Source organism: Zootoca vivipara, chromosome 12, assembly GCF_965207765.1.
Source record: "Zootoca vivipara chromosome 12, rZooViv2.hap1.1, whole genome shotgun sequence".
Lineage (NCBI taxonomy): Eukaryota > Metazoa > Chordata > Lepidosauria > Squamata > Lacertidae > Zootoca > Zootoca vivipara.
Window position 1 is genome coordinate 50,376,532 of NC_142595.1, and position 71,040 is coordinate 50,447,571.

At 48.0% G+C, this 71,040-nt stretch overlaps 2 protein-coding genes across 2 annotated transcripts; one reads left to right on the forward strand and one right to left on the reverse strand.

Moving 5' to 3' along the window:
• The first annotated feature begins 2,408 nt into the window (after nucleotides 1-2,408).
• Nucleotides 2,409-23,222, forward strand: SHBG (sex hormone binding globulin). Its single transcript, XM_035137077.3, has 8 exons — nucleotides 2,409-4,161; nucleotides 6,804-6,919; nucleotides 8,232-8,421; nucleotides 9,954-10,115; nucleotides 14,707-14,875; nucleotides 17,652-17,785; nucleotides 18,490-18,709; nucleotides 20,828-23,222. The coding sequence occupies exons 1-8, from the start codon at nucleotides 3,943-3,945 to the stop codon at nucleotides 21,004-21,006; spliced, it is 1,389 nt and encodes a 462-aa protein (XP_034992968.2). The 5' UTR covers nucleotides 2,409-3,942; the 3' UTR covers nucleotides 21,007-23,222.
• Nucleotides 23,223-24,179: 957 nt separating this feature from the next.
• On the reverse strand, nucleotides 24,180-34,941 carry GRK1 (G protein-coupled receptor kinase 1). Its single transcript, XM_035135386.3, has 7 exons — nucleotides 34,252-34,941; nucleotides 30,717-30,844; nucleotides 28,795-28,952; nucleotides 28,476-28,559; nucleotides 28,194-28,318; nucleotides 26,088-26,289; nucleotides 24,180-24,475 (listed from the first exon to the last, which is right to left on the reverse strand). The coding sequence occupies exons 1-7, from the start codon at nucleotides 34,939-34,941 to the stop codon at nucleotides 24,180-24,182; spliced, it is 1,683 nt and encodes a 560-aa protein (XP_034991277.1).
• Between the last annotated feature and the right edge of the window lie 36,099 nt (nucleotides 34,942-71,040).

Sequence of the window (71,040 nt, forward strand, 5' to 3'; positions counted from 1 at the left end):
ACTGGATCAGGCACCCCCAAACTGCAGCCCTCCAGATGTTTTGGCCTACAACTCCCATGATCCCTAGCTAACAGGACCAGTGGTCGGGGATGATGGGAATTGTAGTCCAAAACATCTGGAGGGCCGGTTTGGGGTTGCCTGGACTGGATGATCTCTTGCATCTCTTCATTTCTATGATTCTAGCCCAATGTCCAATTCCTGCCAAAGCCCCAAACTTGTTACTTGCCCTCTCCCAACAAGAGTCACGTTGCGCCTTCACACAGCTAATCGGTTGATAGATCTACGCCTTGTCTAACCCTGACCCGATCTTGGAGAAATTTGCGAATGGTCCACACTCTTCATCCTTATATAGAGAGATTTTCTATACCAGGCACCCCCAAACTGCGGCCCTCCAGATGTTTTGGCCTACAACTCCCATGATCCTTAGCTAAGAGGACCAGTGGTCAGGGATGATGGGAATTGTAGTCCAAAACATCTCTGGAGGGCTGAAGTTGGGGGGTGCCTGTTCTATACCACCCTTTATCTGAGGATGACAGGGCCGTTTACAGTATAAAAGCACCAAAACAAACAAACAAACAAACAAACAAAAAGCACCCCCAAACTTCGGCCCTCCAGATGTTTTGGACTACAATTCCCATCTTCCCTGACCAGCGGTCCTGTTAGCTAGGGATCCTGGGAGTTGCAGACCAAAACATCTGGAGGGCCAAAGTTTGGGGATGCCTGGTGTATCACATGGAAGATGGAGCAAGCTTGCTTTCTCCTGCTCTGGAGGGTAGGACTTGAACCCATGGCTTCAAGATTCAAGAAAGGAGATTCTGACTAAACATCAGAATTGGAGGGGTTGGAGTAAATTACCCTTTGGCGCTTTGCTACCGGTAGTAGCAATTCATTTCAAAATAAGCCCCCCTCCTCTGAGTGCCGGTTTTCTAGACTGATTTGCGCTCCTACGGTAGTTTCATGTAGTCTATTCCCCCCCCCCACACACACATTTATTTGTGGGGCTGTTGTGATAGGCCATGGGTCAGCAATCTCTTTCAGCCGTGGGCCGGTCCACCGACCCTCAGACCATGTGGGGGGCCGGACTATATTTTTTGGGGAAAATAATGAATGAATTCCTATGCCCCACAAATAACCCAGAGATGCCTTTTAAATAAAAAGGACACATTCTATTCATGTAAAAACATGCTGATTGCTGGACCGTCCGTGGGCCAGATTTAGAACACGATTGGGCTGGATCCGGCCCCCGGGCCTTAGGTTTGCCTACCCCAGTGATAGGCAGCAGTCTCTCACCCCCAGCTAAGTTCTATACCACCCTTCATCTAAGGATGACTGGGCAGTTTACAGTATAAAAGCACCAAAACAAACAAACAAACAAACAAAAAGCATCCCAACAAAGAAAACAACAGCTGCCACCCCCAAACAGTTTTCAAGGCCATCAATGGTTTAATTAACCAACAGCCTGGTTGACGAGGAATGTTTTTGCCTGGCGCATAACGTATAATGAAGGCGCCAGGCGAACTTCCCTGGGGAGAGCATTCCACAGATGGGGAGCCACCACAGAGGAGGCCCCGTTCTTGTGTTGCCACCCTCCGGACCCCTAATGGAGGAGGCACACAAAGAAGGGCCTCAGAAGATGATCTCGGGGTCTGGGTAGGTTCATAATGGAAAGAGGCAGTGCTTTAGCGCTGGCAGTCCTGAGCCGTTTAAGGCTCTATAGGTCAAAGCCAGCACTTTGAATTGGGCCCGGAAGCTAATTTCCAAACCGTCTTCAGAGGCAGCCCTACGTGGAACGCATTGCAGTCATCAAGCCTAGATGTTGCCAGAGCACAGACCTCAGTTGTTAGGCTATCCCTGTCCAGATAGGGGTGCAGCTGGGTCACCAACCGAAGCTGATGGCCTCAAGCGACGGCAGAGGATCCAGAACGAGCCCCAGGCTGTATGCTTGCTCCAGAAGGAGTGTAACATAACATTCCACCAAGAGCAGGACGACTCCTGTCCATCATTCAACCTCTGCTTAAAAACCTCCAAGGAAGGACAGCCCACCGACTCCCGAGGGAGTCCGTTCCACCGTTGAACAGCTCTCACTGCCAGAAAGTTCTTCCGAATGTTAAGTCGGAATCTCCTTTCTTGCCCCTTGAAGCCATGGGTTCGAGTCCTACCCTCCAGAGCGGGAGAAAAAAAGCTCGCTCCCTCTTCCATGGGACAGCGCTTCAGATACAGTGGTCCCTCGACTTACGAATTACTCGACATCCGTAGTTTTTCGACTTACGAACAGGACAAATGGCCGCACGCTTACGAATTTTTCTACATCCGAACAGAATGCTGGCGACTTTAAATGCATTTTTTCCCCGACTTACAAATGTTTACATGCGGTTTTTTCGACTTACGAATTTTTCCGAATATTTTTTTCCCTATGGGAAACCGCGTTTCGACTTCCGAACTTTTTGACCTACGAATGTGCATTCGGAACGGATTACGTTCGTAAGTCGAGGGACCACTGTATTTGAAGGTGGCTGTCAGATCTCCTTGGGGCCTCCTCCTTTCCAGGCTAAACATACTCAGCTCCTTCAACCGTTCCTTATCAGGCTTGGTTTTCAGACCCTAGAACAGGGGCCAGCAAACTTTTTCAGCAGGGGGCCGGTCCACTGTCCCTCAGACCTTGTGGGGGGGGGCGGAGTATATTTTGAAGAAAAATTTGAACGAATTCCTATGTCCCACAAATAACCCAGAGATGCGTTTTAAATAAAAGGACACATTCTACCCGTGTAAAAAATGCTGATTCCAGGACCGTCCAGGGGCCGGATTTCGAAAGCGATTGGGCCGCATCTGGTCCCCGGGCCTTAGTTTGGGGACCCCTGCCCTAGAACATCTTAGTCACCCTCCTCAGCACACCTCCCAGCTTGTCAACATCCTTAAATTGTGGCGTGCAGAACGGGACACGGTATTCCCAGTGTGGTCCTGTTACCTCCCTTGAGTTGAGCACTATATTTCTGTTGACGCAGCCTAGAATAGCATTCGCTTTTTTTGCTGCTGCATCACACTGTTGGCTCACATTCAGCTTGTGGTCCACCAAGACCCCTAGATCCTTTTCTCATATATTACTGGCAAGCCAGGTGTCCCCCCCCCCATCTTATATTTGTGCAGCTGGCTCTTCCGCCCTGAGTGCAGATTTATCCATTGCCTGATCCTAGCGGGGGTATCCTCCATTTCCCCCTCAAAGGGGAGTTCTTAGGGTCTGTCACTCACCCCAAACCGTATGGAAGACGAGAGGGATCTACGACTCCTGCTCTCAAAATATGCAAGAGGATGATAATAACTCCGTTGGTAGAGCATCAGATCTTGGAGTCGTGGGTTCGAGCTTTAAGATTCCTGCATTTAAGGGGTTGGGCTAGCTGAACCCTGGGGGGGGGGCTCTACAATTCTACAATTCTACTTGGGTCATGCCTGGGGTGAGGCTTGCCTAAAATGGAGCAGCTCCCCCCCCATCTTTCACTTTTGTTGCATGAGGAGGCCTTGCGACGCATCTGCTTGCCATGATAAGATTGCAGCGGTGGGCATTGCGGCGTTTATTGTGCCACCGATCGCTCTCCGAACGAGCGAAGAAGCAGAGGGAAGAGAGGCCTTGCTTCTGGTTTGGCCAAAGCTCCCCTCCCGACTCTTCGCTTCAAAGCTTGGACAAGGCTTACCTTTGCTATCTATTGGTCTGTTCAAATAAAGCAATTTGGAACAAAGGGAAAGAAGCGCCGTGGTCCGGGGAGGCTGGCACACAGAGAAGACGGGTCCAGGTTGGCAAATTTTTGGAACCAGGATGGAGGATGGAGGATCACACCTGGCGGTGTCGTCAGACTCCAGAGAGCCAGGCTCAGGCTTCGGGGCCCCCAATCCCGTCTCCCTCCCGCCACGGCCTGCTGCGTCCACGCAAGCCTTGACCCCGATGAGTTTATGTCAACAACCTTTCCTGACAGTGCAGAATCATCGCTGTTTGCCCACTGCATAATATCCCGGCTCGCAGCCGCAGTCTCTACCAGACACGGCTGCATCTTGACACCCTCCGGAGACATGGTCCCCATCTTGCCTTGCCTGGTCCTCCTGGTGGCCGCAGGACCCCCTTGGGTGGCCGGGGAGGGGCTCCAAAACATCTTGGGGGGCTACGTTCCCAAGGTGAGTCGGGGAGCTTTGCCAGGTAGCGTGGGAGAGGGATGTTGGGAAGGTCTCGGGGTGGCCCCGTATATCCCAGCCGCACTTGGATTCGGCCTCGGGGCGTTTTGCGCCGGAGAGCCCTCTGAGCACGTCTAGAGGGCTCACAGCAGCGCCAGAACCAGGGGAAACGCCACCCGTGTCATAGGATGGTGTGACGGAAGTTTCTGAAAGTAAGCCTGGCCTGGAGAATTTCCTCCCTCCCTCCCGTAACACTAGAACTTGTGGATATACGATGAAGGTGAGCGTTGGAAGAATCAGGACAGGCCAAAGAAAGTCCCTTTTTCATGCAGTTAAACTGTGGAACTCCCTGCCACAGGAGGAACTGCAGGATTCTTCTGACGGGCGTGGAGGACGCCTTCCCCGATAGGAGACTGGCCTCGGGGAAAGCTGCGTTCAGCCCCACATCTCCCACTGATGCTTTGGGTTCAGCCTTGGGGACATTTCGTGCTGGAGATTCCTCTGAGCATGTCCAGAGTGCCTACAGCAGCGCCCGGTCACCACGTCCAGGGAAAACAGTGTCCGGCTCATAGGATGGGCGATTAAGCTCTCTTTAAAGAAGGGAGACACAGGAAATTAATATCAGGGGCTCCTTCGTAAAATGATTGTCCTGCCCTCACAAAATCCCTGGCGCCTTCTCGCAACCACCACAGGCAGGAGCTCGACAGGTGAAGTTTTCCCTGAAGGCTGTCTTTGCAAAGCATCATGGGGTTTGTAGTTTCCTCCCAGAAATGGAGAAGCAGTGGATGATGGGAAATTACCTCCCTCCACTTTTTACTGCTGCAGGCTGAGTTTTGAGAGTTTGGGGAGGGGATTCCTCACAGGTTATTTTAGATTTTGAAAGTAAAGAACTGAATTCCTTGGTCCCTGCCATATTTATTTTTTTCTGACAGGGTCTTTTCACTGGGCAGTTCACAATATAAAAAGACAAAAATACATGCCGTCATAACAAACAAAAAGAAGACCCCCCCCAACCACACTGTCTTTATTTTTTAAAATAATAATTGCCTTACAGTTTTTTTTTTGGGGGGGGGAGAAGGAAAGAGAGAAGAGGAAGGAAGGAAGGAAGAAAGAAAGGAAGGAAGGAAGGAAGGAGAAAGAAAGAAAGAAAGAAAGAAAGAAAGAAAGAAAGAAAGAAAGAAAGAAAGAAAGAAAGAAAGAAAGAAAGAAAGAAAGAACTAAAAATGTTGAAGTGGTGGTATCTACCTACCTACCTATATAAAATAACAGAAGTAAAAATAACAGCGTATATAAAAAAAAGAGAATGAGGGGAAGGAAAAATATATTGTTACTGACTAATCTGTGTGTGTGTGTGTGAGAGAGAGAGAGAGAGAGAGAGAGAGAGAGAGAGAGAGACGATTGTGTGTGTGTGTGTGTGTTTTAAAAACAAAAAACAGAAAGGGAAAAGAAAAGAAAAACAACAACAGAAAAGACAGTAAGGTGAAATAGTAAAAAATAGTGATGGTAATGATGGGATGGGGGACGGACACTGATAGATTTTCCTCCCAATTTAATTTTAAAGCTAATGATAATAATAATTAATTATTAGTTATAATAATTATTAATAATAATAATTAATAATAAAAATAAGAGGAAATCAGGGCTGAAGCAGCGGTCCCAGGAAGTGGCCTGTGTTGATTCAGGCGTCCATTTAATTTTAATTCTTGAGAGATGATGAATAATAATAATAATAATAATAATAATAATAATAATAATAATAATTTGGGTCTTGTGTCCCTCCCCCATTTCCCTCTCTTTTCTTCCCAACCCAATACTACATGCAACACTAACGTCTCACAACAAATGAAACAGATCTGTAGAAAATGCAATACACCTATTTTTGTAAACTACTAAATCTTTAATAATAATAATAATAATAATAATAATAATAATAATAATAATAATAAATAATAATAATAGCAGCCATACAGCATAGCTGCTCTTCCCCAGAGCAGGGAGGGGCTTTGATTAACTTACATCTAGTGGCCTCTGTTTGAGCGGCAAGTGTAGCTGTGCTACAGGCAGAAATTCAACAGGTCAAAACCCGCCATCTCCACTTCCTACTGACTAAAGATGTTGAGGTTCTGCCTATTTCACAATTTAAAGGCGTAGAAGCCCCCTTCCGGGTGGGTGGGTAAATGGAATTAGGGCGTCTATTGGAGCTCCTTATTTATTTATTTATTTATTTATTTAAGGCAAATAAGACGTAATTCTGCTTCCAAGAGTTATTTTTCTTCCCCAGCGGAATTAATCCAGATTTCATTCCCACGAGACGCCAGCGCAAGAAAGAAAGGCAGAATTGACAATCACTGGGAGCTGCACCGAAAACGAGCTCTGCTATTAATTAATTACAATTCGTTTTCTAAAGTAGTTTACGCAAGGGGGGGGGGAATACGTATTAAATTTTTTAATGGGGCAACATCGCCACCTTGTGGCTTTGACGCGCAATGAACTCTTTGTATATTCTTTATTTGCGGCAGCAGCACCCCCTACCTGTCAGTTCTGGTAATTCGCCAGTTCCCTGTTTCTTTTTTTTCGGGTTGGTGCTGCCACCTAGTGGCCGATGATGGTTAATAGCCATTATCTCTTCCTCCCCCCCCCCCAAGTATGGCCAGTGCTACGAGTCCGTCCCTGGAGAGGCAGGTGCTTTGAACATTGGGCAGAGATGGGGAGACCCCTCTCCAACAGCCACATTGTCTATCGATCCGCGCACGGTGACAAGGTAAGCGCTTGAGTCCTGCCGCGAGGTCCTCAGAGTCATGGGGGCAGTGGCATAGCAAGGTCAGGTGGTACCCGGTGCGGAAAATTTCTTGTTACCGGAAATTATTAAAAGAAGGAAAAGTAAGATACCGGTACTTCAGGGGGAACCTGAGAAAGTTTCTGGATTTTCAGTGCATTTATAAAACTGGTGGAATGGGACTGGGAGGCAGGAAATCGCCTCTGTTGGTTTCAGGCGGAAATTGAACAGGCGCAGTATCTTTTGCCACAAAGACGAACTGATATGGGGTGGGGTCAGGCCATAGCTCAACTGGTAGAGCATCATGCTGATTGTCCCAGGTTCAATCCCTGAGGGCTGGGATTTCATAGAATCATAGAGTTGGAAGAGACCACAAGGGCCATCCATTCCAACCCCCTGCCAAGCAGGAAACACCATCAAAGCATTCGTGACATATGCCTGTCAAGCCTCTGCTTAAAGACCTCCAAAGAAGGAGACTCCACCACACTCCTTGGTAGCAAATTCCACTGTCGAACAGCTCTTACTGTCAGGAAGTTCTTCCTAATGTTTAGGTGGAATCTTCTTTCTTGTTACTTGAATCCATTGCTCCGTGTCCGCTTCTTTGGAGCAGCAGAAAACAACCTTTCTCCCTCCTCTATATGACACCCTTTTATATATTTGAACATGGCTATCATATCACCCCCTTAACCTTCTCTTCTCCGGGCTAAACATACCCAGCTCCCTAAGCCGTTCCTCATAAAGCATCGTTTCCAGGCCTTTGACCATTTTGGTTGCCCTCTTCTGGACATGTTCCAGCTTGTCAGTATCCTTCTTGAACTGTGGTGCCCAGAACTGGACACAGTACTCCAGGTGAGGTCTGACCAGAGCAGAATACAGTGGTACTATTACTTCCCTAGATCTAGAAGAGGCAATACTTAGAGAGATGGGCCAATGATCTGATGCTGAAGGAGTCAGTTTCATGTGGTTTGTGAGGCTTCGCCTGTTGGATTTCTGCCTGCCTGGAAACTACCCTACCACCCTTCTTTTTAAAAAAGCAAACCAGGAAAACAAGGGAGTTGAGATGACTCCCGAACCCCTAATAATAATAATAATAATTGTGCCCCACCCATCTGACTGGGTTGCCGCAGCCACTCTGGGCAGCTTCCAACATATATAAAAAGATAATAAATAATTAAACATTGAAAAGCTTCCTGCATTGCAGGGTCTAGATGACCCTCAGGGGTCCCATCCAACTCTACCATTCTGGGATGCAGTGGGGCCTAGCTGATCTCAGCAGCTTCCGATTCTGTCTCCCCAGCGCCACCTCCTATTTCGACTTCCGCACCTTCGACCCGGAAGGCGTGATCTTCTACGGGGACATGAGCCCCGGAGTCAACTGGTTCGTCCTGGCCCTGCGCAACGGCAAGCCCGAAATCCAGATCCACAATACCGTGACGAACATCACCGTTTCCGGGGGGCGGCGCATTAACGACGGCCAGTGGCATCGGGTACGGGGTGTGAGTGTGTGTTTGTGACAGATGCAAAGTTTAGGTAGACGGAGATGGGGTTGCAGCGCTCATCTCGCTTTACTGGCCGAGGGAGCCGGCGTTTGTCCACAGACAGCTTCCGGGTCATGTGGCCAGCATGACTAAGCCGCTTCTGGCAAAACCAGAGCAGTGCACGGAAATGCCGTTTACCTTTCCGCCGGAGCGGTCCCTATTTATCTACTTGCACTTTGACATGCTTTCGAGCTGCTAGGTTGGCAGGAGCAGGGACCGAGCAACGGGAGCTCAGCCCGTCGCTGGGATTCGAACCGTCGACCTTTTGATCGGCAAGCCCTAGGCTCAGTGGTTTGGACCACAGCTCCACCCGCGTCCCATTTGTTCAAAACCCACTTAAAACTGTTGAATTTAACTAATTCAGCAAAATGGATAGACTCGATCCAGGGGTGCCAGCTTTTCAAAGTCTGGGTGCCCCCTGCCGCCCCCTTGCCTCTTAGCATCCCCTAGTTAAGCCCGCTGCCCTCCAGCGGGTGCCACCCATTTTGGGAACCTCTGATCTAAAGGAAGGGGGGGCTGTAGCTCTGTGTGAGAGCATCTGGGTCCCAGGTTCGGTTCCTGACAACTGCAGGGAGGGCTGGGAGAGGTCTCGGGTCCAACGCCGGAAATCTGCTGCCAGTCAGTGTGTAGACAGTGACCTGACTCTGAATACGGCAGCTTGGCCCCTTGCAAACACCCCAATAAGCACAGCCCCTTGGCTATTTGCTTCTGCTCAAAAAGCCTCTGTGTTAATTGAGCAACACAAAAGCGCATTGAAGGGCATTGTTCACCTTAAAATCAGAGCACTTTTGTTCTGCTCTCCAGGGGGAAAGGGGGATCCCGGAGATGTCTACAAATGTCAGTGGCAAAGCACTCCCTGCTCTCGATCTTACAGTCTCAAGCTGCTTTCGTGTTTTTTTGGGGTTTTTTTTGAGGTGGGATCTTTGCCTTTCATGCACACATGCGAATTCTGTGTAGTGTCTGCATGACATAATTGACATTCCAGTCGATATCTCTCTCCCCAACCCTGCTTTAATTCAGATCTCCTTTTTCTGGGGGAAAATCTGCTCCGATAAAAAAAAAAACCAACCCGTTTGCGACAGCTCAGCAACTTGCTTGTCATAGTTACAAGTAGGTAGCCATGTTGGTCTGCCATAGTCGAAACAAAATAAAAAAAAAATCCTTCCAGTAGCACCTTAGAGGCCAACTAAGTTTGTCCTTGGTACGAGCTTTCGTGTGCATGCACACTTCTTCAGATATGTGTCAATATGTTTGTCATATTAAGCCTCCCTTGCGGAAGACACGACACAAGAGGGAAAGGAGTGGGGAGGGAGGAGGAAAAAAGCAAACCCCGGCACTCTTCCTCAGCATACAGACCGACGCACCTATGCAATATCAACCGCTGAATCGCCGCCCTTGTCCCTGCCAGAGTAGAGAGACAAGGAAGGGGGGGGGATTTTGAGCCTTTCCTGTTCCTAACGCCTCCCCGTTCCGCTTGGCAGATCATGGCGAAGAATGAGGGCCATGCTGTCCTGCTGGCAGTGGACAACAATTACCAGCTGAAACTAGACCACGTCTCCGAAGCCATCGTCGAGGCCCCTGTCTTCGACATGCGCATTGGTGTCGGGGGCTTGCTGATCCCCACGGAGGAGCTCCTTGTCCCAGTAAGAGAGGCTCTCCCCATCCTTGTATGCTAGAAGGGGCTGGGGCTCCTTGGCACAATGTATGGCTGGAGGAGCCGACAGTAGGTGGCGCCAGAGGGGACCGTTTCTGCAGCAGGATGCCCGTTCTCCAGCAGCATAGAGGCGAACGGTTTGTTGGGGCTGCAATATCTGGAGACTGGTCCTCTCGGCAGGGCCAAGTGTTGCTGTGGAATTGGGGGGGGGTGTTGCTTCTTTAAAATATTGGGGGGCTGCCCCTGGCCACCCCCCAGATGGTGCCCCTGGCTCCCTCTGGTGGCGGAGGTAAGAAAGAACACAGGCATGGGTAGAGTCAATGTTGGGTGGATGGATGGAGGGTTTCTAAGAATCCTATACTGTCCTTCGTCCAATGTGCAAGAACATCTTTCCCATCAGTTTAATATTTACTGATTTTATTAAACAAAACAAACCAAAGATAAATTGCATGGAGAAATACATAGCTGCCAAGTTTTCCCTTTTCTCGCAAGGAAGCCTATTCAACATAAGGGAATTTCCCTTAAAAAAAGGGAGAACTTGGCAGCTATGGAAATACGGTTTCAGCAAAAGGTTGGACATTACCTTTGAACTTGCTGTTCCAAAACAGCACAAAAAGAACCTCTTTTCCCATAGCTCAGTCAGCGGAACATTTCGGAGTTGTTGTCGAAACAATTTTTTTTTTAAAAAAAAATTCTTTCCAGTAGCACCTTAGAGACCAACTAAGTTTGTTTTTGGTATGAGCTTTCGGAGTTGTGGGTTCGAGATCCACACTGAGCAAAAGATTCCTGCGTTGCAGGGAGTTGGGCTAGGTGACCCTGGCGGTCCCTACCATTTTGTGATTCATAATCCCGCGAGGCTGGTTTATATGTATTATTTTGTAGTAAATCAGCTTAAACAAAGTTAAAGGTAAAGGTAAAGGGACCCCTGACCATTAGGTCCAGTCGTGACCGACTCTGGGGTTGCCCGCTCATCTCGCATTATTGGCCGAAGGAGCCGGCGTATAGTTTCCAGGTCTTGTGGCCAGCATGACAAAGCCGCTTCTGGCAAACCAGAGCAGCACATGGAAACGCCGTTTACCTTCCCGCTGTAGCGGTTCCTATTTATCTACTACTTGCACTTTGACGTGCTTTCAAACTGCTAGGTTGGCAGGAGCTGGGACCAAGCAATGGGAGCTCACCCCGTCACAGGGATTCGAACCGCCGACCTTCTGATCAGCAAGCCCTAGGCTCAGTGGTTTAACCACAGCGCCACCTGGGTCCCTAATCAAAGTTACTATGGACCATATTTTCTCAATCCATTCAGATATAGCAGGAAATACACACTCTCTCCCCCCACCAATTTTAGCAGCAGTTGTAAGGTTAAACATTATAATTGTACTAAAGCGTCATAAAAAATCTGCTCACGTACCATCGAAGCAGTAGAAGCGAGGTTTGACTTTCTGTCGCCGCAGCTGCCTCCACAGAAGCAGAATTAGCTGCACCCTCAGGCGAAGAAATCGGAACGGCAATAACATCCCTTAATCTCTACGGTGCAAACCAAAACACAATTTCCTCGAGCAACTTAGCTGGGGGTGAGAGACTGCTGCCTATCACTGTGGTAGGCAAACCTAAGGCTCGGGGGCCGGATCCAGCCCAATCACGTTCTAAATCTGGCCCACGGACGGTCCAGGAATCAGCGTGTTTTTACATGAATAGAATGTGTCCTTTTATCTAAAATGCATCTCTGGGTTATTTGTGGGGCATAGGAATTCGTTCATTATTTCCCCAAAAAAATATAGCCCGGCCCCCCATATGGTCTGAGGGACGGTGGACCGGCCCACGGCTGAAAGAGATTGCTGACCCATGGCCTATCACAACAGCCCCACAAATAAATGGGGGGGGGAATAGACTACATGAAACTACCGTAGGAGCGCAAATCAGTCTAGAAAACCGGCACTCAGAGGAGGGGGGCTTATTTTGAAATGAATTGCTACTAGCAAAGCGCCAAAGGGTAATTTACTCCAACCCCTCCAATTCTGATGTTTAGTCAGAATCTCCTTTCTTGGAACTTGAAGCCATGGGTTCGAGTCCTACCCTCCAGAGCAGGAGAAAGCAAGCTTGCTCCATCTTCCATGTGATACACCAGGCGTCCCCAAACTTCGGCCCTCCAGATGTTTTGGCCTGCAACTCCCATGATCCCTAGCTAACAGGACCGCTGGTCAGGGAAGATGGGAATTGTAGTCCAAAACATCTGGAGGGCCGAAGTTTGGGGATGCCTGTGATACACCCTCAGATATTTGAAGGTGGCTCTCATATCTCCTCTTGGTCTCCTCCAATCAAAACATACCCAGCTCCTTCAACCGTTCCTCATCAGGCTTGGTTTCCAGACCCCTGGTCATCTTGGTCACCCTCCTCCGCACACCTTCCAGCTTGTCAACATCCTTCTTAAATTGTTGCACCCAAAACTAGACACAGGACTCCAGGTGGGGTCTGACCAAGGCCGAGTAGAGCAATACTATGACTTCCCTTGACCTGGACCAGGGGTCAGCAAACTTTTTCAGCAGAGGGCCAGTCCACTGTCCCTCAGACCTTGTGGGGGGCCGGACTATATTTTTTAAGAAAAATAATGAACAGATTCCTATGCCCCACAAATAACCCAGAGATGCATCTATATATATAAAAATGTAAAAATCTTGAAAGTGTCGGCTGAACTTTTCTCCGTAACCGCTTGACCGATCGTCCCGAAATTTTGACACAATGATCCAGGCCACTCCCCGAGCGTTGTTGGAAAAGAAAATCCCTCAAATTTCACACCTGGGCAGGCATAAACCTGGTTTTCCACAAAGTAAAACAGCGCCCTCAAGTGGCGTTATTCTCTCAGCTCCTCCCTCCCCATGGAGTCTATGCCACACCCACAAAATAATGATGTCATCAACCAAGCAACTGAAACCACCAAGGCGGCCATTACCAGACAACCCACAGTCAGGCCAGGGCCAAGGAATGGAGAGACAGGGTGGAGGCCTCGGGTCACATTTAAATACTAGCCCAAGCCAAGGTCTCACCTCTGCTTTACAGCCTAAAGACTAGGCCTCGGCTCCATTTTACAGACTAGGCCTCAGCTCTACAGCCCTTTAAATACAATCACGAATGGAGCCCTGGGTGGGAGGTGGGGGAGGAGGAGCCCAAATAGGTCATGGGGGCTGACGTAGGGTGGGGGGAGCAACTGTCCAACAACCACCAAAACAGCCATTCCACCCCCAAAGCCCAAGCCCAAAGCCTCTCCTGGCGGCTGCATTAATAAACGCCTGGCAGCATTAGGCAGTCATTCATCATTTCTCCTAACACGCACTTGGGGGCACAGCGAGGGGTTTTCGCTTTATAATTTAGTGGGCGTTGTGTCTCATGCGAGGCTCCGGCGGCCATTTTAAGTAAGGGCTTTATATTACGACTGATTGCAAGCCTCTGCGTCTTTTAAAAAACAACCATGCACTTTCTCTCCCCAGTTTAAGTCCTCAGATATTTGCAGTGCCCAATCCCCCCCCCTCGATTTACAATCCCCTACCTTCCCCTTGCCACTTCCTGGTTTTTTTATGGAACTGAACAACTCGGGTGCTTCAGAACGCACCTTCTGTTGCCAGGCCCTTGCAGGGCCAGGTAGATAATGTGGCCCTGTTTTTAACCCTTTTGTTACTTTTTTCATTTTACTGATTGTGAATATGCTGACCGAGCCCCCCTTTGGATTCGGAGGCCCGTGCCATGTGGCCCATATGATCCCCCTCCTTCTTTCTGGGCCTGTCTATTGCTACGGGGCTATGGGGCTTCGCTATTTGACCCCCCCTGGTCAGGATTTTAAAAGTAGTTCTCTGGGTCCCAGGGCGCATCATCACCCCCGATCCTTAATCTAAATATATATAAATGTTCACGATGCGTGCGCAGGGGCCAATGTATGGAGATACAGGGGGGAGGGGACAACAGAGGGCTCAGACAAAAGTAAATACTGGGAAATGGAACCCAGAAACTGACATTTCCTTCTCCAAGGGCGGGGGCAATGTAGGAAGATACCAGGGGCAGGGGCCAACACTCCGCAGGGACAACAGAGGGCTCAGACAAAAGTGCATGCTGGGAAATAGAACCCAGAACCTAACAGTTCCTTCTCCAAGGGTGGGGGCCAAGGTATGGAGATACAGGGGGGAGGGGCCAACACTCCCCAGGGACAACAGAGGGAAGGGTATCCTACCGAAACACAGGGATGAGCCGGGGTGGAGGGAGGAGGGGCAGGATACGTCATGGATCGTGACAGGGGGGGGAATCACAGGAAAGAACCACAGCAACGCGTGGCCGGGTCAGCTAGTTTTAAATAAAAGCACACATTCTGCTCATGTAAAAACACCAGGCAGGCCCCACAAATAACCCAGAGATGCATTTTAAATAAAAAGGCACATTCTGCTCATGTAAAAACACGCTGATTCCCGGATCCCTTTCCGCACGCGCTGCTGTCGCGCTGGGTGCCCCCCACCCTATATCTCCACCCCTGGTTCTCCCTGCCTGTTTCTGTTTTCCTCTCCCTGCCCTTCACTCTCTTGGCTCCCTTGGCCTTCCAGCTCAACCCGGCCATGGACGGCTGCATGAGGCGATGGAATTGGCTGAACAAGAGCACCGAGTGGATGGAAGGGACGTCCCTGGAGGACAAAGACGCCAAGGTCTGCTTTCCCAACATCCGCAAGGGAAGTTTCTTCCCAGGGAACGGACTGGCCACCTTCTCTCTCTCAGGTACCAGCTGGGCAGGACCCCCGAGTCTCTTGCTCCCCCAGTTCCAACCCTAGATCTCTGTTCCCTTGAGCTGAAAAGCAAAAGCCGCAGACCTTCCTTGCCACCGTGAGCAATCCTGACACCGGTTGCCTTAAGGCCAGGCTGCCACAAAGCCCCCTTGCTCTGGGGCTTCCCTCGCGCTCGATCTGGAAGCTGCTGTGAGCGTGGGATGCTGCAGCCCGATTGCTGACCGGAGAGAGGCCTTGTCAGCAGGGGCGTAGCCAGGATGAAAATTAGGGGGGGCAAGGGGCGGGGCCAAGGGGCAGGGCCAAGGGGAGGGGCCACAGTGGGGCAAGGAAAGCTCTCTTCTCCCTTGCTGGCTGTGGGGCGGGCGGAGGGAAAGCCAGGCAACCGCTTTGCGCGGCTCTGGGGCTTTCCCTCCACCCGCCCCACAGCCAGCCAGGGAGAAGGGAGACGGCACTGGGCGGGCAGCGGGGCAGGCTGGCCAGCGGCCCTGCTTCTAGGCGGGGCAACTGCCCCCTCCTGCCCCCCTCCCTACGCCCATGCTTGTCAGCGTTTAACAGCTGTGCTCAAAGATCTGCTGCCAGACTGAGTTCAGACCATGTTCCTATGAGTATACAGCTGTACCTTGGTTCACGAACGCCTTGTGACTCGAACGTTTTGGCTCCCGAACGCCGCAAACCCGGAAGTGAGTGTTCAGGTTTGCGAATGTTCCTTGGACATCCGACGGGGGCTTCCGATTGGCTGCAGGAGCTTCCTGAAGCCGTGTCTTGGTTTCCGAACGTTTTGGATGTCGAACGGACTTCCGGAACGGACTCCGTTCGACTTCCGAGGTACCGCTGTACAAAGCCCTGAACAACTTGGGAACGCCTGCGAGATTGCATGGCCCCCATCTCTCCTCACTCTTGGGAAAGATCCACACTATCCATTTAAAGCGTAGTCGATGATGCACATTTAAAGCACATCTCTTCCCCCATTCCTGGGAACTGTGCCTTGCTAAGGGTGCTGGAGACTGTAGCCCTATGGGGGTAGACTACAGCTCCCAGAATTCTTTGGGGGAAGTCAGATGCTGAATGGATTTAGGTGAGTAGGAGAGGACATTTAATTTATCAATTATCCTTCCTCTTTTTCTCACTTGCGTGAGAATTGCAAATACCTATTTCAGCAGAGTAATAGCACCATCTTTGAAGCATTTGGGATGAGTTGTGTAACCTTCTAGAACAGGCATGGCCAAACCTGGCCCTCCAGATGTTTTGGGACTACAACTCCCATCACCCCTAGTTAACAGGACCAAGTGGTCAGGGAGGATGGGAATTGTAGTCCCAAAACTTCTGGAGGGCCGAATTTGAGCCATGCCTGTTCTAGAACAACTATGCTATCCAGGGATGGCTAGACAGGCTCGGATGGCTTTTCCTCCTTTCTACGTGTCCCTCACAACAACGGGATCCCTCTCAGGCTGCTTAAGCAAACGAGAAAACACAAGGTTTACTCACATTAAAAGTCTTAACGGGATCCAGCAGTCACAGTGATGAAATCCAGCAATCCTTAAAAGTTGCAAAAGTTCCGTTCCAAGCAGAGAGCGCCCCCTGGAGGAGAGCTTCCCTGGCCTCCCATCCCATCGCAGGTCAGATTGTGGAGCCACAGGAAGGAAGAGGTAGAGATTAACCCATTGTTTCCCCCCCCAGGTTTGGGCATATGAATAGAATAGAATAGAATAATTCAGGCATCCCCAAACTGCGGCCCTCCAGATGTTTTGGCCTACAACTCCCATGATCCCTACCTAACAGGACCAGTGGTCGGGGAAGATGGGAATTGTAGTCCAAAACATCTGGAGGGCCGAAGTCTGGGGATGCCTGGAATAATTTATTGGCCAAGTATCAACCATACTTGGAATTTTGCTTCGACTACATTGCAATGTAAAGAAAAAACGTACCGAAAAGACCCCAAACCACCAACTGGCCTCCCTTCCGCCCACAACTACAGATTCAACAATTTGATGGCACAAGGATAAAAGCTATTCCTGTGCTTATGGCATCATGAAGTCCCCTCTATGCAGGTCCTGAAATTCCATGGTGCCGTGGCCCGTTTGGGACTGTCTAGCAATCGTGCATTTGTGATTGGGCTCCTGATATGCTTTGAATATGTACGTAGTGTGGAGCTGCCCTTAGTTCTAAAAAGATCGTTATCCTCTTTTCCTTTTGGGAATGGCTGCGTATTCTCTCTCTCTCTCTCTCTCTCTTCTCTCTCTCTCTTCTCTCTCTCTCTCTCTCTCTCCCCAATAATCTTTATTAGCTTTCAATTACAAAAATCCAAAACAAACCTCATTATATGCACATCGAACCGTAATGCCAAATCCAATAACAATTAATCAAGTATCCAATTATATAATTCGGATGACCTCCTGCTTGCTGGATTACGGGTTCGGCAATTCTTTTCTCTTTTCCCCCTGCTTCCAAAGTCTTATTTATTCCAGTTGTGTCCCAGTCTTCATCACAGTCCCTTGTTCAGCAGCTGCGAAGTTTTGTGACTTCCGCTCGTATTAACCTATTCCGTAATTTATTAATCCACCAGTGAACATCTACATCCCTTTGTCCTGCGTGCAATAATTATTTCTCCATATTTTTTCTTCCCAAAAAATTCTGTGTCGATCCAGTCGTTCTCTGTCTTCTCAGTTATGATACAATGAGGACTGTGTAACACTCAATAACCTGTCCCTTATTTACCCCCCCCTCTTTCTCTCTCTCTCTCTCCCCCCCCCACAACCCTCACCCTCCAGACCTCTATACCGGAGCCGTCTCTGCCAACCAGAACTGGTCCCTGACTGTGCAGTTGTGGATGGAGGCCGCCCCGCAGTCAGCGCCCTTGCTGGCCACCTCCGCTTTCCCCCTGCGCTTAAGCCTGCATCGCACGGTGAGGGCTGTACCACGTAGACCCCTGAGGAGGGGGGGGAAACGGAAGAGGCAGGGGCGTGACCCCCAAAACAGCACCACCGGGACCCCAGAGACCATGAAATAATGGAAACATGGGTGTACGAAATGCCAAAAGCATTGGGCGCATGTGAACTGCATGTTCAACAAAGAGTTTTGATGCAGGGTGAACTGTCATGGCTTCCTTCTCTCCACCCCCCCCCCAAAGAATTCTGGGAGCTGTAGTTTCTTGAGGGTGCTGGGAGTTGTTAGAACTACATTTCCCAGAGTTCCCTGGGAAGAGGGATGGGTGATTAAGCCACTCTGGTCCCTGGCCAATGTGGTTATTCTCCCATCAGCCCTTGCAACACAGGTGTGCTGGCTAAGACTGATGGGAGTTGTAGTCCAAAATGGATGGAAGGCCCCAGGCTGGCTGTGGGCCGATCGCTCCGGTCTGACCCCACCAAGCATCTCGCCAAAGATGGACGGGAGAGTCTGCCCTCCTGCGTTGGAGTGGAATCTCTGGTTATAGTACCAGCCAACACCCACCTTCGGGGGGGGGGACAGGACATCAGCTGGGGCTTGAGATTTCGCCACCAGCCACCTATTTCCTGCCCGTCATGTGTCTGTGAGTTCCAGAGATCTCTCTTGGATGGGCAGGTTCCTAACCTCTTGCCATTCTCTCTCGCCCAACTTCTCGTGCTCCAGCATCTGATGGCTCACCTGGGGAACAAGACAGTCCTTCAGGTGCCCTTCCCTCTGGGGGGCTGCCTAAACGCCCCCCTCCACCTGACCATCACCCCGTCCCACACCACGCTCCGCCTGGGCAACGCGGAGACCTCGAAGCCCACCCCGAAACTGGATTTCGAAAGCCTGCAGCACACCTGGCTGGGGAAAAAGGGGGACTTCGTCGTCGGGGGGCTGCCTGGTATGTGTCCCCCCCTAAAAAGTGTGTGTGTGTGTCCCCCGCAAAGGGAGGGGAATCTCAGCTCCAGGATGTGGCCCCCAGACCTCACTACCCGGCCCTCTGAACCTTCCCCCAGGCTGCACCCCTTACCATCCTCCTGGGAGAGGTTTTTACCTGGCCAGAAATGCGTCTGGTTCGGCCCCTTCGTTGCCGGAATGGAGGCTAGAGAAAGCTGTGTACAGAGGTGCAATTTACATCCCTTGCTCCGCCCACATTTGCCTCTGGCCCCGCCCACCGCTGCCATGTGGCCCTTGAATGGCAGCCCAGGTGGAAACGTGGCCCTCGGTCTGCAAAAGGCTCCCCCAGATCCCTGCTTTACTGTTTTCGTTCTAGTCCAAACCCGCACATTGTTTTCCAGCATGCTTTTATTTACGGCTCTTAATTTTTAAAAATAACATTACAGTGGCACCTTGGTTCTCAAACGCCTTGGTACTCAAACAACTTGGAACCCAAACACTGCAAACCTGGAAGTGAGTGTTCCGGTTTGCGAGCGTTTTTCAGAAGCCGAACGTGCTCCGTTTTGAGTGCCGCACTTCCACTTTGAGTGTTACACTGAGGTTTTTCTGTTTTTGCTATTTATTTTGCGTTTTTGCTTTGTTTGTTTGTTTTTGTGACTGTGTGGAACCCAGTTCAGCTACTGATTGATGGATTGTGTGACTGCAGTAAATTGTTTACCGCAGGGGTTCCCAACAAAATTTTCTCGAGGACCCCTCATGGAGCCGCTATTGTGACAAGGACCCCCATTAATTCCTAATCCTAAAATTAAAAAGTGAGAGCCAAATTAAGAGTCTTTTTATATTTTATATTTATACGTTTTTTACAGTTACAACAGAGTACTCCATCAGTATAGAGTTAGTTTTAATTTTCAGTTCTTAATGAGATGAACCACTTTTTAACCACCGGTCCATTTTTAACTACGCGAACTGTAGCTTCCACGAAAAACAACGCTTTGTTTACAAACACTACTGTTTTGCAAAGAGGCAGCGCGCGCCAGGGAGGAGGGAGGGGAATGGAGAAGACAGGGTACCTGCGCAGTAGCGCACAAATGAAGCCGACGCGCGCAAAGCATCTTGGGGAGGTGAGCGTTAGTAGAATGCGCGCGCTGCCTCTTTGCAAAACAGTAGTGCGCCACCTAACGGCATACAGCAGAACTACTGCCTCATCTAATTCTAGTTTTGCGCTAGACTCTGCTCATGCAGGAAGCGGCCAAAACAAAAAATCTGTTATCATACGAAATATATTTAATATATTTTTTATTCTAATAGCATCTTGCGGACCCCTCTGGCATAGCTCGCGGACCCCTCTGGCATAGCTCCCACCTGTTGGGAACCACTGGTTTACCGCTTTCATTTTATGGATCGGTGGTCTTGTTAGCGAGTAAAATTCACATGAAATGGCTGTTTTAGGTGTTGTTTTTAAAATCCTGGAACAGATTAATCCGTTTTGCATTGCTTTCTATCGGAAAGCGCACGCCTTGGTTTTGGAACGCTTTGGTTTTGGAACGGACTTCTGGAACGGATCAAGATTGAGAACCAAGGGACCACTGTACCTGTTTTTGACTGTGTGTCCTCTTGCAGTGGCAACCAGCTGATTAATATGGCATTTGGCGCAAAAAAGGTGGTATTTGTGGGGTGTGTGTGAATGCTATTGCCTATAGGTGTATTCAAATCACCTTCCCTCCCTTGTGATACCCACCCATTCCATTCCATTTTTTTCTATTCCCTTTTTCCCCCCAAATAATTTTTATTCATTTTCCAATATTCACAAAAATAAAATCACCAAAAAAAACAAAAAAAACCACGAAAAAGAAAAACAACAGTTCTTACATTTTTTTTTTACTTAACATTGTTGACTTCCTCAATCCCCCCCCCCAACTGGGTGCATTTTAAAATCCCAATTAAGCAATTTCCCTTTTGTATCTCAAATCATTCTAACACATTTTATCATTATCTCTCAACTATTCTATTCTGAAAAATGTCCATTATCCTCCACCAATAATTAATCAATTAATCTAAATAAAAAATAAAAATTTCCCGTCCTCTGTCTTTTATTTCTCTTTCTCTTTCTATTCCATTGCAGGACAGGAAAAATTCCCGCTGGCCCAGGAGAGGAGTTTCTTCCGGGGCTGCCTGCGTGGGTTCCGGGTTCAAGACCAGGTCCTGGATTTTGACGAGGTGAAATCCAGGAGCAATTCAATCTGGCCCTACAGCTGCCCCGTAGCCGACAGAGGCCAGGCCAAGGCGGATCAAGAGGCATAGGGAGAACTTCGGCACATCTTTCCCTCCTTCTCCCAAGCAAAATCGCACCCCCGTCTCCTGCCCCCCCGGCTCACTAAGGCCCCCTTTGCACATTTAACGCATAACCAGGCCGCTCTCAACAGACACGGCTTCTTCCCCCAAGGGATCCTGGGAAATGTAGTTTGCCACGGGTGCCGAGAATAGGAGAGACAGGACGCTGGTGCAGGTGACCTGCCCAGCCCAGCCCAGCTTCCTGTTCTCACGGTGGCCATGCCCACGAGCAGGATCCGAGTGCGAGAGTCACTATCCCCTTGCTGCCTCCCAGCTGTGGGGGGCAGTGCATAGCCATTGTGGCAAGGAGCCTTTGACAGCTCTCTCCTCCATGAAGGTTGTAAGGCCGTCTTTCATGGATAATTTAGCTGTAAGGCCGTCTTTCATGGATAATTTAGCAGGGGGTTGGGCTAGATGACCCTTGGGGGTCCCTTCCAACTCTAAGATTCTGCGATTCCAAGGAGACCCTATACTGTACCCCTCAGAGACTTACAATTCCCATAGCTGGTGGTTAAACTACTCTGCAAATGGTTCCTCTGTGAACAGAGGACATACTCTTTTTTTCTCTTTTTTTCAATTTTATTTTGACAAAGCAATCATCATAAATAAATAAGGATAAAAATCTGCACCCCACCCCTGAGGCCTTTCCATTGTAACTATCCAAGCTCCCAAAATGTCAACGCCTCTTGCGATGGTTTGACCCCTTTCCGTTTTAGCAGTACAAATTCTGCAAACACCCTCCATATCTCCTCATGTGTGATGTGATGTATGGAAGTGAGAGCTGGACCATCAAGAAGGCTGATCGCCGAAGAATTGAGGCTTTTGAATTATGGTGCTGGAGGAGACTCTTGAGAGTCCCATGGACTGCAAGAAGATCAAACCTCTCCATTCTGAAGGAAATCAGCCCCGAGTGCTCACTGGAAGGACAGATCGTGAAGCTGAGGCTCCAATACTTTGGCCACCTCATGAGAAGAGAAGACTCCCTGGAAAAGACCCTGATGTTGGGAAAGATGGAGGGCACAAGGAGAAGGGGACGACAGAGGACGAGATGGTTGGACAGTGTTCTCGAAGCTACGAACATGAGTCTGACCAAACTGCGGGAGGCAGTGGAAGACAGGAGTGCCTGGCGTGCTCTGGTCCATGGGGTCACGAAGAGTCGGACACGACTAAACGACTAAACAACAACAATCTCCTCAAAACCATTCTTCCTGCGTATTCCCCGTCTTACCTTAATGGCACATGTTAATTTATCATTCATACCGTAGCTATATCCCACACCTCTTTATACCATTCTTCCTTTTTATATTCTGCTTGCCCCTTCCGCTTCCTAACTATAATAATTTGTGCAGCTGTCAATAAATTTGTGAGCGAGTCCTTCGTAGCCTGCAAACCTTCCACCCCGTCGTAAATTGATAATAATGCTACCTCTGGACTTTCGGCCAGCTTTAATCCCAGTGATTTCTGTTATCTCCTCAAACACCCTTTGCCGGAAAAATGGTACATATTTACGTCCCCACCACATGTGAGCATAATTCCCGGTTTCCTGCCATCCCCAGAGGAGTCTCTGGACCTAAGGACTCTCAGCAGCCTTAACAAACTACAGCTCCCAAGATCCTTTGGGGGACACTCTTTAAAATGGCATGATTCTGCTTTAAATGCACAGTGCAGGCGAGGCCTCAGTCCGAGGCGTAGTTGTGCGATTGCTGAGTGGCTGGGAACAGCCTGACCAGATTTCAGTTGTGATTGTGGCCGGTTGTGCGAGGTTTCGCGTGTGTGCTGTGTGTAGGGACAGCGTGGTGACTGAATCTTGCAATGTCAGCTTCCTTTCATGTTTTTTTTTCCCCAGTCCTAAGCTCGTTGCTTCCCATTTTTACTGTGGTCCTGCCATTTTTAAAAAGAAAAGAAATCCTTGTGAAAATTCATCAGCATCTCGGTGCAAATTTAATTTCATGGACACATTTTTTTTTCCAATGCTGTTTTGCTTGATATAGACATTTTTGCAAAGCAATTCCCCCTAATTTAGTGCAATTTGGGGGGATATGTTTACACACACACACTTATGTATATTCATTTATATGCACATTTTAGCTTAGTACAGCATGTACCCATTATTTCTCCTGTACACATTGCTTGGCCAGAGAGAGCTGCATTGCAAACTCAAAAAGAGAAATACAGATTTCAAAGGATGGCTGTGTTTTTGTTTGCATAGCGTTTTTGGAGCAGCTAGGTTCTCCTTTAAATACAAACTGAACTGAATCTCACACCCCAGTCCCTTCTGGGTGTGAGAACTTGCCCCTGGCAAGTCAAAATTTCTCCTGCTTTTTTACTGAACTTAGCCTACCCAAGAGAGGTGAGTGACTTTATAAAAAGGACGCAGAGGGCCGCCGGAGATAATTCACCCCACTCCATACAATATCTGTAATAAACTTAATGTTTAAATAATATTCGCAACCTGAAAATTTCTCAGTTCAATAGTATCTAATTGAATAATTCAGGTTCCAGTTCCATTAAAGAGTCTTTTGATGCAAAATATCAATACGGCGTTTGGTGTAGAAGTCTTTTAGAGTCAGATAGAGACCACAATAATCCGAAGTGCTGGCTTCTAACTTTGGATTATTGTGGACGTTACCTTATTTTAGAAGACTCTTACATCAAGATGCCTTGAATGTATTTGATTCCCCCCCCCCAAAATTTCTTAAGAAAACAAGCCCCCCTCCCTTGTTCGTCTAACCAATAGCTGCCACTTCCTATCAGAATGCAGGAGTCTCCGGTGTGTGTGTGTGTGTGTGTGTGTGTGTGTGTGTGTGTGTGTGTGAACCTCCTTGCGGACTGAAAATTTAATTAAAATAAGGGAGGGCCTCCCGGGTGCAGGTGCCCCAGCGCTAGGAGGGTTGCAGAGCCTAGTGGTCAGAGCAGGCCGGCCAGAACCCAGTTCGAGTTCCCCATTGCCCCCGCCACGTAGTGAAGCAGAGTCCGGTCTCTGGTAGAGAAAGTGGGGCCCCGACGGCTTGCAGGGCCTGGCTTCTTTCCACCACCATCCAGCTCTGGGAGGGCAGCGCAGCCTAGTGGGCATCGTCCGCCAGCCAGAAGCTGGTCTCCGTTGCGAGTCCGGCAATAGCCGCCACGGCGGCCCCCAGCTCTCTTCAGAGCAGCAGGCAGGTCCCCGACTTGCTTGTGGTGCTGCTGGGGGTAGCGTTGCGGTCCAGATCCCTCGGGGTGGTGCCCTTGGCCCAAGCGACGTTGAGCTCTCCGAAGATGCCCGTCTCAACCATTTCCTCCTGCCAAGGGATGGGGATGTTGCCTGTGGAGAAGTCGTCGTAGAAGGCCTTGTCCGTCTCGTCAAGCACGACGCCTTTTACTGTGGAGAAAGCGCCCACTTCGCCGATGTCTTTGGCGTAGACCACCTTCGGGTCCGGCACAAAGGGGGGCTCCACCATTCCTGAAAGGGAAGGGGGGAGGGAGAGAGAGGAAGGGTTGGAGAGCTCGCCTCGGGTCCCTTTTCGCCTGTCAGGGCTGCCCCACAAGCGGGAACAGTTCAGTAGTCTTTCTGTGAGCAAGGGTATGGCCGGTGGGTCTCTAAAAAGTCTGCCCCCTGCTTCAGGCAGTGTCGGATTTACATATAAGCTAAACAAGCTGCAGCTTAGGGCCCCACTCTCTTGGGGGCCCCCACAAAAATTAAAAGGAAAAAAACTGGATGTACATTTCCAAAATATAAGATAAAAAACAAATAAAATAAAGCCTACCTACAGCAACAGTGTTTTGTGTTGTGTAGACTCCTATGATGTAAGTAATGGCCTGCTAGCCTGCTCCCTAAAATATCACGGGTTTGCTCATTTCTATATATAGGGTGCCTACATTCTGCATGGACTGGTTGTAACAATTACTTTAATAAAATACATATTTTGTTATGTGCAAATGGCTTGAGATACCTATTACGTCCATAAATTACCATGCAGCATAGCATATATTCAACACAAAAAACAGCGACAATTTGTTCTTGACAAAGGACAGCTGGACATATAAAGGGCCCCGTTACCTTCAGTAGCTTAGGGCCGCATCCAACCTAAATCTGGTAACACCCATTCTGCATTTATTTGCCTACTTGATCCCATGTTTTCGCCTTGTATTGCTATGCCGCGCCCCGCCCTGAGATCTTCAGGTGGAGGACAGTGTACAAATTTAATTGACAATAATATTGCAAGGAAAAAACCCAAGGAAAGTTCACAGCCGTACTTTAAAACATACGAGAAGTTAGAATGCTAAAAGGCATTAAAGTCACCTCGGCTTCCTAAGCACCAGGGGACAGGGCCGGCTCTACATAGACCCCCGGTGGCGCAGTGCACCACGGCGGGGGGCTGGTAAGCTGGGCGCTGGCCTGGCAAGGAGGGCGCCGTGCGGCGAAGCCATGCGGAAACCAATTGCACCCTGCGAGGGTGGGGCGGCGGAGCGATCTCCGCCCCTCAGCACCAGGGCGCGCGATCTGCTCAAGACGGCCCTGCCAGGGGAGGCTTGATGGAACAAAATGGTTATCAGCAGGCAGCAAAAAGAGCACAGCGAGTACGCCTGCTTGAAATCAAGAGGCGGGGAGTTCCAAAGTTTAGCTGCTGCAACGCTAAAGGAATGTGTTCTTGCAAATGCGAAATGGGTATTTTTGGCAGCTGTAGCAGTGCCAATTTGGCCGACTGGCGTGGTTCAGTGGGCGTGGTTCAGTGGGCACACGTATTTGGAAGAACTCGATCTTACAGTATGGTGGCAACTATAGTTTGGAACTCCCTGCTGATTGACACCAGGCCTTCGCCAAACTCTTCTGCGTACCTGCTAAAACTCTGCTCCTACCGACAGGCCTACGCAGATGCTTAGAAAGTTGGTGCGAGTTCTAATCCGTTTAAAGCCTATTGCACTTTTAACTCCGGGAAGTTTTAAACCTTGTGCCCTCCGAGACATTTTGGACCACAGCTCCCATCAGCCCAGGGCTAGCGTAATGGCTCAGAAGTCGGTCGATCATCCCACTTAACCCCCCCGCCACCGCCTGGCCTGGAGGTCATTATTACCTGCTTCGAGGCGCCCCCAGTTTATCTTCTGGAAAACAGGGTGGTTCTTCAACTCAGCGCATTCGTTGTCCTTGAACCCCAGGCGAGCGGCCGGGTCTTTCGCCATCAGCCCCTCGCAACAGGCCTTGCACTCGGCGCTGAACTTTTCCGGGTACGTGACAGGATCGTTCAAGATGCGACGCGTCACTTCCTTGTTCTCTACCTGTGGCAGGAGGGAGAAAGGGGCTGTGTCTTTTTCTTAAAAAACTTTTTCTGCCTGCCCCCCCAATCGCATGCAGACAGGCGGAAAATCTTTGTGCAGGATATAAAATAAACACGCGGTCTCATTTTTTGTTAATAACACAGGTAAGTACCATAATATTCATACCCGTTGGGAATATTAAGGTCCAGTGCTTTTTTTTCTGGGGGAGTTTGGCCTCATTGTGGGGCAGTGTTTCAATATGGTAAAGGTAAAGGACCCCTGGATTGTTAAGTCCAGTCAAAAGTGACCATAGGGTTGCTGCGCTCATCTCGCTTTCAGGCCGAGGGAGCCGGCTTTTGTCCACAGACAGCTTTCCAGGTCATGTGGCCAGCAGGACTAAACCGCTTCTGCCGCAACGGGACACCGTGGCGGAAACCAGAGTGCACGGAAACACCTTTTACCTTCCCGCCGCAGTGGTCCCTATTTATCTACTTGCACTGGTGTGCTTTCAAACTGCCAGGTTGGCAGAAGCTGGGACAGCGCAACGGGAGCTCCCTCCGTCGTGGGGATTCGAACCGCCGACCTTACGATCGGCAAGCCCAAGAGGCTCAGTGGTTTAGACCACAGCGCCACCCGCGTCCCTAATTCACTATGAAAAGGAAAATGAGAGTACCCCTAAACATTTTTTTTAAAAAAAAACAACAACACTGTTAAGGTCGCGATGATTATCACACTCTTTGTCCATGTCCGAAATCTTTCCTTCTTTATTATCTAGTACTGTAATTCATAGAATCATAGAATGGTAAGTTGGAAAGGACCCCTGAGAGTCATTTGGTCCAACCCCCAAGAATCTTTTGCCCCAGGTGAGACTCGAACCCAGAACCCCGAGATTAAGAGTCTCGAGCTCCGCCAACCGAGCTTTGCAATAAACTTGGCACCGCTTATCATTGATGGTGGGAATGTAAGTTGGCGCGAGATTTAGCTTTGACGCTAAACATTACTAAAAGGAGTTATTGTTTGTCATCCAAAATCAAGGCCAGCTGAATATTTTTGATGACACCGGCGTTGTCAAAAGAATTGATCATGTATATATGATCTCGGCAGCTCAAATAGTAATTGCATCTCAACAGAAAACAGACCAAAATATTACAGCAGGTGCCCCTCACTCTGGAACAGAGTGATAATCGGGGGGGGGGGGGGAACTGTGCATGTTTTGAGATTTCGACAACGGCTGGGAACCTGCAAACACGTTTAAGGTGGTTTGGCATTCCCTTATCACATATACAAGAAGAACCATCATTTTCAATATAAACCTGGGAAATCTGGACTTGATAACTAGAATAATAATCTGATAATCTTTACTTGGACTTTGCTATTTCAACCCACGTGCGACCAAACTCCTTCTTCGTGCTTGTTTTATAGTTTTGTTTTTCATCTGTTGTTACAATTGTTAGCTCTGTTTTATATACATTATAACATTAAGAAAAATAAACCTTTGGGGGGGGGCAAAGGTGCTATTGACTCATGTCAATAATATAAGCACCCAACCTTTTTCTCTTCACCTCCTCGGAGGAGAACAAGGTACAAGCGATCAATAAAATAAGAGCTGTTTTTAGTGTTAGTTGAACTTTTCAAAAGTCTTAAATTAACCTCTACCAGTCTTGCTATTGTTGTATACGTCCAGAATTTCCTGAACTTGTCCGGGATTCAAATGTCGAAATTAGCAGCCTTTTTTTGCATGAATTCTAACTTTTGAGCTCAACAATTTTAGGGGCGATCTCCCGAGAAAAGCTCAACAACTTTTGTGTCCGGATTTTTTACTTCTTGGAATATGGCAACCCTAACTGCCATATTTGATTTTTACGTTTCCCCACAGTCAAGCGGATGTATAAATTTGCTGACATAATATAAAATAAATGCCGTACTTTCTCCCCGCGGCTGCGGAAAGGTCCTTTGGCGGCGACCATCTCAAAGAGGGTTACTCCCAGCGTAAAGTAATCCACACTCGAGTCATATTCCTCTCCCTTAAGGAGTTCCGGGGCCATGAACCCTGTGGGGAAAGGAGAGAGGAAGAAACGCAGAATCACAGAACTGCCGAGCTGGCACCCCCAGTGGTCATCTAGTCCAATCCCCTGCGACGCAGGAGTTGCAGCTAAATCGCAGGAACTGCAGATGAAGAGGAAGATCCTGAATAATGGTGTGCCCACCTGGTGTGCCCGCATAGCCCTTGGTCTTGTCTTTCCCTTCTGCCAGTTCCACTGCCAGGCCCAAATCCGACAGCCGCACATGCCCTGAATTTGGGGGGGGGGAGCAGAGAAAAAAGAAGACATCATAAGGAACCAATTGACAGGCTGGGCGTGAGATTTGGAAATGGAAATGAAAAGTTACACTTAATTGGGAATGTTGGAAGCCATCCGGATTGGCGCCAACCCCGCCTCCTGTAGCAGGGAGTTCCGCAGTTTAACCACACATGGAACATTCCACGCTTTTACCGTTCCAGGAGCTTCCAGCATCTTGTTTCCTTACCTGCATCGTCCAAAAGGACGTTCTCTGGCTTCAGGTCACGGTAGATGATGCGGTTTTGGTGCAAGTGCTCCAGGCCGCAGATGATCTGAGCCGTGTAGAAGATCGCCCTGGATTCCGAAAAGCCGGGGTTTTTCTCGTCGACGTTATAGACGTGGTACCTGGGGAGGGAGGCAAAGCCCCAAATCAAATCCCGCCACAGGTTTCCGAAACGCGGGATCCCCACAGAGCAAAATACCCACCAGGATATTTGGGTCAGAATTGAATGCAGACTTCCAGAATTAAGACTAAAATACATTGCTTCTGGTAAATAAGCTACCCTAGCCGCTAGAGCAGTGGTGGCGAACCTATGACACGTGTGTCAGACATGACGCGCAGAGCCCTCACCGCTGGCACACGCCCCATCGGCCCATTTGCGCTGTTGTTGTTGTCCCCCCCCCTTTGTTCTCCCGCTCCTCCTACAGCTTGTCTCCGCTGTTAAAACCCGGATCCTTTTTTTGTTGTTGTTGTTGCTGGTGGCCAGAGATTGGTTTTTAACCCTTTCTGTGCTGTTTTTTCTGGCGCTTTGGCAGACTACGATTGGATGTGACAGCGTTCGTTTTTTAACCCGTTCTGTGCTGGTTTTTTTTGGCGCTTTGGCAGACTACGATTGGGTGTAACAGCGTTCATTTTTTAACCCGTTCTGTGCTGGGTTTTTTTGGCGCTTTGGCAGACTATGATTGGGTGTAACAGCGTTCGTTTTTTAACCCGTTCTGTGCTGGGGATTTTTTGGCGCTTTGGCAGACTATGTCGGTGCTGCGTGCTAATTCCAGTGAAGGTGTTATTCGTCATTTATTTCTGTTCTCTTCCCCCCCCAAAAAGCAAAGCAACTTTTGCACCCCCCCCAAAAAACCTCCAAAACTTTGGTCAGCAACTTCCCCCCAAAAGCTCAACAACTCTGGGCACTTTGTGATAAATAAGGGGTTTTTGGTTTGGTTAAATAATGAGTTTTTGGTTTATTAAATACAGTTATATATTACAATTTACATTTTTGTTATTTAAACTATAAATATCGCGGAATTATGGTTTTTTTCTCGAAGTGAAACACCACCCGAGTTACGCTCGGTTTTTTGGCGAATTTTGACACACCAAGCTCAAAAGGTTGCCCATCGCTGCGCTAGAGGGCCGCGAAAATTTGTGCCCCGGGCTTTTAAGGCTCGTCTTCCCATGTCCTTTCTGAAACGAAAGAGGTGCATTGGTGGTCAGATTGGGAGCGGCCGGCGAGACCACGTAACACCGGTCCTGAAAGATCTACATTGGCTCCCATTACGTTTCCGAGCACAATTCAAAGCGTTGTTGCTGACCTTTAAAGCCCTAAACGACCTCGGTCCAGTATACCTGAAGGAGCGTCTCCACCCCCATCGTTCTGCCCGGACACTGAGGTCCAGCGCCGAGGGCCTTCTGGCGGTTCCCTCGTTGCGGGAAGCCAAGTTACAGGGAACCAGGCAGAGGGCCTTCTCGGGGGTGGCCCCCCCGTGGAACGCCCTCCCACCAGATGTCAAGAAAATAACCAACTATCTGACTTTTAGAAGACATCTGAAGGCAGCCCTGTTTAGGGACATTTTTAATGACTGATGTTTTATTGTATTTTTAATATTTTGTTGGGAGCCGCCCAGAGTGGCTGGGGAAACCCAGCCAGATGGGTATAAATAAATAAATAATAATAATTATTATTAATAGTATTATTATTATGGGACAATCCTACCCCACTAATCTGACAGCATTAAGATCTCTGGCGGCAGAATCTGTAAAAATGACCCGGCAGTCATGATTTGACAAATGAGGTCTGTGTTGTATCTCTGTGTTGGCCGCAACACAGCAGAACATCCAGGCCAGGTTTGGAGAGCACGGCCCCGACAGTTTTGTCCCGCAAAAGGGTCTCCCACCTGAGGTCTCCGCCATTCATCAGCGTCATGACGAGGCAGAGGTCGTTCTTGGTTTGGAAGGCGTACGCCAGGGTGACGATGAATCGGCTGTGGACTTTGGCGAGAATCCTCTTCTCCACTATTGCACCCTGGAAGAAAACGAGCGAGAAACAGGAGAGCCAGGTTACTGTGGGTGTGACCTTCAAGTCTTTGTATTATTATTATTATTATTATTATTATTATTATTATTATTATTATTATTTATCATCATCATCATTATTATTATTATTAGGAAGCTCTTCTGCAGGGAAATAGCCCTGGAAAGTTTTCTGCAGGTGCAGCACACTTGGGTGAACTGTGGGTTAGGAAGAGGGTTCGATTCCACTTTGCAGATGGTCACCTGTCAATCATCCGCAACCCAGTATCCAGGATCTGTTCTGCAGTGGCCGATTCCTTTTTCCAGTTAGAGAACCCACCTCTCCTACTGGAATACTGTCATTTTTTTGTTGTGAACTGCCAACATCTCTATGGGTATTACTTGAGCAAGGGTCTTGGGTTCGAGTCTCACACTGGGCAAAAATTGACCCTCGTGGCCCCTTCCGGTTCTACAATTCCACGATTCCTATCTGACGCCACCCTCCCCGCCGTGAAACCGCTGACGCTGATGTTCTCTGACACCTCTTTCGCCAGATCCGCCGTCGCAGCCAGCAAGCAGCTAAACGGCAAGCTTCTTTACAGGGGAATAATTGGCCCGGGGGGGATTAAGGTGGCTAATTTGCTTCATCTGAAAATAATCCCGGGATGGGAAGCAGGTGGGTTCGCCTGGGAGAGGGAGACACGGTTGTCTTGAGCCGGCCGGGCACGTGCCTTTGCCTCACCGGACATCCAGCCAGGGAGGAGATCACGCGCACGGCTGCGCAGAGGCCGTTCCCAATGCCTCGCCCAGAATCGCCGAGCTGGATGGGACCCCTGAGGGTCAACTAGTCCAACCCCCTGCAACGCAGGGAAATGTGACTTCACTTGTTTTGCACACCTTGGATGGTGTGGACACAAGCTATGAATTCACCTGTGCCCAGTGCCGGATCCTTGGAAAAGACCCTGATGTTGGGAAAGATTGAGGGCACTAGGAGAAGGGGACGTCAGAAGACAAGATGGTTGGACAGTGTTCTCGAAGCTACGAACATGAGTTTGACCAAACTGCGGGAGGCAGTGCAAGACAGGAGTGCCTGGCGTGCTATTGTCCATGGGGTCACGAAGAGTCGGACACGACTAAACGACTAAACAACAACAACAACAACAGTGCCGGATTTACGTGTAAGCTAAACAAGCTATGGTTTAGGGCTCCACTCTCTTGGGGCTCCCCCAAAAAATTTCATTTCCAAAATATAAGATAAAAGACAAAGAAAACCTATGTACAGCAACAGTGTTTTGTGTTGCGTAGGCTCCGCTTTGTTATGTGCAAATGGCTTTAGATACCCATGGGGTCCATAAATGACCATATAGCAAATATTCAACACAAAAAACAGCAGCGACAATTTGTTGCTGACAAAGGACAGCTGGACATATAAAGGGCCCCATTACCTTCGGTAGCTTAGGGCCTCATCCTACCTAAAACCGGCCTTGCCTGTGCCTGTAATGGCACCGCAAAGCTGCAAACTGCTCTCGCACTTTTTCCACAATTGGTTGCGTGATACAACAACCACAATCTATGCATCTGCCATGGGTGCTTTAGCTGAGATTGCTGCATTGCAGGGGGTTGGACTGGATGATCTCTGGGGTTCCCTTCTAACTGAAGTCCCTTTATCCCATGGTTTCTGGCCTTGCTGGGACAGCATCCTGGGACAGCATCGTGCCTGAATCCCAGTACCCCAGCAGCCTATGCCTCTGAATGACGGTTCCAGGGATTCACAGTAGGGGAGAGCGACTCTTGAACTCGGGTCCTGCTTGCAGGCTTCTCACTGGGGGGATCTGGTGGGCCTCGGTGAGGAACAGGGGAGCCTCAGGCCTCAAAGGGCTCTGCTGTTCTCATGCACTGTCTCTCAGCCTGGTCTACCTCAAAGGGTTGTTATTAGGATCAAATCAGAGAAAGAAGAACAGGCTTGGCCCCCAGCTCTTGGGAGGAATAATAATATCACACGCCATATCCCACACGTTTCTGGTATGTTAATTCCTCGCCTCTTCTCTCATTCCTGCATCTTTCGAGAACCTTCTTGAATTGGGGTGGGGTGGGGGGTTGAGCAGAGGAAGGAGAAGGAGAATATCGAAGTGGGTTTTAACATGTTTTTAATTTATTATTGATTGATTGATTGATTGAATTTATATACTGCCCTATACCTGGAGGTCTCAGGGCGGTTACTGCTGGTGTTACACTTTTTTTAAAAAAATGTTTTTTAATATTTGCTTTTAACAGTTTTCACCAATAACGTTATTTATTTTATTCTTGCAAGCAGGGGTGGGCTTTGGTAATTCGGTGCCCTGAGCAAGGACAACATTTCATAGAATCGTAGAGTTGGAAGAGACCACAAGGGCCATCCAGTCCAACCCCCTGCCAAGCAGGAAACACCATCAAAGCATTCTTGACATATGCCCGTCAAGCCTCTGCTTAAAGACCTCCAAAGAAGGAGACTCCACCACACTCCTTGGCAGCAAATTCCACTGTCGAACAGCCCCACCCTAAATATTTCTAATTTTCCTAATGATTCCTTTGAGTACAGTTGCTTTTTTAAATAGATCTTCTCAGTAAGTACCCGTGTGAATATGGTGTTGTTGTTTTGCAACCCCTCGACCGCCCTGGGTTCAAGGGTGCCAGCCAGCCAGCCAGCCAGCCCCCTGCCAGCCCCCAGCCCCACCTTGCTGATTGCTCCCCACAACCAGAATAGCCACCTTTGGGCCTGACCCAGGATGCTTATATAGGGCTCTCAGCCAATCTTAAGGCTGGGTGCCTGGGAGCCAATCAGGACACTACAAGGGCCTTAAGGGAAGACCCCCCCCCCAATTGCTTTCTTCGCTTCTCGGTGGTTCAAGAAATGAGTTAAAACAGGCACTCCCAAACTTCGGCCCTCCAGATGTTTTGGACTACAATTCCCATCATCCCTGACCATTGGTCCTGTTAGCTAGGGCAGTGTTTCTCAACCAGTGTGCCTCCAGATGTTTTGGGACTACAACTCCCATCATTCCTGACCACTGGTCTTGCTAGCTAGGGATGATGGGAGTTGTAGTCCCAAAACATCTGGAGGTACACTGGTTGGGAAACACTGAGCTAGGGATCATGGGAGTTGTAGGCCAAAACATAGAATCATAGAATCATAGAGTTGGAAGAGACCACAAGGGCCATCCAGTCCAACCCCCTGCCAAGCAGGAAACACCATCAAAGCATTCTTGACATATGCCTGTCAAGCCTCTGCTTAAAGACCTCCAAAGGAGGAGACTCCACCACACTCCTCGGTAGCAAATCCCACTGCCGAACAGCTCTTACTGTCAGGAAGTTTCGGTGGAAACATCTGGAGGGCCGCAGTTTGGGGATGCCCGAGTCAAAACGAGCAGCCCTCCTCCTCACCTCGTATCCCTTGCGCTTCTTTAGCCTCTTCTTGTTGAGGCGCTTGTTGGCGTACATTTTGCCCGTGGCTTTCATCTGGCAGGCGCACACCTCGCCGAACCCCCCTTTGCCCAGCACTCGGAAGTCCATGAACCACTCGTCCGTCACGCTCTGGGCCTCCAGCCACTTGAACTGGAGGAAGCGGAAGAAGAAGAGGCTCTCTTTGTAGGGGGCAAAGGCCTTCTCCTCCAGGTGTTTCAGCAGCTGCTTCTCGGACTCCTTGAAGAGGTCTCCGTGGCCGTGCTTGCTGTCTTCCTTGACCCGCATGATGGCCTTCTCCTCCAGGAAGGGGCAGAACTCCTTCGAGGCCGAGTCGAAGTACCTGTTGATGGTCACCTGGGCGGTGGAGCCCCTCATGGCCTCCTCGGCCGTGTTGTACTCTTCGATGCTTTCCCACAGCCCCGCCGCCGCCCGAAACTCGGGCGTGTCCTCCAGAAACTGATGGAAGATCCTCTTGCCAATGGGCTGTCGCAGGCAGACGAATTTGAAGTCCAGGTCCAGTGTATCCTTGAGATGCTCGCACTGCGTGATGTGCGGCAACTTCAGCTTGGCCCGCATCTTCTTGTCGCGCCCCGAGGACGGGCCGCCGTCGCCCCGAGCCGACACGTAGGCCGAATTGGCCACCACCGTCTCCAGGCCTCCGATATCCATGGCGGCTTGGCGTCACCTAGCAAAGCAAGCAGAGAGGGTGAATTCCAGACCCTCCAATTACTGGGGAACGATATAGAATGAAATGAAAAGGAGGTTCTTTATTATTATTATTATTATTATTATTAAATAACCTTTATTTTAATTGGTAAAATACAAATCATAGCTGCCAACTCTCCCGTTTTCCCCGGAAAATCCCCGTTTTCCCAGCTGTTCCTAGCTGAAAAAACAGATTTTTTTGTTTCCCCCCGGTTTATTCTGGCGCGACGGCCATTTTAGAACTGGGCAAAGCAGCATCAAAAGTCACTTCTGAGCATGCTCCGCTCAGTTCCAAAATGGCGGCAGCGCTACTTCCGGTCTCCTATTTCCGGCCCGGTCCCTTATTTCTCTGACAGCAACTTGGCAGGTATGATACAAATACACAAATCAAAAAAGAAAACACCATAGAAATAACATAAACAAATCATAAAATATTCTCGAAAAACACAAACCTAAAAACAACAACATAAAATTGACTTCCAATCATTTGTATATCACTTCCCTTAGTAATTAAGCAAAACTTGCCATATACCTCCTACAAAATCTAATGAAAAGGATGTTCAACAGCCTTCAGAGGGTGAAGGTACATGGATCCACATGTGGTGGAACTGTAAAAAGATTAGATCCTTTTGGGAAACGATTTACAATGAATTCAAGAAAATGTTCAAACGTTCCTTCCTTAAAAAAAACCTGAAGCCTTCCTGCTAGGAATGATGGGTAATGAAATCCAAAAAAAGTTCAGGAAAATATTCACGTACGCTACAGTAGCCGACAGAATTTTAATTGCAAAAGGTTGGAAGGGAGAAACCACCCCATCCAAGGCAGACTGGCAAAACAAACCAAGAGAATACTGTATGTCACGGGTGTCAAACTCAAGGCCCGGGGGCCAAATCCGGCCCGCTAGACCTCGTCATGTGGCCCGCCGAGCGCCCCAGCCAGCAGGACCTTGCTGCTGAAGCGCCGTGCCGACAAAGCACCAACAAAGAGCTGGGGCCTGGGGGAGGTAGAAAGGCGGCCGGAGCAGTGCTGCGTGGAGTGCCCCGAGCCACAGCAGGAGAAGGAGGAGGCAGCTTGCCGGGTCAGCGCCCAGCAGCGCCGCATGAAGAGTCCCGATCCTCTGCGACGCAGCAGTGCTCTGTAGCACTTTGAATCCTCCTCCTCCTCCTGCCACGGTTCGGCGCCTGGAAACGGCTGCTGCTGCTGCTGCTGCTGCTGAATCACAGACAAAGCACCCAGCAGCGCCGCGTGGAGGAGGAGGAGGATTCAAAGTGCTACAGAGCACTGCTGCGTCCCAGAGGCTCGGGACTCTCCGTACGGTGCTGCCGGGCACCGACCCGACAAGCCGCCTCCTCCTCCTCTTGCCTCACCTCCTCCTCCTCCTGCCGCGGCTCAGCCTCATGAACGTGAGCTCAGCAGCGGCTCAGCCTCATGAACGTGCAACTCTGAGGCTTTACGCACGTCTGCTAAAACGGACACCCGCTGCCTCACGCTGCACGGGAAATGCTTTTTGCCCCTGGGTCCCTTCGCGCTCTTTTCTGGCGCTGAATCAAGGCGGCGACCCCCCCTTCCCTTTCTTTCTTCCTCTCTCTCGTTCTTATTCTTTCTTTCCCTCTCCTTCCTTCCTTCTTTATCTCTGTCTTCTCTCCGTCTTTCTTTTTCTTTCCTTCTTTATTCCCTTCCTTCTTTCCTACTCTTCTTTCTCTCCCCTCTTTCCTTCCTCTCTCCCTCCTGCTCCCTCTTTTCTTTCTTCCTTCCTTCCTTCCTTCCCATCTTTCTTCCTCTCCCTCATTCTTATTCTTTCTTTCCCTCTCTACTTCCTTCCTTCTTTCTTTCTCCCTTTCCGTCTTCTCTCCCTCTTTCTTTTTCTTTCCTTCTTTATTCCCTTCCTTATTTCCTACTCTTCTTTCTCTCCCCTCTTTCCTTCCTTCCTCTCTCCCTCCCACTCCCTCTTTTCTTCCTTCCTTCCTTCCTCCCTCCCTCCCCTCCCCTCCCTCTCCCTCTCCTCAGAAACATAGGATGCTGCTTTATACTTCTGGCCCTTAAGCCCTGGAACCAGGAGAGCAGCTCCAGTGAGTCAACCTCAGCCAGTCCCTTTGGTGAAGGGTGGTGGCTCACTGGCAGAACATCTGTCCTGCATGCAGAAGGACCCCAGCATCTCCAGGTACCAGTAGCTCTGCAAAGCTCCTGCATGAAACCCTAGTGAGCCTCCACCACCCAGTGCAGTTACCAAAAATCATTTTTCAATAAATTGTACAATAATTGTACATTTGAATATCTACTTGCCATTATTCTGACTATGTTTCTGCTTTCAGAGGTAGTTATTACTTACATTATTACAAAAAAACAGTAATAATTGAATGCAGTGACAATAATTTATGATAATAAAGAGTGGACACATAGTCCTACAGATACAACCGGCCCTTTGAGGGTGACCAAACTGCTGATGCGGCCCCCGATGAATTTGAGTTTGACACCCCTGCTGTATGTAGAATTAGCGAGACTATCAGCAAGGCTACGAGATGTTTCAGAGGAAAAAATAGCCAGAGAATGGAATATATACAGAGTCTAGGTAAAAGAACATTGTCGAAAGATCAATCCGTTGGCAGGTCTTGATTGAGCTTCTGTGTGTAAATAGGACAACTTGAAAAATCTTTAAGCAAGTTAAATAACAGGGTGAAAATAAAGTTCAGTGCGTATTTAAGGAATTTGACTCGGAACACAATGGGAAGATCGGGGGTCATGTTAAATTGAATTTCAAAATGCTACACAAAACAAGTATTAACCAAGGAACAAATGAATGCTGATTTTTATTTTGATAACAACTTTTATTGATCATTTCTGTTGTACAGTTTTCAAAACCAATGAAGCATAATAAAGAAATAAAATTATGTTCAAAATAACTTTTGTAAAAACAACAACACCAGAAGCTTTTCTTTGGGCTACCTTTGAAGGTGACCCGGAAACTACAACTAATTCAGAATGCGGCAGCTAGACTGGTGACTGGGAGCAGCCGCCGAGACCACATAACACCGGTCCTGAAAGATCTACATTGGCTCCCAGTACATTTCCGAGCACAGTTCAAAGTGTTGGTGCTGACCTTGAAAGCCCTAAACGGCCTCGGTCCAGTATACCTGAAGGAGCGTCTCCACCCCCATCGTTCAACCCGGACACTGAGGTCCAGCTCCAAGGGCCTTCTGGCAGTTCCCTCGCTACAAGAAGCTAAGTTACAGGGAACCAGGCAGAGGGCCTTCTCGGTAGTGGCACCCACCCTGTGGAATGCCCTCCCACCAGAGGTCAAAGAGAACAACAATGACCAGACCTTTAGAAGGCATCTTAAGGCAGCCCTGTTTAGGGAAGCTTTTAATGTTTGATGGATTTCTGTATTTTAATATTTTGTTGGAAGCCGCCCAGAGTGGCTGGGGGAACCCGGCCAGATGGGCGGGGTATAAATAAATTATTATTATTATTATTATTATTATTATTATTATTATTATTATTATTTATTATACGCAGCTTCCGTTTTGAGTTTACCTATCGTATTGAGGCTTCTGCTTTCAGTTTTCGGCCGTCGGACGTTTCGGAAGTCAAACGGTCTTCCCAAATGGATTACATTCGACAACCGAGGTTTGACTGTATAGGGACAGAACTACCTAAATTGTATAGGAATTTATTTATGTATGCTACTACAGCTTCAAGAATGCTACTCGCCCCGAAGTGGAAAGAAGCAAGAAGTCCCAGAAAAGGAAGAATGGATACAAAAACTTTTGGATATATGCAGAAATGGTCAAGCTTACCGGAAGTATAAGAAATCAAGATAACAAACTTTTTATAAAAGAATGGTTTATTGAATATTTACAGATAAATTCTTGAATTTTGTTGTTGTTTAGTCGTTTAGTCATGTCTGACTCTTCGTGACCCCGTGGACCATAGCACGCCAGGCACTCCTGTCTTCCACTGCCTCCTGCAGTTTGGTCAAACTCATGTTCGTAGCTTCAAGAACACTGTCCAACCATCTCATCCTCTGTCGTCCCCTTCTTTCTGAACATCTTTCTGAACATCAGGGACAAGTATTGGAGCCTCAGCTTCAGGATCTGTCCTTCCAGTGAGCACTCAGGGCTGATTTCCTTCAGAATGGATAGGTCTGATCTTCTCACAGTCCATGGGACCCTCAGAGTCTCCTCCAGCACCATAATTCTTGTTGAATAGGACATCCCTATTTTCATCAGAAAAATGTAAGAGGGTATGTAATTCTCTGGACCTGGTCCAGGAAGGAAGGACCACTGGAAAATGAGACTATGGGAAACTTTTAAGAAATAAGGACTGATAGCATGGTTGACTGGAATCACCTGGGGTGCTGTTGTAGAAAAATTGGGGGTTGGCTTTTGCTGCCCAACTCCCCAAGGGACTCTGAGTCCCCTATGATCGGTCAGAGAAGAATGGATGGAAGCAGGATCCAGTGGAAAGCAAGGCAGATCTTTATTTTGTTGCAACAGGATCCCCCACTCCACCCCTTGCAAGGAGGTGACAGAGACCCAGAACAAAGGTGTGCTAGCACCTTTAAAGACTTAGCCAAGGTAAAGGTAAAGGGACCCCTGACCATTAGGTCCAGTCGCGGACGACTCTGGGGTTGCGGCGCTCATCTCGCTTTACTGGCCAAGGGAGCCAGCGTACAGCTTCCAGGTCATGTGGCCAGCCGGACTAAGCTGCTTCTGGCAAACCAGAGCAGCAGACGGAAACGCCGTTTACCTTCCCACCAGAGCGGTACCTATTTATCTACTTGCACTTTGACATGCTTTCGAACCGCTAGGTGGGCAGGAGCAGGGACCGAGTAACGGGAGCTCTCCCCGTCGCGGGGATTCGAACCACCAACCTTCTGATTGGCAAGCTCTAGGCTCTGTGGTTTAACCCACAACGCCACCCACGTCCCTTAGACTTAGCCAAAGACCACCCTAAAAGCATCATACATATATCACGTTAGAAGGTCTACCAGAAAAAATTGAGAGTGGCTTCTCTCCTGTCTGTCAAGGCACCTGAGAATGTTCTACCGATTGCATGACCTGGCCAGGAATTGAGGATTATATAATATATATTATATGACCCGATACATAAACACCGTGAAGAAATTTTGGGGGAAATAAAGAGGAAGGGTCGGACGTTTACTAGTATTGGAGGTACTGTAATGTTGTGGTGTTGGGCTGGAGAAGAACTACTGTTGAATCTTATTTGTTGTTGTTGTTTAGTCGTGTCCGACTCTTCGTGACCCCATGGACCATAGCACGCCAGGCACTCCTGTCTTCCACTGCCTACTGCAGTTTGGTCAAACTCATGTTCGTAGCTTCGAGAACACTGTCCAACCATCTCGTCCTCTGTCGTCTCCTTCTCCTAGTGCCCTCCATCTTTCCCAACATCAGGGTCTTTTCCAGGGAGTCTTCTCTTCTCATGAGGTGGCCAAAGTATTGGAGCCTCAGCTTCAGGATCTGTCCTTCCAGTGAGCACTCTGGGCTGATTTCCTTCAGAATGGAGAGGTTTGATCTTCTTGCAGTCCATGGGACTCTCAAGAGTCTCCTCCAGCACCAGAATTCAAAAGCATCCATTCTTCGGCGATCAGCCGTCTTTATGGTCCAGCTCTCACTTCCATATATCACTACTGGGAAAACCATATAGCTTGATTCTTATATACAAAAACAATTGGAGAACGTTCTCTGGACCTCTTGCATCGAAAGTAAGGAATGACCCAGAAAGTCCCGGATTGAAGACTGGGGGAAAATGTCTCTTAGCAGAGGGAGGAATAACTGGATATTAATCTAGATAGAACATTTGACTTCCTTCTAGTGCAGAGAAAATATTTGAGGTCCTTTAAGGGAGTCAAGGTGGCATTGGGATTGTTCTGTGAACGTGGTGTCTATTTCCACCCCCCCACCCCCTAGGGAATATTTCCTATTTTTTGAAGGGTTAGTTTTTTGTGGAGCGTGTGTCCTTAAAATTTGGGTAACATGTCCATATGGGGTGCATGTAGTCAAATGCACCCCGCACTAAGCTCGTAATGCTCTCACAATCGGGAACTGATACGAAGCAAATCAGAAGTCAAGTTTAACAGCAGTCGCGAAATTAAAAGACGCCTGCTTCTTGGGAGAAAAGCAATGACAAACCTAGACAGCATCTTAAAAAGCAGAGACATCACCTAGCCGACAAAGGTCCGTATAGTTAAAGCTAGGGTTTTCCCAGTAGTGATGTATGGAAGTGAGAGCTGGACCATGAAGAAGGCTGATCGCCGAAGAATTGATGCTTTTGAATTATGGTGCTGGAGGAGACTCTTGAGAGTCCCATGGACTGCAAGACGATCAAACCTATCCATTCTTAAGGAAATCAGCCCTGAGTGCTCACTGGAAGGACAGATCCTGAAGCTGAGGCTCCAATACTTTGGCCACCTCATGAGAAGAGAAGACTCCGTGGAAAAGACCCCGATGTTGGGAAACATTGAGGGCACAAGGAGAAGGGGACGGCAGAGGACGAGATGGTTGGACAGTGTTCTCGAAGCTACGAACATGAGTTTGACCAAACTGTGGGAGGCAGTGCAAGACAGGAGTGCCTGGCGTGCTCTGGTCCATGGGGTCACGAAGAGTCGGACACGACTAAACGACTAAACAACAACAAATTCTCCTCTGAAACCCTTCTTGTCCCATAGCGGCAGTGCCGGATTTATGTATAAGCTAAACAAGCTATAGCTTAGGGACCCACTCTCTTGGCCCCCCCCCAAAAAAAACTAAAGAAAAAAACCCTGCATGTACATTTCCAAAATATAAGATAAAAAATAAATAAAACCTACATACAGCAACAACGTTTTGTGTTGTGTACGCTCCGATGATGTAAGTAATTCCATATTAATAAAGCTATTTATAATTATTAGTAGTTTGCACCATATATTTACACCTATTATTATTTCATGTTATAGCAAGTTTCTAGAGACTAGATTATGAGTCTTTGTAAACTGTGTTTCTAAAGGAACTTTTGTTATTGCCAAATGCCAATGTGTTTGCATTGTTACGTTTGTTATGAATAAAAAAGCATTTTTTGAGATTGATCATTATTTCGCTATTAATATACTTCCTCTTGATTGTATTTCACTATGAATACACTGTTCTGGGCACCACAGTTCAAGAAGGATACTGACAAGCTGGGACGTGTCCAGAGGAGGGCAACCAAAATGGTCAAAGGCCTGGACACGATGCCTTATGAGGAACGGCTTAGGGAGCTGGGCATGTTTAGCCTGGAGAAGAGAAGGTTAAGGGGTGATATGATAGCCATGTTCAAATATATAAAAGGATGTCATATAGAGGAGGGTGAAAGGTTGTTTTCTGCTGCTCCAGAGAAGCGGAGCAATGGATTCAAACTTCAAGAAAGAAGATTCCACCTAAACATTAGAAAGAACTTCCTGACAGTAAGAATTTGCTACCAAGGAGTGTGGTGGAGTCTCCTTCTTTGGAGGTCTTTAAGCAGAGGCTTGACAGGCATATGTCAAGAATGCTTTGATGGTGTTTCCTGCTCGGCAGGGGGTTGGACTGGATGGCCCTTGTGGTCTCTTCCAACTCTACGATTCGATGATTCTATGATTCTAATATACTTCTTCTTAATTGTATTGCAGTTCAACCATTACTTTGATAAAATACATATTTTGTTACGTGCAAATGGCTTTAGATTCCTGTTAGGTCCACACATGACCATATAGCATATATTCAACACAAAAAACAGTGACAATTTGTTGTTGACGGAATGGCACCGCCAGGGGGGGGGGTGATAGGTATTGCAGTCCAAAACAGCTGAAAGGTGCTAAATTTGGGCAGGCCCCGTTAACGGCTAAAAAATATATTATGGCATAATAAGGCTGGGCTTCTGAGCCACAAAGTCTTGCGGTCTGTATTAGCTTTTAAAATTCACCAAGACTCATTGCAGGGTTTATCATTCGTTATTAGAATGGTATACAAAAGACAAAGAGGTTAAAGATGTTATGATAAAATGAGCTAAAGGTTTTGGATATGATATACAATTAAGAGATTGGGAAAGGTTATGGAAAGAGACATCTTAAAAAGCAGAGACATCACCTTGCCGACAAAGGTCCGTATAGTTAAAGCTATGGTTTTCCCAGTAGTGATGTATGGAAGTGAGAGCTGGACCATAAAGAAGGCTGATCGCCGAAGAATTGATGCTTTTGAATTATGGTGCTGGAGGAGACTCTTGAGAGTCCCATGGACTGCAAGACGATCAAACCTGTCCATTCTTAAGGAAATCAGCCCTGAGTGCTCACTGGAAGGACAGATCCTGAAGCGGAGGCTCCAATACTTTGGCCACCTCATGAAAAGAGAAGACTCTGTGGAAAAGACCCTGATGTTGGGTAAGAGAAGGGGACGACAGAGGACGACATGGTTGGACAGTGTTCTCGAAGCTACGAACATGAGTTTGACCAAACTGCAGGAGGCAGTGCAAGACAGGAGTGCCTGGCGTGCTCTGGTCCATGGGGTCACGAAGAGTCGGACACGACTAAACGACAACAAAATGGAAAGAAGGAATTAAATTCACTGCATGTAGTGCATTGAAAGATGATATCATGGTAGATGGTATTTGACACCAACTAAACTCTCTAAAAGTGGGACGCGGGTGGTGCTGTGGGTTAAACCACAAAGCCTAGGGCTTGCCGATCAGAAGGTTGGCGGTTCGAATCCCCGTGACGGGAAGAGCTCCCGTTACTCGGTCCCTGCTCCTGCCCACCTAGCAGTTCGAAAGCACGTCAAAGTCCAAGTAGATAAATAGGGACCGCTCCGGCGGGAAGGTAAACGGCGTTTCCATGTGCTGCTCTGGTTCGCCAGAAGCGGCTTAGTCATGCTGGCCACATGACCCGGAAAAACTCTGCGGACAAACGCCGGCTCCCTTGGCCAGTAAAGCGAGATGAGCGCCGCAACCCCAGAGTCGTCCGCGACTGGACCTAACGGTCAGGGGTCCCTTTACCTTTACCTTTAAACTGTCTAAAATGTATAGGATGAGAAATAAAGAATGCTGGAAATGTAAAGAAAAAGAAGGGAGTTTTTGACCGTATGTGCTGGATGTGCAATAAGGTTTAGACATATTGGTAAATGATATACAATGAGTTAAAGAAAATATATAAATATACCTTTGTTTAAAAAAAAAACAGAAGCTTTCCTATTAGGGTTAGTTGGTGAAGAGATATCAAAATGTGATCAGAAATTGTTTATCTATACAACTACTGCAGCAAGGATCCTTTTGGCCCAGAAGTGGAAACAGCAGGAGATTCCGACGTTAGGAGAGTAGCAGGCGAAAATCCTGGACTATGCACATTTAGCAAAACTGACCGGGAAGATCCGAAACCAACAGGATCAAGCTTTCCAAAAGGATTGGAGTAAATTTATACTATACTAGCTGTGAAGATCGTGAAGCTGAGGCTCCAATACTTTGGCCACCTCATGAGAAGAGAAGACTCCCTGGAAAAGACCCTGATGTTGGGAAAGATGGAGGGCACTAGGAGAAGGGGACGACAGAGGATGAGATGGTTGGACAGTGTTCTCGAAGCTACGAACATGAGTTTGACCAAACTGTGGGAGGCAGTGGAAGACAGGAGTGCCTGGCGTGCTCTGGTCCATGGGGTCACGAAGGGTCGGACATAACTAAACGACTAAACAACAACAACAACTAGCTGTACCCGGCCACGCATTGCTGTGGCTCCGTCAGGGCCCCCGTTGCCCAGGACAGACGCATGCCGTAACAACACCCCTCCCTCTGTTGCCCCCGATGCGTGACGTCATATTCCCCCCACGTGACGTGACCCTCCACCCCGTGCGTTTCGTTTGTAGATAAGACACATATAGGAGGGTTGCAGTGAAAGTGGAGAAGCCCCCCCTGACCCCCAGTTTCACAGTCCCCCAAGGGCGTCCTTGTAAATCCCCCACCCCGTCCCGACCCATTGAGGGTCCCCGAAAGGCATGGGTCTCCTGCACTCTCCGTCAGCATTCCCCCCCCCTCGTATACCTCATGTTCCCAGTGGGGCAGGTAGGTGAAGGGGAAGGATCTGGCTGTCGGCCTCGGAACAAGAGTCCTCCACTCTCCGTCGGCGGTCCCTCCCCCCCCCCGCATACCTCAGGGTCCCGGTGGGACCCGGTGGGCCAAGGGGCAGAATCCGGCTGTCGCCCTTGGAGCAGGAGTTGCCGTGGTGGTGGTTACAGCATGCTGTGTTCACTGACATCAAGATCTGGACCCCACCCTCGGAGAAGGAGCTGTTGGGTAGTCGCTCCCAGCAGCTTCCGCTGTCTGATGTTACGTTGACGCCCAATAGATGGCGCTGTGTTGAGTTGTGTTTTCGAAAAACAGAGTTTTACCTGCCACAGGTGTGACATCTGTCTACACAAAGTGTATGCAAACACTTGCGTATTCACATGTGACGTTGTTTCCAAATTTCAACGGAATCGGTCAAGTGGTTTTGGAGAAAAGTGGAGACAGACAAACATGGACATTTTACATTTGTGTGTGTGTGTGTGAGAGAGAGAGAGAGAGAGAGAGAGAGAGAAAGAACATCATAAGCAGCTAACACCACTAACCGGGTTGTAAGAAGACTTGTAATGATAATGATTTGTACTCTTTTACAGTATTGAAAATTAAGAGACTAGAAAGGAATAATGTGAAATAAAGAAGCAACAAATGCTAAGAAGAAAAGATGTAAATTGGGAAACCAGGAAACGGGAGGGAGGGAAGTTGCTGTGCCGATTAGCAATGTATAATGTGTAATGTGAATTTTACGATCATGCATAAATCTTAAAAATGAATCATAGAATCGTAGAGTTGGAAGAGACCACAAGGGCCATCCAGTCCAACCCCCTGCCAAGCAGGAAACACCATCAAAGCATTCTTGACATATGCCTGTCAAGCCTCTGCTTAAAGACCTCCAAAGAAGGAGACTCCACCACACTCCTTGGCAGCAAATTCCACTGCCGAACAGCTCTTACTGTCAGGAAGATCTTCCTAATGTTTTAGGTGGAATCTTCTTTCTTGAAGTTTGAATCCATTGCTCCGTGTCCGCATCTCTGGAGCAGCAGAAAACAACCTTTCACCCTCCTCTATATGACATCCTTTTATATATTTGAACATGGCTATCATATCACCCCTTAACCTTCTCTTCTCCAGGCTAAACATACCCAGCTCCCTAAGCCGTTCCTCATAAGGCATCGTTTCCAGGCCTTTGACCATTTTGGTTGCCCTCTTCTGGACACGTTCCAGCTTATCAGTATCCTTCTTGAACTGTGGTGCCCAGAACTGGACACAGTACTCCAGGTGAGGTCTGACCAGAGCAGAATACAGTGGTACTATTACTTCCCTTGATCTAGATGCTATACTCCTATTCATTGACCAATAAAAATATGATACAAAAGACTCATTGCAGGGTGCTGTGATTTAATGGCCTCCAGCCACAGCCTGGAGCCTTAAAGAGAATGATAATCTCCTTGTCCAAAACAGACTAAGGAGGGCAAGGGTGGATAATAAAGACTGGGCTTTTAAAGCCAGATCTGTCAAATCTGTGTTTTCCAAAACTGCAGGAGAACTGAAAGACAACCACCCTTTGAAAGCCACAAATTTCCGCAACGCAATTCTCCAACCAAGTACTAGTCACCGGGGGGGGGGGGGGGAAGCATGGATTACAGAAACATTTGCATTCAAAAAATGTGCATTATGCTCGGGGGAATTCCTTGGGGAAACGCGTGCATTTGTCAAAACTGCGTAAGAGGAGAAATTCTATTTTTTTAAAAATAGAATTGTCATTCAGATTTCTAAAAACTCTGGTTTTAACATATGATGTACGGGTTTGCTTTTTGCCCAAAATGTTGTACGTCGCTTTGAGTCGCCGTGGCCAGAAAAAGGGACTGATATATTTATTTAATCAACTAACTAATAAAGAGAATAGCAAGAAGAAAATGCTGATGATATTTTTTCAGTATTGTTCCGGAATTGAAATTATAATAGATAATGGGTAAAATGCACAGGGGTAAGAAAGAAAAGAATAAAAGAATTAATTGGGACAATTACTAAATCGAAATAACACAACCAGATGGAAGAAATAAAATTCTGAGATCACACACGGGCGAGGGGGAGTGGGGGGTTTGTGGGAATTTATAATATTATTTAGAATATAAATTTTCTAACTGCGTTGTATTTATATACAGTATAGTAAAGAGAAGTTTAGAGTAATGATGCATATTTTAATTTCAATGTAGGCAATTTAGGTAATGGACCTATGTTAGAAAATGAATTTGATGACTGTATTTTTGAAATTGAAATTTGTATTACGGTATTTCCCCCCCCTTTTCCCCCCCTTTTTATTTTGAAATAAAATAAAATGAAATAAAATAAAATGCTGTTGAATTTACATGAGGATTTGTTAATTGTTTTTTATTGTTTTTTATTTTATTTTTTGCAGGAGCAGAAATGCAAAAAACTGAATTTAATATTGGGGAAAATGAGAGCACCGAAAACGGACAGCTCCTTGGCTCAGAGGCAGATTAGTGGGCGGGAGAGGGCAAAAAAGGTGAAGGTACGTATAATGCTGCCAGGAAGACCTTAAGGAGAGGAGGGGTTAAAGGAGGTGGCAGGGGAGGGGAGGAGAACAAGCTGCTCCAGGATTTAGAAGATTGGCATATTTTCTTACGCTTCCGGGCTTCTCAAGGATGCTTGCCAGGCGACGGCTGCATCCCCACCGCGCCTGCATTCCTGGGAGGACTGCACCAGTTGAACCTCGACCCGCCCCGCAATTGTCAAAAGCTGCCTCGTGCATGCAGAACTCTCTTCCGAGGCCATGCTAGCACACTCAACGTTGCCCTAAAAAGTCCCCAAAATGTCCCTAAGAACCAGGGCTGCAGCGACCCAGGAGATAGTTTGGCCAAGCTGTTGTTTGTTTTTGCTTATTTGTTTGCTTATATCCCACCTTCTTCTCCAAGGAGCTCCATGTGTGTACATGGCTCTTCTCCCCCCCCCCGCATTTAATTCTCGCAACAACAACCCTGCGAGGTAGTTTAGGCTGAGACTAGAGGCAGTGACTGCTGCCCCGAAGTCACCCAGTGGGGCCAAGTGGAGATTTTGAATCCTGGTCGCCCAGGTCCTAACAATCTGACACGCTAACCACTATGCCACACTGCCTACTGGGAGTTCGGAAGGAAGGACAGCATAACACAACACAACACATCACAACATAACAAGGCGTCCGGTCTCCCTTGGCCAGATGTGGACTCTCCTTCCCTGGAGGTTTTTAAGCAGAGGTTGGAGGGCCACCTGTCCGGAGTTCTTCAACTGGGATTCCTGGATCGCTCGGGGTTGGACTAGATGACCCTCCAGGTCCCTTGCAACTCTATGATTCTATGGCATGTGGGGGCCTTCTGAGACCCGGGCACAGCTTAAGAGTCACAGGATGCTTTGACCCTAGCGGCCTTTAACCCTGCTAAGGCACTGTTTTTTTCACAAGGAAGAAGGATGAATTTACCACCTAGCAAGGCCCACAATGTCCTCCTCAGCAAAGATCCCCTGCAACATTAGTTAACAGCTTCCTCCTTGCATTTTCTATCCCATTTATTTATTTCTACTGGTTCTTTTGAGAGCAGCAGCTGGATTGCTGCCGAACACCTTCTTCATCATCCCAAAATCAGCTTCCCATCTGTTGGCGTTGAGTGCAACCATATTTACGTATAAGCTAAACAAGCTATAGCTTAGGGACCCACTCTCTTGGGGGCCCCAAAAAATTTTAAAGGAGGAAACAAAACTGGATGTGCATTTCCAAAATATAAGATAAAAAACATTTTGTTATGTGCAAATGGCTTTAGATACCTATGAGGTCCATAAATGACCATACAGCATATATTCAACACAAAAAACAATTTGTTGTTGACAAAGGACAGCTGGACATAGAAAGGGCCCCGTTGCCTTCAGTAGCTTAGAGCCTCATCAAACCTAAATCCGGCCCTGGGTTTAGTAAAAGCAGTGTTGTTTTGCGGGAAGAAATAAAACAGTGGGAAGTTTCCGGGGGGACGGGACGGGACGAAGGGTGGTAGGGAAGCTACTAACTAAAGGCACAGGAGGGATGAAGAAGTTCAGTAGCAATTTGCCTGCCGACACTCTACAGGGACCGGGTGCCACTGGAATCAGGTCTGGAAAAGGGCAGTAAAAGAAGGTAGAAAATTCTAGAATGCAGCAAGCTGGCAACAATATCAACTAGATTCGCTGGGGGGCGGGGAAAAGGGATGAAGGATATTTGTTCCAGATTAAATGACTGACGCGGAAGCAACCATTCTTGGGTATGATTTGTTGTTTAAAAGGTAAAGGTAAAGGGACCCCTGACCATTAGGTCCAGTCGTGACCGACTCTGGGGTTGCGCGCTCATCTCGCATTATTGACCGAGGGAGCCGGTGTATAGCTTCCAGGTCATGTGGCCAGCATGACAAAGCCGCTTCTGGCAAACCAGACAAGCACATGGAAACGCCGTTTACCTTCCCGCTGTAGCGGTTCCTATTTATCTACTTGCATTTTGACGTGCTTTCGAACTGCTAGGTTGGCAGGAGCTGGGACCGAGGAACGGGAGCTCACCCCGTCGCAGGGATTCGAACCGCCGACCTTCTGATCAGCAAGCCCTAGGCTCAGTGGTTTAACCACAGCGCCACCTGGGTCCCTTTGTTGTTTAGTCGTGTCCAATTCTTTGTGACCCCATGGACCAGAGAACACCAGGCACTCCTGTCTAGCACTGCCTCCTGCAGTTTGGTCAAACTCATGTTCGTAGCTTCGAGAACACTGTCCAACCATCTCGTCCTCTGTCGTCCCCTTCTCCTTGTGCCCTCCATCTTTCCCAACATCAGGGTCTTTTCCAGGGAGTCTTCTCTTCTCATGAGGTGGCCAAAGTATTGGAGCCTCAGCTTCACGATCTGTCCTTCCAGTGAGCACTCAGGGCTGATTTCCTTCAGAATGGAGAGGTTTGATCTTCTTGCAGTCCATGGGACTCTCAAGAGTCTCCTCCAGCACCAAAATTCAAAAGCATCAATTCTTCGGCGATCAGCCTTCTTTATGGTCCAGCTCTCACTTCCATACATCACTACTGGGAAAACAATAGCTTTAACTATACGGACCTTTGTCGGCAAGGTGATGTCTCTGCTTTTTAAGATGCTGTCTAGGTTTGTCGTTGCTTTTCTCCCGAGAAGCAGGCGTCTTTTAATTTCGTGACTGCTGTCACCATCTGCAGTAATCAAGGAGCTGGGACCAAACAACGGGAGCTCACCCCATTGCAGGGATTCGAACTACTGACCTTCTGATCGGCAAGCCCTAAGCTCTGTGGTTTAACCCACAGCGCCACCCGTGCCCCTCTATATGGGTTATCTACCCCCATATTACCGAAGCATTGCAGGAAGAGCAGGAAGCAAAAGCTGTCGGAGTTCTAGGACACACTAAAGAACATCTCCCTAAATGGTTCTAGATTTATCCTCTAACGCTTTGGTGAGCCAAGACCTTACCTCGTGCTTAGACCGGGGTCTCTGAATTCACATATTATTGTTTTTTGAAAGAAACAAGGAGATGCTGCAAGTTAAATGTGTTTGGGACCTGAGGAAATGCGCTCTGTGGTCGCATGTGGTCGGCGATGGCTTGAGAAGCCCTTTCCCCACACAAAGTGGATTATAACGGCAGGATGCGCATGGGGCGGGCGAGCAACATGGGGTCGGGATGGCATAGGGGTGATGTCATGCGCACAGCACCCCCCCAAAAGGCATCTTCACCCAGCACCACGTGCGAATGTCGGGCAATTCAGGGCAGGTAAAAGAATTTTTTCACAGAGCACAGCTATGGAACTCTCTTCCGCAGGAGGCAGAGATGACCACCGACCTAAATGGCTTCAGAAGAGGATTGGGCAAATTTGTGGAGGAGGAGGAGAGGGCTTTCGGAGGCCGCTGTGCTCTGCCTCCAAACACACCCTGGTTCGGCCCTCTGAACGACTGCTCTAACTGCTACACCACACTGCCTGCGGACTGGCCCAGGTGAGAACAGGGTGCTGGAGTAGGTGAAGTGCCGGATTTACGTATAAGCTAAACAAGCTATAGTTTACGACCCCACTCTCTTGGGGCCCCCCAAGAAATTTAAAGGGGAAAAAACTGGATATAAGATTAAAATAATAATAATAATAATAATAATAATAATAATAATAATAATAATAAAGCTACCTACAGCAACAGTGTTTTGTGCTGTGTAGGCTCCTATGATGTAAGCAACATACCCCACCTGCTAGCCTGGTCCCTAAAATATCACTGATTTGCTCATTTCTACATACAGTGGTCCCTTGGTTCCCAAACTTAATCTGTTCCAGAAGTCCGTTCCAAAACCAAAGCGTTCCAAAACCAAGGCACGCTTTCCTTTAGGATTATTCCATTCCAGACTTTTATGCACAACCCCTAAAACAGCAATTTATTCTTAATTGAATTTCACTATTAATATACTTCTTCTTAATTGTATTTCAGTTCCACAGTTCCTCTGATAAAATACATATTTTGTTATGTGCAAATGGCTTTAGATACGTATTAGGTCCATAAATGACCACATAGCATGTATTCAACACAAAAAAAAACAGCGACAAATTTGTTGTTGACAAAGGACAGCTGGACATAGAAAGGGCCCCATTACCTTCAGGAGCTCAGGGCCTCATCAAACCTGAATCCGACCCTGACTAGGTGGACTACTGGCCGAATCCTGCAGGCTGTTCTTAATATGAAAGAATTGGGCAAACTGGGAAGCCTTTGTACACCGATAGATATCAATACAACTCTCCTTTTTGAAATTCTGTAAATATATAAATCTCTATAAATCTGTGGAAAAGACAATGGAGCATAGCTGCCAAGTTCTCCCTTTTTTTAAGGGAAATTCCCTTATGCTGAATAGGCTTCCTTGCGAGAAAAGGGAAAACTTGGCAGCTATGCAATGGAGGAGAGGGGAGCGTTGTTCACTAGCCTGAAAACATGCCCTCTGCGTACAGACAATGCAAGCAAAAGCTCACTGCGAAAAAGCAAGAAACCCCGTACGTTTCGAAGGGAGAGGGCAGGGGTCAGATTCCCACTCAGCCACAGGGAGCTCACAGAGAGACCTGGGGCCGGTCACCGGCTCTCTGAGCCTACCTCGCAGGGTTGTTGTGAGAATAACACGGAGAGCTCGAGGACGGTGATCTCTCTTGGAGCAAAGGTGGGAGCAACAGAGCCGTCTTCCAAGAACCGAAGGGCCGTCAAGTAGAACACGGAGCCAGCTTGTTTTCTCCTGCTCTGGAGGGTAGGACTTGAACCCATGACCTCATGTTACAAGAGAGGAAATTCCGACTAAACATCGGGAAGACGTTTCCGACAGTAAGAGCCGTTCAACAGTGGAACAGACTTTCTTGTCGGAAGGTGTGTGTGGGGGGGACTCTCCTTCCTTGGAGGTGGGATGGCTCCTGGCCAGGGCTGTGATTCCTGCGTTGCAGGGGGTTGGACTAGAAGACCCTTGGGGGTCCCCCTCAGCTCTACAATTCTATGAAATGTGTGTTTTCGTAGGCCTTGCTCCTCTGTTTCCCTTTCCAAGTGCTGGCTGAGATGGTCTCCGGTTTGCTGGCCTCTCTCTCTCTCTCTCTCGGGGGGGGGGCAGCTGCGGACGACCCTCACGTGCCAATCTTGGTGCCCCATGGGCTGGGGAAAGGGGGATCAAGGCCACCCCCCACTGCTTCAAAGCACCTGAGTTGGAGGTTGGGAAGGAGCTGTCCAAACCCATTACCTTACAGCCAGCGAAACGTTTGATAATCCCCACCCTATAAGCCGCTTTCGAGGCGTAAGCCTGGCTCACGCCCTCTCCGCGGGATGCTGCAAGACCAACCCCCCCCCCCAGTTATGGGATTGCCTCCCTGGGCGAGGTCTCCTACTGAGTCGCTCTTGCAAAGGGTTCTGGGGGGATGCTCGCCGTCTCGAGTCGCTGCTGGCAAGGATGGCCTGCGTCCGACACAGACCGTCTCCTGCATCTCTCTGTAGCCCGAGTACCACTGCAAAGGCTTCTGGGAAACTCCCTCCTCCTAGCTTTGCATCCCATCCTCAGTCGCTTCTCCTCTCCCTCTTAGCGGGCAAAAGGGGCTGCCCTGGAAAAGGCCGCTCTACCGAGCTCTTGCTGCCCTGGAGGACTAAAGGTGTATCAGAGCCGGGCATCAAGTGAGGCAGTTGCGCAGTGGGCAGGCAGCAGGTTTTGGGTTCGAGAAAAGGTGGCAGAGAGAGAGAGAGAGAGAGAGAGAGAGAGAGAGAGAGAGAGAGAGAGAGAGAGAAATGCAGGTCTAGGTGTGGTCGGGCACACACACCATCAGAGCGCTCCCTCCCTGGCCTAGTCGAAATTATTTTTCATTTATTTATTGTGGTCAAGGGTTCGAGCCCTACCTTGGGCAAAAGATTCCTACATTGCAGGGGGTTGGACTAGATGATCATCAGGGTCCCTTCCAACATTACAATTCCATGAATCTATTGCATTTATAGTCCACCTTTTTTGATTTTTTTAAAAAGGGAAATGTTTAATGCATGTTTTCCAAGCTTTGTGTATAGATTTTTACATTAGCTGGCAAAACTTTTAAAAGTCACTTGTCATAAGATGGATAAGGTTTAAACATTGGATTGTTAAGAATACGAGGTGTTATGAATAAACACAAAACAATGGAACCAAGAGGGGGAGTGGAGGGAAGTCAAGGGGTTTTTGAAATCCCAGGGTATGGTGATGTTATGATTTGTTTATACAGGGGAGTTAAGAATTATGTTTTGCATTTTTGTTCGTGATGTTTTTGTTAGTAGAAAATTAATAAATTGAATTTTTTAAAAAATTAAATACCCCACCTTTTTTCTCCAAGGAGCTGACAGTGGCATACGTGGTTCTCCTCCACAACAACAACCCTGCGAGGCGGGCCAGGCTAAGAGAGGCAGCGACTACCCCAAAGGGTCTCACCCAGTGAGCTTCATGGCCGAGTGGCAATTGGAACCCCCGTCTCTTCCAGGTCTGTCTCCAGCATCCTAACCACTACACCACACTGCCCAGGAAATGGGTGCTGTGCCAGGCAGTGAACCCTCAGCTCCCTCTGTTTCGAGAGCTAAACCAGTGGGGGAACTGGCAGCGCGTTGGGCGCATGTTTCGGGTCCCGAAAGTGCTGCAAGTAGCAGCCCATGATTAGCACGCATGCATGCATTTAAATGCATGCGGATTTAAGAAGAAGAAAAGCATTCCTTCGGAGTGACGGCTGGCAGAAGGAGATGGCTGCCGTCTCCTTCCTCGTTTAGCCTTGCGGGCAACCCACCCTCCTCCTTCTCCCCCATTCTCAGCAAACATCTCTCTCTCTCTCCTACTCTGCCCCACTCCTGTCAATAGGTGCTCAAGAAGTCTAGGTGGACCCAGGATCTCACCCTGCTTCTCTCCCCACCAAGAACACAGGAAGAGGAAGAGGAAGGTTTTTGCAACGGTGGGGGTTGGGCTAGATGACCTCCGGGGGTCCCTTCAAAAGAAGAAGAGCCTATTTCAAATACTCGCCCTGTTTGTGCAATTGCAATTTGTTTCACACTGTTTTTAAAGCGGTTGTCCCTTGCCACGGCCCGCCCTGGGACCTCAGGGCGAATCAAATTATTATTACCATTATTATTATTATTATTATTATTACCGTATTATTATTATTGGTGCTCAAGAGGAGACTCTCGAGAGTCTCATGGACTGCAAGAAGATCAAACCGATCCATTCTGAAGGAAATCAGCCCTGAGTGCTCACTGGAAGGACAGATCGTGAAGCTGAGGCTCCAATACTTTGGCCATCTCATGAGAAGAGAAGACTCCCTGGAAAATGACCCTGATGTTGGGAAAGATGGAGGGCACTAGGAGAAGGGGACGACAGAGGACGAGATGGTTGGACAGTGTTCTCGAAGCTACGAACATGAGTTTGGCCAAACTGCGGGAGGCAGTGCAAGACAGGAGTGCCTGGCGTGCTCTGGTCCATGGGGTCACGAAGAGTCGGACACGACTAAATGACTAAACAACAACAACATTATTCAGGCCCCGCAGCAGGCCACCCAACCCGCCAGTCCAGCCTCATTGCACAAAACGTCCTGCACAAAATCTCCCCCGAGTTAGTGAGGCTCCTTTGACAGCAAAGAGAAACCGACCTTGTAGCTCTTTCAGACCAGCCTTGTAGAATAAGCCACCAGCTGAGATCCAGCAAGCGCCTTTTAAATGCCTGGGGAAAACTTTTCTGTCCTGCCAGGCGTATGCAGGCAATTAAGACCGCGTCTTCCCATCCTACCGAGCTGATTTCTGATCTTAACTTTATCTACCTATCTGTCTGGTTTGAGGGGTACGGTTTCATGCATAATGGCTGCAAACCCACTTTTACGAACGGCAGCGTGGAATTCTTATGTTTACATATATATATATATATATATATATATATATATATATATATATATATATATATAAATAAAGACAATAAAATAATTCTGAGCGGCTTACGACATCGCTAAAATGTGACATATATAAACCCAGACATATAGGCACGCAAGGTTTGTTTCCAAGGACTCACGTGGTACGCTGGGAGTTGTAGTCCCAGAGATCTGGAGGGCGCCAGGTTGGCAAAGGCTGCCCTAGACATTCGCCCGCAGAAGTCCGGCGCCTTTTTACCAGCGGCCATCCCTTGGTTTTGCTTGATTTTGCCAACAACAGCCTTCCCCAATTCCGCAAGCCCACCCCCCCACTGAAAATACCTGGGAAAACCTCTCACCTGACCCACACGCCCAATAACTCTTCCTGATTTAACCTACCATAATCCCCCCCCAAAAAACCCCAATTCTCCCCAGTGGCTCCCGGTGACCCTGCCTTTCATAGAAAACCTGCCCCCACCCATGCTCCAAATGCACAGGTAAGGATCTCTCCAGAGAAGAACTAGGGGGGGGGGGTGTCCCCAGAATTGCTTACCCGTCAGGTGTTGCAGGGAGAGAAAGCGGCCTCAGACGGGGAGCCCTGCGTTGCCCCCCCGGCCCCCACCCCAGGGTGTCTCACGCTTTGATAGGTGCTGGGACCCAAATGTCAGACTGCATCGCAAGAATGTCGAGCAGTCGGACTCTGGCGGGAGGGGCCCTTGCAATCCTCCAGGGCTAGGATTAGCCCCCCCACCCCACCCCACCAGCCGCTGTGCCAAGGCAAGGCTAGGAAGGAGCATGGTTGCGGGGGGGGAGAGGCACATCACCAGCCTGTCAAGGAGCATTAAGCAAATCCACCTTGCCTTGTCAAAGAGTCAAAGGGCATTCGCTGCTCGGCGGGCAGCTCTCAAATGTTCCCACAGCCCAGGGATAGAGGCCTGGATTCGGGCCTTCTCCATAGGCCTTGCCGCCCCCTTCCCCACTTTCCGAGTTGGAAGGGATACCCGGGGGCCATCTAGTCCAGCTCCCTGCCGACGGAAGGCAGCCCAATCGCCGTGGGAAAATCTGCAGCTAAGGAGAGCGCACGATCTTCCGAAGGGGTCCGTCGAACGGCTCTCGCCGTCAGAAAGTTCTGATGTTTTTGAGGAGCTGTGGCAACTTTCCCTCGGTCTGGATCAGGCACCCCCAAACTGCAGCCATCCAGATGTTTTGGCCTACAACTCCCATGATCCCTAGCTAACAGGTCAGGGATGATGGGAATTGTAGTCCAAAACATCTGGAGGGCCGAAGTTTGGGGATGCCTGGTCTGGATTATACTGGGCTGCACGTGCTCCGCTCAAAATACAAGGGCCAGAAAAATGCATTTTTTAAAAAACCGACGGCCTGAGTTTGTGCGGGAGAGGCAAGCTTTTGAGTCCCACAGGACTCTTGATCAGGCAGAAAGGGACTTCTGTGAGACTCAAAAGTCTGCATGTTCTGATCCCGGGCGGTCAAATAGAGCATGGGATTTTGCCTACATTGTGTCTCCTGAGTTTGGGGGGCAAATCCATCCATCAGAGAACAGTGGCTTAGAGCAGGACCCATGACTCCCTGTGTCTCTTTGTCAGATCTTGGTGGGGGAAATAATTCCAGCTGGTTTTAGGGTTACCCGTTTCCCCCCTCTCAATCAGCTCCTGTGCCTTTATCAGCAGCCTGTTTAGAAGTACAGCAGCAGGTCTAGTGAGGAAAGGCTGGCATTCTTAGCTAGCCAGTGCTGAAATTCAAAAACACCCAGATTTCCTCATTTCTCCCTTCCAATCTCAAAAGCAACGTCTGCCTTTTGAATCGGAAACACTTGAGCTCTTTAGACCTGCTGGCAACTCTCGAGTACTGTATGCAGGTTTCGGCCAGGTCCAGTTATAAGAACTCACCAGATGCCAGCTGTTCATGCATCAATTGAAATTGCACGCCAACCGCGAGAAGCCAGCGACTGCATGCCATTGCATGCCAACTATGAAAAGATAGGTCCCGAATGCCATTGCATGCTGCCCACCAAAGACAGGAAGCCTCCCTTGCTAATTTTCAGACTGCTAAATGAAACAGCGTTGAGCGCCGAGGCGTTGAGCGTTTTTTGGTTAACTTTGTTTGCGTTAAATATGCATTCTGTAGTTGACCTCCTTTGTACTGTTTTATTTTGAAATCTTTTAAGTTGATATTTCAGTTATTTATGTTAATTATGTTGCTTTGACTATATACTCTATATTTGACTTGTTTTATTGATGCTTTAATATGCTGTAAACCGCTCTGAGGTTTTTCTTGAAAAGACAAAGCGGGACAGAAATGAAATAGGTAAAGGTAAAGGGGCCCCTGACCATCAGGTCCAGTCGTGTCCGACTCTGGGGTTGCGGCGCTCATCTCGCTCTATAGGCCGAGGGAGCCAGCGTTTGTCCGCAGACAGCTTCCAGGTCATGTGGCCAGCATGACAAAGCTGCTTCTGGCAAACCAGAGCAGCACATGGAAACGCCGTTTACCTTCCCACCGGAGCAGTCCCTATTTATCTACTTGCACTTTGATGTGCTTTTGAACTGCTAGGTGGGCAGGAGCTGGAACCGAGCAACAGGAGCTCACCCCGTCACAGGGATTCAAACCGCCGACCTTCTGATCAGCAAGCCCTAGACTCTGTGGTTTAACCCACAGCGCCACCTGGGTCCCTTTTACAGAAATGAAATAAATAATAATAAATAATCATTCCTGCTTTTCCCTGACACCACCACCCCGTCCTCTATTTCTAGGGTGCCATTCCTCCTGCTCTCACCAGGGGGCATGCCGACACCCTGGAGTGGCGGATTATCCTGCCTCTGCCAAGGAGCGCCTTTAGATGCTGGGCATGCAAGCGTTTGGCCAGGGAGGGGGGCCCATTTGGCCCTGGCACCCAGCCCAGCCTGGCCCCCTTCCAGGGACAAACAGTCATCCTTAGCGAAGGCAGATGGTTACCTGGGAGCCCGAAGGAGGTTGCATCTCCCTGGCAGCCTCCTACCGAGCTCTAGGGAAACCCTCATTTCCCTCGGGACAGGTCCGTGCACGTCCTGTGTGGCAGGCAGAAATGAAACAGGTGGAGCTCTGCCCTGCAGCGCAGAAACACCCACCTGTTGGGTTTCTGCCTGTCCTGTAGGCACCCACGCAGATTCAGAGAAGGCTGCCGATTTTTTCCTGTTCCCATGCTAGGAGCCCAGGCCCAGTCGCAGAAACGACAGCCTGCATCGAAGCAGGGTTGTCCTCAACCTCAGAAGAACGAGGGAAGGAGACAGAATCAGAGAGAGAGAGAGAATTCTCCATGCCTCAATATTCTCTCCTACACTCCTTTCGCCTGTCAGAAGCATTTCTTAGGCCGGCTGCCCCAAAACCAGCCTGGCAGCAATCCTCAGATGAATCGAAAAGTCTGGGCAAGGCTCCATCCTGTTTCATAATAACCTTGGAAGGTGGCGGCAGGAGCGCTTTGTTTCGTTTTTTCCTGGGGTGCGTTCTGGGAAATGTGTTGATCTGTCAACACCCCTCTCCTCTCCTGTCCTTTGGGCTGATTTTCATTTCAGGGGGCCGGACCCAAGCCACAAAACCGGCCTTTGGCCACCAGCAAAGTGGCACATTGCTGGTGGCAATGTGAAAAAAATCCAAAAATTCTGGAATGATGTATATGAAAAATTGAAAAAAAATGCTGAAAATGACGTTTGGAAAAAATCCTGAATTATTTCTATTGAGTATGGTCCCAGAAGATATCCCTGAGGGAAAAAGAAATATATTATTATATGCCAGTGCAGCAGCCAGGCTACTTATAGCCAAAAATTGGAAGGGAGAAAAAATACCGACAATATATGAATGGCAGGAAAAGTTGGTGGAGTTTATGAATTCTGGCCAAAATGACCGCAGTAATTAGGAATGTTCCCAAACAAAAAATATATAAATGAGTGGAAACAGGTAGAGGATTATTTAATAAAAGAAAATTTCAATATCGATTTGGTGATATGCTTACATTGAAAGAGAAACAGGGAAGAACAATAACTATGAAGAACAGAAATTAAAGTTAAGATTGAAAATTGGATTGAAGCAAGAATGGTTGAGTTTAAACAAAAGGGAAGCGATGTATGGACAGTGGGGAGTCAAATTTAATTTGTAACTTTTTCCTTTTTAACTTTTTCCTTTTTTCCTTTTTAACTTTTAGATTTATGAACCTGAGCCTGAATTTGTAGGATATTTTATTTCTTATGTTATTACTTATAATATTATTTGTGGTTATTTGTTCCTTATTAATTTATTATTGGTTATATCAGGTGTTTTGATTTGAGTTTGTAGAATATTATTTCAATTTTTGTTTTGTATTTCATTGGCTTTTGGTATGGTTATGGTTTGATTTGTCCTTGTTTTGTTATTTGCTTTTTTGTATTTGTTTTTGAAATCGAAATAAAGTTATATTTTATATAAAAAAACAAAAACAAATCCAGCCTTTGACAACCCGGCGCCCTCTCCAGATGTTTCGGACCAGGTGTTTTGGACCAATCCAGTGGTCCAAAAAGAGAGCAACTTCTGCTAGTTCAGTTCAGCACCCCAACAACATTCACTGGCTCAACATCTTCTTTCATCTGGCTACTTTCAGGCCGGGAATGCCCCCCCCCAAGCCCAGCCCTTCCTTGCCCACTGCCTTCCCGCACAAAGCACCAAGCTCTCGTTTCCGGGGCCTGTACAATGTGTCCCTCCAACCCCCCAAGCTCTGTTTGCCCCCCTGCCAGTTTTCCTTTAGCCTCTCCTGACTCTTTCTCCCTCAAGCACCCTTCGCTGAGCTACACTTCCCAAAGGCATCCTTCCTGTCGCTGAGATCCTCGCCTCCAGCCGTTCCTGAGCATTCTCTGACATCACAGGAGCCCAGCCAATGGCACAGAGCAGCGGCGGTTCCCAAATTGAGCAGTACCGCCCCATGGTGGGTGGTGGGATTACGGGGGTGGGGTGGGGTCGCTAAGAGACAATGGCTATCAGACTTTGAAAAGCTGGCACCCTGGATCATGTTGGTCAGTTTTGTCGAAAAAAATTAAACTAAATAGTTTTAATCGAAAAAATTAAACTAAATAGTTTGAATAGATGCACAATTACCTTGTTCCTGTTTTTAATTTTATTGCATTATGCTCTTCTTTAGTGGGTCGTGCAAACTGCTCTTCTGAATAATGTTTTTTAAAATATATTATATTATAATATTATATAATATAATATAATATTATATTATATTATACTAGTGGTACCCAGCCACGCGTTGCTGTGGCTCATCCCTGTGACTCACCCCACCCCACCTCACCCTGTCCCAACCCATGACCCATGACCCATGACCCATCCTGACCCCGTCCTGCCCCCACCCCCAACCCAGGCGAGCACCTACATCCACTCCTTGCAAACCTGAGCTGAGCTGTTTTGGAGAGGGAAGCTTTTCTAGCTGCAGTACCAGTGGAGTTGCCGCTAGAGGGCGATGTTTTGCAACCTTCCTGTTCCTGTTTTTCTGGGGGTTTTTTTCTAATGCACTGACATATCATTTTTTAACCTACTGCATTTTGTACAAGTGGGTTCCAAATTTCATTATACTGTACTTGTCTCTGCATAGCCTGTGTCTGCTAGCAACCCAGCCAGATGGGCTGAGTATAAATAATAAATTTTTTTATTATTATTAGGTGTCAGGTGCAGTCAGGCCTTCAATTCACTGAAACTGAATAAATAGAGCTGTGCATTTAAAAATTTAAAAATTTAAAAATGATCATCCTCTAAAAATCTTTGCTTTTTTCGCACAATCGTATTTACCTAATCCACTACTTTCTCTCCCCCCCCACCTAAAAGAAACTTAGTATCACTTAGAAGCCAGAAAGGATAATTAACAGCATTTGTTTTCAAGCCAAACAAAGAAGGATGCTGCGATCTTTGTACCTCTGAAGCTCCGGAATTCTTTGGATTTACAACAGCCCCTGCTTGTGGGCAAAGGCATCATAAAATTCTGTGTTTGGGGAACAGATTTGATGGGACTGGGGCAGGGCAGAAGAAAGCCCGTGTTTCCATATAATTAGAGGCGACATGATATAAATTTAGACAATAATGCGGGGCGTGGAGAAGATGGAGCCAGGAGATCGTTTCCAAAATGGTCAGGACATCGTCTCCAAAATGGTCAAAGGCCTGGAAACGATGCCTTATGAGGAACGGCTTAGGGAGCTGGGTATGTTTAGCCTGGAGAAGAGAAGGTTAAGGGGTGATATGATAGCCGTGTTCAAATATATAAACGGATGTCATATAGAGGAGGGAGAAAGGTTGTTTTCTGCTGCTCCAGAGAAGCGGACACGGAGCAATGGATTCAAACTACAAGAAAGAAGATTCCACCTAAACATTAGGAAGAACTTCCTGACAGTAAGAGCTGTTCGGCAGTGGAATTTGCTGCCAAGGATTGTGGTGGAGTCTCCTTCTTTGGAGGTCTTTAAGCAGAGGCTTGACAGGCATATGTCAAGAATGCTTGGATGGTGTTTCCTGCTTGGGAGGGAGTTGGACTGGGTGGCCCTTGGGGTCTCTTCCAACTATGATTCTATGACATTTTCCCTCCCTCTTTCGCAACGCTGAAATTCGTGGACACCCATTGAAATTGAATGTTGGGAAATTGAGGGTGGATGAAATAAAGTCTTCCTCCGTGAGTTAAACCAGGCATAGGCAAACTCCGGCCCTCCAGATGCTTTGGGACTACAACTCCCATCACCCCTAGCTAACAGGACCAGTGGTCGGGGATGATGGGGGTTGTAGTCCCAAAACATCTGGAGGGCCGGAGTTTGCCTATGCCTGAGTTGAACTGTGGAACTCCCAGCTGCAGGAGGCAGTGGTTGCCACGAAACTAGATGGCTTTAAAAGAGGACTGGACAGAAATCTGTTGCTGGACGTTGACCTCCCCCCCCCAAGTTGGCTCCACGGCCAGGTCACCTTTGAACTCTTGCCGGCTGGCATCTCCTTGTAAGACTTAGCAAGATAATTTGCACCCATCCCGTTCTCTTCCCTGGCTGTTTATCCTTTAGCCAAGAGCTGGTCTCTTGACCTCTCCACCCCACCCCACCCCCCGGCTCCCCAGTCTCCAAGCAGATTTAGACTTTGATCCAAGGAGTCTTCTTCCCTTCAAGACCCCCCTCTTGAACTTTGCAACATCTACCCATTTATTGAGGCTGAACTTGTTTACTCTGAGTTGGGGCGGCAGGGAGAGAAGCATACAGGCAGGATCCCAAAGGAGAAGGGGGGGGAATCTCCTAGGGAGAATAAACAGGGAGGGAGGCGCAAAATATGTTGTCTTCGCAGATACACCTTCGTAGTGTGATGTGCAAAACCGAAGCAGGCTCTTCCCCGAGTGCAGGGCTACGCTTACATATACGGTGAGAAGCAGAGAGGGCAGACAACAGCGTATTTATCGGGAAACGGAGTTTCTTTTGTAACGTACCGCAAGAATAAGGGACAGGCTCATGTAAACCCATTTGCGTTACACGGGAGCTTGTGGAATTCATTTGTTGTGTTTGATTTTGGTCTGGTTCCGATACAGAAGCAGAGAATTGTAGCATTGATAGGAATCTCAGCTAAAGCATCCATGTCAAATGGCCGCCCGTTTGCTTCTAATGTCTACTTTCATCTCACTCAGCACCTGTTATTACGCCGGTTAGGTTATAAATAAATATATGGCAATTTAAATATATAAAAAAAAGATTTTCGGACATTTTATGGCAGAACTGATGAAAACTGTATTTCCCAACTTAAAAGGATAAGACGAGGGAACAGTTTTGCCTCATCCAAAATCATATATAGCTGGTGCTGACGCCTCTCGAGTTTCCCAAATCATGTGGCCGGGGGGACGACTATTATGGGTTCGTACACCCCCATCACCTCCTGGCAAATAGAAGGGGAAGAAATGGAGGCATTGAGAGATTTTACTTTACAGTATTGGGCTCCTTGATCACTGCAGATGTGACAGCAGTCACAAAATTTAAAAGACGCCTGCTTCTTGGGAGAAAAGCAATGACAAACCTAGACAGCATCTTAAAAAGCAGAGACATCACTTTGCCTACAAAAGTCCGTATAGTTAAAGCTATGGTTTTCCCAGTAGTGATGTATGGAAGTGAGAGCTGGACCATAAAGAAGGCTGATCGCCGAAGAATTGATGCTTTTGAATTATGGTGCTGGAGGAGACTCTTGAGAGTCCCATGGACTGCAAGAAGATCAAACCTCTCCATTCTGAAGGAAATCAGCCCTGAGTGCTCACTGGAAGGACAGATCCTGAAGCTGAGGCTCCAATACTTTGGCCACCTCATGAGAAGAGAAGACTCCCTGGAAAAGACCCTGATGTTGGGAAAGATGGAGGGCACCAGGAGAAGGGGACGACAGAGGACGAGATGGTTGGACAGTGTTCTCGAAGCTACGAACATGAGTTTGACCAAACTGCGGGAGGCAGTGGAAGACAGGAGTGCCTGGCGTGCTATGGTCACGAAGAGTCGGACACGACTAAATGACTAAACAACAACAACAACACCCCACAAATTTCTGCCTTGCAGGGGGTTGGGCTAGATGCCTCTGTGGGCCCCTTCTTCCAACTCTGCAAAATGTTTCTCATCAAAGCTCAAGCTGACAAGGGTGTGGGACCTGAAGGGTTAAAGATGAGGAGGTGGCCTTGGGGAGCTCTGAGGTTCCAATCCTGACTCCCCTCCCCACCCCCAGGGAACTCCAGTCCCCAGCGGGTTTTCTGATTCCTCCGTAAGGGAGAGGGGAGCCAGCTTTGCAAAAACGCTCGACCCAGATTCTCCTGGAAGGAAGGAAGCAATTTCCCTCCTCCACGTAACCGGGGAGCCTGGCTGCGTGAGGAGAATGTGGGTCACCCTGTGAGCTAAATGCAGCCTCGCTCCAGGCACCCCAAGCCATTGCTCAGCTCCAAAGGCCTTTGCGAAAACAAACACCGGGAACCTTTAGGCTTTTGCAAGACAGCCGGCGTGGTTCAGAGACCCAAATCTTGGCCTCGGGTGGCTGGATCCAGATTCCTTGCGCAGGCATGTCGGCAGGCAGGATCTGGGCAAGTCCTCCTGCACATGCCTCGCGCTGCACACTTCCCCTCCTAAAACAAATAATGGGAACTGTAGTTTAAGGGCGCCGAGAGTTCTCCCACTAGAGCTACCGTTCCCAAGATTCTTTGGCGGTTTACGGTGGCATAAGAGTGCATCATTTATTATTGATTTTCTTTCTTTGTGGTGTTTATGGAATCATAAAATTGCAGAGTTGGGGGGGGACCACGGGGGTCATCTAGTACAGCCCCCTGCAGTGCAGGAATCTATCGCCCAACTTGGGACTCGAACCCAGAACCCTGAGATTAAGAGTCTCATGCTCAAAGGTCCAAGCTGCGGCCTTTCCCCCAAGGAGTTCTCCTGGGGATTCTCCCGAGTCCTAGTAGCCTGACACTCGAACCCAGCCCTTCTCGACCTTGAGTCACCAGACCTTGTGGTGTCAAAAACCCCATATTTCCTGAACGTTGGGGTTGTACACAGGCAGGTTGGGGCTGATAGGAGCTTTTTTAATTATTATTTTCAGTGGTTTTTTTTCTGGGGGGACACAAGGGGTATGCATACCCCTGAACATTTTGTGAATCTTAGGATTGGCCTCATTGAGAGGCAGTATTTCAATATGAGTAGGAAAATGAGAGTACCTCCTAAACATTTTTTAAAAGAAAAAAAGCACTGATTATTTTAAATATATATATTTGATTTATATATTTGATATTTTATATATTTATATATTTGATTTATATATTTGATATTTATATAAATATATATTTGATTTATCGAAGGATCCCATGGCGGTTCAGAAGAATATAACGGGTAGTACCAAGACATCTAGGGTGGGAAAGGCAGCTCTAACCACTGCAACACACTGCCTCCACCAACATTCCCCCCCCACTTCAGCAAGACTCCCGTACTCTCTAATAGGTGAACCAAACAGGCAAGCAGGGAGCGGAACTGAGCCAGCCTCTCCTCTCTGCCTAACCCCTAATCAGTTTTTCCACTTGGCCTCCTGCCTCCCTTTTCCCCATCTGCAAAATGGGTTGAAAGGATGGACGTAGGCGGCAGAGAGATTACGACTCAGCCGTCTGGCCCAGTGGCCTGACCTGGTTGGAGCGAGCGCCTTCCAAGCGCAGTTTCTAGGTGAGGGTGATACAACCGAGGGTTCGGAAGCACAAGCCTGGGCACTGACTCACCTGCCTCTGAAAAGTCCCTTTCACAAGGGACACCTGTTAAAATGAAATTGTTCTTTAAACAACAACAACAACGACACCTGGCCCATAACCCAGCAAGGATTCAGACCCACCCAGCCGGCATTCCACTGTTTCATTGGCAAAATAACTTTGGCCATTGGAATATCCATCTGTCTATCTCCCTAATCTACCAACTCCCCCTCGAAGGTGTGAAATTGACGCCTGGAGGAGAAAGACCTGCGGGTGGAATAGGCCTGCCGTTTTTTTTTTTTTGTCTAGCCAGAATGAGAAACAGCATACTAAATTTGAAAATACCCCCCCAACCGCCCACCACCGCCTTTTAATGGAATGAAATTGGCATATAAATCTCTGTACTGTGTTTTTATCTTTTTTATCTGCATGCCATTTGCCAGACACACTTAGAATCATAGAATTGGGGAGTTTAGAAGGGACCCCCAAAGCTCATCAACTTTCTGCAGTGCAGGAATAATGACTTAAAAAAAAACCAGACAGATGGCCGCTTTTGAAACCTCCAGTGAAGGAGAGGCCACCAGCTTCCGAGCTCACAGAATCATAGAATTGTAGAGTTGCGAGGGGACACCCAAAGGTCATCCAGTCCAACCCCCTTCAGTGGAGAAATCCCAATGTCAGGAATATCTTATTCTTCTTTGGAGATCCCTCGTAGCCGAGTAAGATTGTCTTCCATAAACACGGTTTTAACAATGAGTCCGTAAGTGACTATGGAGGCCAATTCTGGATCCGCACGTCCTTCCACAGTAGGGACACTCCGGGTGGGAGTTGATCATGGTGTGGATTTGCCCAGCGTGCCTTCCTCTTAGCACGATTCTCCCTTGCGTTCTGAGTTCGAGTGTCTTCAAAGCCCATGACACCTTTGGTAAAGGCTGTTCTCCAACTGGAGCACTCGCAGGCAAGTGTTTCCCAATTGTTGGTGTTTATACTACATTTTTTTTTATAGATTTGCCTTGAGATACTCTTTCAACCTCTTTTGTTACCCACCAGCATTACGCTTTCCATTTCTAAGTTCGGAATAGAGTAGTTGCTTTGGAAGGCGATCATCAGGCATCCGCACAACATGACCGGTCCAACGAAGTTGATGTTGAAGAATCATCGCTTCAACACTGCTTCTTCCAGTACACTGGTATTAGTTCACCTGTCCTCCCAAGTGATGTGTCAAATTATTTAATGTCAAGGTTCTGTTGTGGAACAGAAAATGAGGAGGGGAAGGTTCTTGAGAATGCGCAGAGTGCCTTTTGCTCGTCGCCAGATCACTCCTAACTGGACCGGAGACATTTCAGGGCACACCTGCCATGTATGGGGTGGGTGCCAGAAACTTCCTATGCACATGGGGCTGGGGTCTGTAAGCAACCAAGGATGTCAGCAGAACCTGGTTGCCGGATCAGGCCAAAGGGGGCCCATCTAAGCCCAGCATCCTTGCTCTCCCGGTGGCCGAACAGAGGCCCCGAAGGGAAGCCCCCAAGCAGCATGTGAACACAATGACTCTCCCCCCCCTTCTGTGATTCCCATCAACTGGCCCCTCAGAGACATACCACCTCCGATACTGGATGTGGTACATAGCCCTTGCGACTCTGCAGCCACACATTTGTCTGATTCCCTTTCAGAGACATCTCAATGGGCAATAGCCATCACTTCCTCTTGTGGGAGGGAGTTCCGCAGTTTAACTGCGCCAAGTGAAGAAATGCCGTCCTGAATCTCCCTGCCTGCTTTCTCCATGCAGGGTGCAATTTTACGAACCTCTGTGTTCCAAAACTTAAAACAAAACAAAACAAAACCACAACCCTACAGATTTTTCATAAGGGAGGTTCTCCAGCCTCTGGATCATATTGCCTGCACCTTTTCTGCCTGTACAATATCCTTTTTTTTTGAGGGCTAGTGGACAAGGCATATTTTGTTTATAACCCTTTGCACAGTGTCTGTTGGGGATCTGGGGTTGGGATGGATGACCTCTGGTGTTTTTCCCTCCTTCTTCCAAGCCTGTCATTCCAAGAGACCAGGAAGTAAGAGGGAGGGAATGGAAGCCTTGAAACTGGGGTGCCCAAAACTGTAACTTGGGTCACAGTTAATAGCAAGGACCAGTCTGACTGGCTTTGTGTTGGAAAAAATGATGCAGGTAAGATGGCTCAACACTTAATTGGAAAGAACAACCACACACCTGGAATTCTTCTAATCCCCGAGCTTCTGACTAGCTCCAGGAGAAATGAAGGCTGGGAAATAAATGCAGGGGGCAGAACAATCGCCAAAATTCCCGGGTCCTTCCTGGTTCTAGGAAGGGAGTTACGTAGAAGTGTATCTTGTACAGATTTCTTCTTAGGATTATACACAAGCAGGTCATTTGGGGAACATGGATTTCCATCTCACTTGCTGGTGTAACCCAAAAGCTTGCACACTTCTGCACCGACAGAGGCTGCTCCTTTTTGAAGAACCCATCTGTGCCTGTTTTGTCCAGCAGACAGGGCCGGATTTAGGTTTGATGAGGCCCTAAGCTACTGAAGGTAACGGGGCCCCTTATATGTCCAGCTGTCCTTTGTCGACAACAAACTGTCACTGTTTTTTGTGTTGAATATATGCTATATGGCCATTTATGGACCTCATAGGTATCTCAAGCCATTTGCCCATGTTGCCCTGCAACCAGTCCATGCAGAATGTAGGCACCCTATATATAGAAAGGGGGACCCAGGTGGCGCTGTGGTTAAACCACTGAGCCTAGGGCTTGCTGATCAGAAGGTCGGCGGTTCGAATCCCTGTGACGGGGTGAGCTCCCGTTGCTCGGTCCCAGTTCCTGCCAACCTAGCTGCAAGTAGATAAATAGGAACCGCTACAGTGGGAAGGTAAACGGCGTTTCCATGTGCTGCTCTGGTTTGCCAGAAGCGGCTTTGTCATGCTGGCCACATGACCTGGAAGCTGTACGCCGGCTCCCTCGGCCAATAATGCGAAATGAGCGCGCAACCCCAGAGTCGGTCACGACTGGACCTAATGGTCAGGGGTCCCTTTACCTTTATATATAGAAAGGAGCAAACCAGTGGTATTTTAGGGAGCAGGCTAGCAGGCAGCCAACACAACACAACAACACAACACAACACAACACGCACTATTGCTGTAGGTAGGTTTTATTTTATTAGTTTTTTTATCTTATATTTTGGAAATGTACATCCAGGGTTTTTCCCTTTACATTTTTTGGGGGGCCCCAAGAGAGTGGGGCCCTAAGCTATAGCTTGTTTAGCTTACACGTAAATCCGGCACTGCCAGCAGATCACATTGGTCCTGAAAAACAGGAGGTGTAAAGTAAGCAAGCTTTTTAGCTTCACAGGACTCTTAAGCCAGCAGAAGAGAACCTGAGAAAACTCTGCTCTGTGTTCCTAAAAAAAAAGCAACATTCCTGCTTCTAGGGTGGGGTATTGTAAAAATGGGAGGGTAAAGGGCAAGATTCCCAGATTTTGGCAATGGGCCAAGCTATGCCAGATCCTAATCTGCCCACAGCTGGAGGGCTAAATGGGGACTTCAAAGCCCTTTTGCAAACAGACCCTCTTATAAACCTCAGGCAAAGCAGATTCCAGCAGGATTGGACCCTGCCCCTTAGCAGGTTGTGGACTCTCCTTCCTTGGAGGTTTCTAACCAGAGGGTGGATGGCCTCCTGTCAGGGATGTGAGGATGGACTAGATAGCTCTGGGGGTCCCTTCCAACTCTACAATTCCATGATTCTACCCCCTCTTCCCAAGGCACCTGGGATTGGGTTCGATTTCAGATGGAGGGGGTGGTGGAGGAAACTAAACCCTCAGGATTATGTTGCAAGGAAAGCAACAGGTTGTTAAAAACATTTGCAATGGTAATTTCTTTTAATGGTATCCTAGTGATGATACCAAGGCTATCAAGGCAGGCCAAACTTTCAGCCTTTCAAAAAAAGAAAATGCTTTTACCAATGACTCGCAACAAATGTAACCGATCTGTAGAAAAACGCAACCTGAAGAAAGAGAAAATGTGCTTGCTTTTGTAAACAAGGGAAATCTTTAATAACAATATTTTTTTTAAAATAAAATAAAATGCTTCTGTGTCTTTGGAACGTCATACCTCAGTTTAAGTATGCTTCGGTTTGAGTACTTTCAATTTAAGTACTCCGCGGACCCGTCTGGAACAGATTAATCCACTTTCCATTACTTTCAATGGGAAAGTTCGCTTCAGGTAAAGTACGCTTCAGGTTAAGTACAGACTTCCGGAACCAATTGTGTACTTAAACCGAGGTACGACTGAACAAGGATCTCTTTAAAACTAAAAGAAAGGGGTGTTGGGGCAGGTGAATTTACATATATACATACGTGTATAATTTTATTATACACGTATGTATACATACGTGTATAATAAAATTATACACATATGTATATATATATACGCTGTGGGCTAAACCTCTGAGCCTTGGGCTTGCTGATCAGAAGGTCGGCGGTTCGAATCCCTGTGACGGGGTGAGCTCCCGTTGCTTGGTCCCAGCTCCTGCCAACTTAGCAGTTCGAAAGCACGTCAAAATGCAAGTAGATAAATAGGAACCGCTACAGCGGGAAGGTAAACGGCGTTTCCATGTGCTGCTCTGGTTCGCCAGAAGCATCTTTGTCATGCTGGCCACATGACCTGGAAGCTGTACGCCGGCTCCCTCGGCCAATAATGCGAGATGAGCGCCGCAACCCCAGAGTCGGTCACGACTGGATGTAACGGTCAGGGGTCCCTTTACCTTTACCTAGTGATGATACTAAGGCTATCAAGGCAGGCCAAACTTTCAGCCTTTCAAAAAAAGAAAATGCTTTTACCAATGACTCACAGCAAATGTAACCGATCTGTAGAAAAACGCAACCTGAAGAAAGAGAAAATGTGCTTGCTTTGGTAAACAAGGGAAATCTTTAATAAAAATAATTTTTTAAAAATAAAATAAAATGCTTCTGTGTCTTTGGAACGCATCTCAAGTACAGTCATACCTCGGTTTAAGTATGCTTCGGTTTGAGTACTTTCCATTTAAGTACTTCGTGGACCTGTCTGGAACAGATTAATCCACTTTCCATTACTTTTAATGGGAAAGTTCGCTTCAGGTTAAGTACGCTTCAGGTTAAGTACAGATTTCCGGAGCCAGTTGTGTACTTAAACCGAGGTAGCACTGTACAAGGGTCTCTTTAAAACTAAAAGAAAGGGTTGTTGGGGCAGGTGAATTTACATATATGCATACATGTATAATTTTATTATTATGCCCCCTTTCCACAATTCAAAGCATGCTCGAGGTGCCACAAGGTGGAGAGATCCGGTTCTTATTTCTAATTTCATTATTTTGTTTTAT

Bases quoted from the DNA above. Each gene is read 5' to 3' on its own strand.
- SHBG (XM_035137077.3), top strand. From the start codon at position 3,943: ATGTCAACAACCTTTCCTGACAGTGCAGAATCATCGCTGTTTGCCCAC. The intron at 4,162-6,803 runs GTGAGTCGGGGA...CCCCCCCCCAAG, and splicing joins TGGGGGGCTACGTTCCCAAG to TATGGCCAGTGCTACGAGTC. The intron at 14,876-17,651 runs GTACCAGCTGGG...CTCACCCTCCAG, and splicing joins GGCCACCTTCTCTCTCTCAG to ACCTCTATACCGGAGCCGTC.
- GRK1 (XM_035135386.3), bottom strand. From the start codon at position 34,941: ATGGATATCGGAGGCCTGGAGACGGTGGTGGCCAATTCGGCCTACGTG. The intron at 30,845-34,251 runs GTGAGGAGGAGG...GTTTTCTTCCAG, and splicing joins AGAAGCGCAAGGGATACGAG to GGTGCAATAGTGGAGAAGAG. The intron at 26,290-28,193 runs GTACGGCATTTA...CTCCTGCCACAG, and splicing joins TCCGCAGCCGCGGGGAGAAA to GTAGAGAACAAGGAAGTGAC.